Source organism: Notolepis coatsorum (assembly GCF_963971535.1).
Source record: "Notolepis coatsorum genome assembly, chromosome: 7".
NCBI classification, from domain to species: domain Eukaryota; kingdom Metazoa; phylum Chordata; class Actinopteri; order Aulopiformes; family Paralepididae; genus Notolepis; species Notolepis coatsorum.
Genome location: NC_140171.1, coordinates 150,557,739 through 150,629,827, shown reverse-complemented (window position 1 = coordinate 150,629,827; position 72,089 = coordinate 150,557,739). Strand labels below are relative to the sequence as shown.

The 72,089-nt window shown below is 46.6% G+C and overlaps 2 protein-coding genes across 2 annotated transcripts in view; one reads left to right on the top strand and one right to left on the bottom strand.

Moving 5' to 3' along the window:
* Positions 1 to 26,907: 26,907 nt before the first annotated feature.
* LOC311231809 (fibrinogen-like protein 1) lies at positions 26,908 to 60,678 on the top strand (the record flags this gene model as incomplete). Its single annotated transcript, XM_084318433.1, has 10 exons — positions 26,908 to 27,103; positions 27,818 to 27,945; positions 29,567 to 29,676; positions 31,003 to 31,193; positions 47,131 to 47,262; positions 50,048 to 50,207; positions 50,734 to 50,831; positions 56,598 to 56,686; positions 59,915 to 60,132; positions 60,444 to 60,678. The coding sequence occupies 10 exons, from the start codon at positions 26,908 to 26,910 to the stop codon at positions 60,676 to 60,678; spliced, it is 1,557 nt and encodes a 518-aa protein (XP_084174559.1).
* An 8,710-nt stretch (positions 60,679 to 69,388) lies between these two features.
* Positions 69,389 to 72,089, bottom strand: part of LOC311231808 (microtubule-associated tumor suppressor 1 homolog A-like) — a gene marked incomplete at its 5' end in the record, with an annotated part of 109,323 nt that continues 106,622 nt past the window's right edge. The window contains one exon of the mRNA XM_084318432.1: positions 69,389 to 71,346. Coding sequence (XP_084174558.1) covers positions 71,133 to 71,346 — 214 coding nt within the window. The 3' untranslated portion in view covers positions 69,389 to 71,132. The remainder of the gene's footprint in view (positions 71,347 to 72,089) is intronic.

Sequence of the window (72,089 nt, the reverse complement as noted above, 5' to 3'; positions counted from 1 at the left end):
TATTAAGCTAATAATAGTCTGTTAATATATAGTGCTTTGTGCGGTGAGAATACTACCGTAGTCAGTACCCCATCGTTTCGGGCAGAGAACTGGCTGCTTATCCAGGATGGTCGACCCCATGTGAGATTGCATCTGAGGAGCCCCAGAGCCGACGAGCGAGTGGACCTGTATACCGGATTATTCTACCGACGACAGCCCGCCTTCCCAGGCACGGATTATGCTTTGTGTACAGTGATTATTCCATGGATAAAGACCCCCGACACTGCCGTGTCTTGGAACCCCCCCCCCTGGAGAGGACGCAAGGTGAGGAGACGCTCTGCAAGACGAGGTCGCTTCACGTCTCTCCCCCGTGGACCGGAGAGAGCCGGCTCACAGAGAGTCCAACTGCTTTCATCCGCGGTCCAAGGATCGCTGGCGCACCGAGCTGCACAACTGTGGGTTCACCCAGGATACCCTTGGCCGGACGAGGCAGCCAGACTCTACCCCCCCCCCCCCCTCCTACTCCTGTTGTCTTACAAGCGACCGGATTAACCCCCCTAGTGTATCCAGTCTTATAATCATTAAAGTATCATTGCTGTTATTCCTTAACTATTCCAGGTCGTATATTTACCGCCTGCGCCACCAGAGATTGGACATTCTCTATTGATATACCAACGAATACTCTTTGCCATAAAAGTGCATACTATTTCAATTCATAAATGTAATTAAGTGATTAAGTGCTTGCTCTACACACCATTGCTGTGTAGTAATAAACGCATACTTCGACTTCGTACATTTGTGTTGGATCCGTTTCATCTACGTGAGAGTGTTCATCATAATATATTTATGCAGAGTACTGGGTGGCCGAATATTAAGTACAAAGGTAGTGGTAGTAAGTATCATATCTAGTAATACAGTCAGGGAATTGTACCCCTCAGTTATAGGCGCTATACCAAAACATTTTGCAAACATGTACAGTACCACGCAACCGACTCATGGCAAGACGTGAGCGATTCGACTCACGCTCACGGCAATGAATCGGCTCTTATGAACGAGTCGCTCAGCTGTTACTACAACAACACACAACCAGTCAAATAAAGTATAGTCTAATTCACAACTTGAAACACAATATATAAATAGAAAAGTTAGAAACAAAACTCGCTCCGTCTCCAAACACACGCAGATCTCTCCCTCTCTCCTTCTCTCTCTCACACACAGTGCGACGTGGAATCGATTCGTTACACAATCAGACCTATTATATACCAAGAATAACTTCAGTATGAGTACAGGGCTGTACACATATTTTGCATATTGTTAAACGAGCCAAGGCTAGCTATTAAACTATCGATATGAATCGAAAATCTGGGACCCTGATGTAAACAAGACAAACGTCTTTCTCTGGTCTGCATCCCCTTAACAATTGTGTGTATTGAGCCGTACTGTATTGTACCCATTCTGCAATCTGTTAATAAAGTTTTCATTCATTCATTCATTCAAACATAGACGATATTGAACAAGCCATAATCCACGTATTTTCAATCCAAAAGAAGAGAGAGAGAGAGAGAGAGAGAGAGAGAGAGAGAGAGAGAGAGAGAGAGAGAGAGAGAGAGAGAGAGAGAGAGAGAGAGAGAGAGAGAGAGAGAGAGAGAGAGAGAGAGAGAGAGAGAGAGAGAGAGAGAGAGAGAGACTCACTGTTTAGTTGACACGTCCAGGGCAGGAGGGCTTACCTTGATAAAGTGTATAATCCACTGTTGATGTATTCCAGACCACTGTCCACTGTGTCCAGACTGCATCCGCCATATAGCTTGTTAGCCAAGTGTTAGCTTGTTAGCAGTTAGCACCACACAACACAAGTACTTCATTCCTTTGTCCATTTCCGCGTCGAACAGACTGCAAACTACCTGGCGTTCTATCGCCATGCTCTAAGACAAACTCTAACCTTAACCAACTTTGAAAGAGTGCCTAAGCTTAACAGTCTAAAGAACTTGCAGTCACGGCACGCTCTAAGACAAACAGCTGCATCTCACAACAACACAACTATCTCTACCACCAACGGACCAACCTAGGAATAAGCTAGAATTGGAACATTAGAAATTGGATTCGGCCAATCAGAGATCGTCTCTGTGAAATTCTGCTACGGAAAAAAATACTGGCGTCGGCCAATCAGAGAGCGTCTCCGCGAAATGCGGCTACAGAAATTCTTGACGCTACTGGCTAGACCGCTTCAAATCGCGCCCGGATTCCAACATAATAGTCATATTTCAACGCACAACGCGTTATGCACTGATTGGCTGCGACGGATACAGCGATCAAACCGTGACGCGCACTCAGAGCGCTATCGCGTCTAGCCCGGGCCGAGAAATACAAAAAAAATAATAAAAAAAAAGAAAAGTGAGTCACTTCCTGTTCAAGAAAACGAGTATTTTTTTTTTTATATAATAACGTTATATTGTGCATTGGAAAACACAAACATACTTAAAATGAGTAAATATTATTAATTTTAAAAATGTTTATATTATTTATAGGGCTATAAAACAAAAAACTAAAAACTTATTTTTCTTCTTCTCTCATATAACCAGGTAGGGCCTGAGGGGGGCGGCGCCCGAGCGCCCCTAGTGGCGAGCCGCCACTGATGCAGTGTGCTTGTTTTGCAGTGAGTGCTGCGAGCAGTGGTAATAATAATCACTTCCTATATTTGGTTCGCGTTTGGTTCGATGAAGCCGAACCGAGACCTACGTTTTCAGGCGGACCAGAGTTCGCCTGTTTGGTCCGCGAACCGAGTTCGACACGCATTCACACAAACCAGAAAAAACGGACTATCGAATTCTGGTCCGAAAGTCCGGACCAAACAGCCCCTGTGTGAAAGCGACCTAATTATAGTGTTAAAACTGTTGAGTTATATTCATTAAAGAAAGTTGATTAAATTTTTTTTTTAAATACTAATTGAATCAGATTAATGACTTTATTCAAATTGAGGATTTAGTAAAAAAAATAATAATAAAAAATAAATGTGAAAAGAACATTTAGATTTTTTTTTTTTTTTTAAACGAAGGTTCGAACGTCCGTTCGAAAAACCCTGACGAAGTTTGAAGCCCAAAAACAGGCTTCGGGGACAGCCCTAGTCTCATGTCATCAGTATGAACGGTACTCACCCTGCTCTCTGCTCTCTGGACTGCTCTCTGGACCCCTGCTCTCTGCTCTCTGGACCCCTGCTCTCTGGACCCCTGCTCTCTGCTCTCTGGACCCCTGCTCTCTGGACCCCTGCTCTCTGGACCCCTGCTCTCTGGACCCCTGCTCTCTGGACCACCAGCTCTCTGGACCCCAGCTCTCTGGACCCCTGCTCTCTGGACCCCTGCTCTCTGGACCCCTGCTCTCTGGACCCCTGCTCTCTGGACCCCTGCTCTCTGGACCCCTGCTCTCTGGACCCCTGCTCTCTGGACCCCTGCTCTCTGCTCTCTGGACCCCTGCTCTCTGGACCCCTGCTCTCTGGACCCCTGCTCTCTGGACCCCTGCTCTCTGGACCACCAGCTCTCTGGACCCCTGCTCTCTGGACCCCTGCTCTCTGGACCCCTGCTCTCTGGACCCCTGCTCTCTGGACCCCTGCTCTCTGGACCCCTGCTCTCTGGACCCCTGCTCTCTGGACCACCAGCTCTCTGGACCCCTGCTCTCTGGACCCCTGCTCTCTGGACCCCTGCTCTCTGGACCCCTGCTCTCTGGACCCCTGCTCTCTGGACCCCTGCTCTCTGGACCCCAGCTCTCTGGACCCCTGCTCTCTGGACCCCTGCTCTCTGGACCCCTGCTCTCTGGACCCCTGCTCTCTGGACCACCAGCTCTCTGGACCCCTGCTCTCTGGACCCCTGCTCTCTGGACCCCTGCTCTCTGGACCCCTGCTCTCTGCTCTCTGGACCCCAGCTCTCTGGACCCCTGCTCTCTGGACCCCTGCTCTCTGGACCCCTGCTCTCTGGACCCCTGCTCTCTGCTCTCTGGACCCCTGCTCTCTGCTCTCTGGACCCCTGCTCTCTGGACCCCTGCTCTCTGGACCCCTGCTCTCTGGACCCCTGCTCTCTGCTCTCTGGACCCCTGCTCTCTGGACCACCAGCTCTCTGGACCCCTGCTCTCTGGACCCCTGCTCTCTGGACCCCTGCTCTCTGCTCTCTGGACCCCTGCTCTCTGGACCCCTGCTCTCTGGACCCCTGCTCTCTGGACCCCTGCTCTCTGGACCCCTGCTCTCTGGACCACCAGCTCTCTGGACCCCTGCTCTCTGGACCCCTGCTCTCTGGACCCCTGCTCTCTGGACCCCTGCTCTCTGGACCACCAGCTATCTGGACCCCTGCTCTCTGGACCCCTGCTCTCTGGACCCCTGCTCTCTGGACCCCTGCTCTCTGGACCCCTGCTCTCTGGACCCCTGCTTGTACACGTTGACCACCTTCTGGACCCCTGCTCTCTGGACCCCTGCTTGTACACGTTGACCACCTTCTCCAAGTGCAGACTCTTGAACAAGTTGCTCATGTTCTCAGAGGCCGACGATGTTGCAGTTGTAGCTGTGGCACAAAGATTGCTATATATTATTATTATTATTATTATTATTATTATTATTATTATTATTATTATTATTATTATTATTATTATTATACATTATAATAAATAGTTAACTTTTAATCAAAACCACTATATTTAAAAAAAAAATTGTATCTCTCTTTCTCCGTTTTTTCTCTGTTTTCTCCCCGTCCCAATTTAGTCGTTGTGCCAATTCCCCCCCCCCCCCCCCCTCCCCTACCTGGTTGTTGTGCGCATGTTCTCCTACTGGTCGGTACAAGGGAACCCTGAAGTATCCGCACGCTTCCTCCGACACGTGCGGCGACAGCCAGTGGCTCTCTTCTCACCTGGCAGCGAGGGCTCTCATTGGTGAAGTGGACCGCGTGGGAGGTCACGCTGCCTTCCTCAAGTCCTGCCTCCGCTGAGCAAGCGCCCAGACCTGACCTGTAGGCGTCGCTGTCCACAACGCCAGTTTCCCACCCACGGCTTCCCTCCCCCTAACCCAGCCAAAACGAGTTAGTATAGCGATCAGCCCAAGCCAAGGCAATGCTGACTCCGGGAGTCGAGACCGCAGTCTCTTGCATTGGTGACGAGCACAATCTCCGCTACGCCACCTGACCGCCCCCCCCAAAACCACTATCTTAAGTGCTACATTTCATTAAAGCCGGAAATGTAGTTACATCCGCCCACAGGTTGACTATTGGGTTGGTGGCTACTAGCACTACTTTCCATATGTCAAGGGGACACATCTGACAACAAATGAACAAAGCAACAGATAAGGTTGAAAATCAAGTAGTAAAATCACTTACACCTAAACATTTTGCATTCAATATGTTAGATGAGAACATACAACTAACACCTACTCTATTAATTATTTGTTCATTGAGAACATCCATCCAATGTTTTCAAACTGTATTATCTAAAGATGGTAAGTTAGAGTGTTGTTATGTTCACTCGGAGTTAAAGGCAGTTGAGGTTGAGTAGTTTCTTGTGATATATCACATTCACACACCTACCTAACCCCTAACTGTTCCCGATGAGCAGGTTGGCATGGTTGCCTCTGACGTTGGGTGTGTGAATGTGTGAGTGAATGGGTGAATGTGTGGCATAAGTTGTAAAGTGCTTTGGATAAAAGTGCTATATAAATGCAATCCATTTACCATTTAATTTCACACGAGTTTGCTGTTTAAAAATATATAAATATTATAAAGGAGTGATTACTGTGTGCTGCGCGCTGTAAACTCTTAAGAAATACATTGATTTGCCTGCACATTCCCAGAGTGGAGTTATTTATTCTGCAAAATCTACCCCCAGACCCTGGAGTCGTGTGAATGCACTGGCTTCATGGACCAACATATAGCTCATTAACAAGCATAAAGAAGGATGCATCGCAATTATTTTGGAGCACACTTTCACTATGTACTGTAGGCTGTTCCTATCTTTAATGGCCAGGCCACTGAACCAGCAGATAAAAGAAAAAGTTAGGAGGCTTTCAATAAAAGAACTATAAAAAGTGCTCAGGATATTCGCAATAACATTAAAAAAGTTCAGCTTTCTCAGCAGGTAGATCTTCTGCTGACCTTTTTTAACAATAGACTCTGTATTTAGGTTGAACTTCAGTTTACAGTCAAACACAGTTCCCAGGTATTTGTACGATTCAACAATCTGGACGTCCTCATCGTGAATTCGTCCTTAGTCTTAGAGACATTGAGGTCCAAGTAATTCTCATCACACCAATTCACAAAGTCGTGAAGTACAGGTCCATGATCAGTTTCGGAGCGCTGCAGTAGGGATACCAGGACAGTGTCATCTGAAAACGTAACCAGATGCCTTTGGTCATGAAGCGATCTGCAGCTGTCCATGTACATAATAAATAAAACACGCTGCTTCCTCCCCACAGACTCCAAGGTCGAACTGAGAGCTGCTGGAATCAAAGGCCCTCTTGGAGATAAGAGTGGCATGCGGCCCCCCCACCCCCAGCCCCCTCCCCCCCACCCCCCCTCCTACGTGTATGGCCCACTGGCCCAGCGCCTCACGTTGGTGATGGCAGCTAACTCGTATGCATGCTAGAGGGGGGAGCCAAGGCTGTCTCGTCAACCCCCACCCCCCCGGGTGCTCCGCGCCAAACATGGCAGCGGTAATACGCATACGTCTGTCTCAAAGAGTCCTGCATGTATAACAAATGCGCATGTTGGTGAATTTATGACTGTGTGCCATTATTACTATCAATGTAATAATTGTGGAATATTACTATAATGAGCTATATGTGTATGAACCAAGCATCCTTTGTGAAGCACTTTGGTTGACAAGTGTCATGTTTAAATGTGCTATATAAATACATTTGATTGATTGATTGATTGATTGATTGATTGATTGATTGATTGATTGATTGATTGATTGATTGATTGATTGATTGACAGTGTCGAGAAGGAACTCACAACTGGTTAAACACTAGAGGCGCCAGGCTCTCTACACTTGAGTTAAATCTGTTTCAACTGCAATGAAACGCATGAACAAAATCTAGTTTAAAAGCTATGAAACTATTAAAACCAGGGTTCCCACAGACATTGCAAAATATAAATAAAGGGCATTTAAAAGGATACAATTCACTTTTAAATGCTGTTTTTTATAGAAAGAAAATCTGATCCAATATGTATGGCTTAAAACCAATTTTCGACAATTAGTTACACTTAAATAATACAATAAATAAATTCAATTTCTTGATTAAGAAATTTTTTATCATGGATGAACAAAACTTTGATTGATTTGAATTTCAAAGACTTTTTAAGCACCTTGTTAAATAATTGGCTGTTTTCAAGGCATTCCAGGCCTTGGACTTTTTTTGTACAAAATCAAGCACTTTAAGCACTTCAAGGACCTTGTGCGAACCCTGTACAACAGTCCTCTCTTGACAGACGAGATATTTTCATTTAGATTTGTCCAGGCTTTTCATTCAAGTCAAACCTTTATTTATTCTTGGAAAGGACAATTGAGTGGGGGCGGCTGGGTGGCGTAGCGGAGATTGCGCTCGTCACCAATGCAAGAGACTCCGGTATCGAATCCCAGTCTCAGCATTGCCTTCGGCTTAGGCCGGCCGTCGTACTGGCTCATTTGGCAGAGTCAGTGGGTGGAAGTCGATGGGTGGGGATTGGACGTTGTGGACAGCGACCCCTACAGGTCGGTTGGGAGACGCCTGCACAGCAGAGACAGGAAGTGGCGAGGGTAGTGTGAGCCTCCCACACGTTACACCTCGCCAATGAGAGTCCGCGCTGGCAGGTGAAAATATGTGACAGGCTGCCTCCTCGTGTGCCGGAGGGAACACGTGATGCAAGGCTTCTATCCTCTCTACAACCGACCAGTGGGGGGCATAGTCGAGCAACATTCAAGACAGGGGAGGGGAGAATTGTATACACGAAATTGGGATGGGAGAAAAATAGAAAATAAGGAGAAAAAGTGGATCAAAAAAGGAAAGGACAATTGAGGTCAGCCTCGAGACCTATAGACATTTCAATGCATACATTTAAAAAGAAATGACAATATAATAATAATAAACAATAGTAACTCTATCTATATAGCACCTTTCACACATGGACCGCAGTCCAGAGTGCCCCACAGCAGGTGAGACAGAATAAAAACAATGCATAAAGTGCAGACATAAGAAGAGGTATACAACAAGACAGTAAAAGTAGTGCAACGTAGAAAGTACAGACAATGACATAAGAATAGGAATAAGTACAGTGTTGCTCGAAGGCATGTGAACCCCCCCGGAACAGCCAGTGCCCCAAACACCCCACACATCAATTCCCACCACATCCCCATCCAAGACACGGCCCCCTGATAAAGCGTGCCATGACCGAAGGAAAACACAAACAGCCCGCGTGCCGCTCACACCGCCATGCACGGCGACGGGTGGGGCAGGGGGGGCCCAGGCAGGGGGGGCCCAGGTAGGGGGGGCCCAGGCATGGGGGGCCCAGGCAGGGGGGGCCCAGGTACGCTGAAGTCGATCCCCAGCAGCTCTTCTGTGTAGGACCTCCTCACCCTGCTTTCTCTGACCAGCTCCAACTGGCTGCATTTTAAACTGTTGTCTGAAGCTAGTAAGGGGGGGGGGGGGGGGGGGGGGGGGGTGGTTACACGGTCAGGCTTCTGGATGTCACAGCGACTATGGTTACATGAAGACCGTAAGGGTTATCCGTTCCAAACCGGCCAAGAGCTGTCGGAGTCAACGGCGTAGATGAAATGCATGCATTGGACTTTCTCTAATACTTTCAGTTGTTCACACCTACCCCCCGGATTCACGAAAGGGTAGGGGTGGGGGGGGGGGGGGGGGGGGGGGGGGGAATCAATACAGCAATATATTACATTTTGCATGCCAATATATCGATACATTATTCTTTGGCGGTGAATAACACCATGCTAACATTGACCAGACGTGAGAAATTGCCACTGAGCTCATTCAGCACCTTTTTGAGATCAAGTGTAAGCAAATGAATAAAGGGCAGATGATTTACAGGGGGTTTTGTAGATACAGTACTGAATTTTGTCATCCGGACACATGTAATTTTAAATATGAATATAGAATATCAGGCCTATAAATTACCTTATTATGGCCACGTCATAGATCTATGGATCGGGCCAAATCTCCTCTTTCCAATGGCAGAGTCTGAATCTGGATTTAGTACCACCAGGCTCCCGTTACAAGACCGTGAATGAAATTGACTGTAAGTACAGTTACTTTTTCATAATGTCCATAGCTCCACCATTTTTTATCAGATTGAGACACTTGTTTTCCCTAGACGTTCACAGAAAGGTAAAGAAACAAACTACATTCTATTTTATGACAATAACATTCAGGTTTGTTCGAAAATAACGTTCAAAAATTATTTTCACGTCAAGCAGCTCCAGCTTCCAAAGCGGCTGGCGTGAGCTGGGTACTGTAGTTTTATGAAATGTCAAAGTCCATCGAAAGCCCTGGGTCTCCTCTCTCTTAGAACTACAAACATGAATGATGGCGTAATTACATCAGAGACAAGGTAAGAACACTATATGTCAAAGCTTGCGTTGATCTGATTTTTCTTTCTCCCGCGATCGAAGCTGTCTGTGTGGACTGTGTGTGGCTGTTTACCGTTGGTGGTGGTGGGGGGGCGGGGGGGGCGCCCCGCCCCGCTCTAAACCACATTTCATGCTTGCATGAGGAAGGATAATAACGATAATCTAGCGTTGATTTCAGGAAGATTCGATAATCAGGCGAAAATAACTAGATTCCACTAAAATGCTATTTTCGCGTCTTTTTCCTGGGATTACTAAGAATCACCCAAACTATAGTCATATTCAAAACGGTATAAAACGGAAATGTACGGATGTTTCTTACATGTTGACCAGAAGCAACTCACTGACAATCGACGCGGTGTTATTAGATCCATAGCTATAATATAAAATATAGGTTTAGCTCTACAAACAAGGTGAGCGCTTACATGGGGTTAATGGGCGGCAAGGCCAGATGCACTTTCCGGAAGGGGCGTTGGCACCCAATGTGTTAAGAAAGAGTGCAATAAATGATTTTATTGAAAAAATAAGAATCGTGTGAGAGAATCGTGATCTCAATTCTTAGAGAGAAAAATCGTGATTCACATTTGAGCAAGAATCGCCCCCAGCCCTAGTTGGTGGTAATCGTTTGCGGTACAGCATGTTAGTTAAGCACTGGGACATCAACATGGAACATCAAACGCCCCCCTCCCATCTCCCAATCCCCACAATAAATACATAAATACATACAGGACAGTCACATATAACAAGTGTCAGTCAGTGTCAGTTCAGTTCATGTTCACTTCAGTCAGGATGCTTGCCCGTCTGTGGGGGGGGGGGGGGGGGGGGGGGGGCAGGGTGTTTAGTGTTCGGACTGCTGTGGGGAAAAAGCTGTTTGTGAAGCGTGTGTGTCTGGTTGAAATGTACCTGTAGCGACCTGAGGGCATGCGCTGGAAGATGTGGTGTGCTGGGTGGAAGGGATCGTTGACTATTTTACCAGAGCGGGTGACTGTGCGTGAGGTGTAGATGGAGTCCAGAGAGGGGAGGGGGCAGCCAATTATATTGGAGGCTGTCTTGGTGATGCGTTTGTTTGGAGTTTGTGTTTGGTGTGTTTGTCAGTGGAACCGTACCAGACTGTGTTGGATGAGGTGAGGATGCTTTGAATTATGGCGGTGTAGAATTGGACCAGCAGGCGTTGTTGGACTCTGTACTTCCTCAGGAAGTGCAGGCGCTGCTGGGCCTTTTTGATGATGGCAGTGGTGTTAATGTTTCGTTTGAGTTTATTGCTGATGTGGGTGCCGAGGAACTTGAATGATTCAGTTAGGGTTAGGGGTTGGTTACTGCCAGGTGCAAAGGCAGATGTCTGTTTGCATTTTGGATTTAAAAAACATGACGACAGAGAAGAGCTGGACAAAGTAAGCTATGGCAAAGTGGAGGTGAAATATTGTGGAAATACAAATCTATGAAACCACTTACTGAGACATCACCCAGACATGACATATACAGTATGCAAAAGCCAATGTTCCAATAAAAAGTACATACATGTAACTGCTTGAGAGTCAATTCATTGAAACATTGATATTTTTAACAATGCAACATGTTTGAGGGTTCCTTGAACCATTTATAGCATTGAATCGGATCGGAAATCGAATCGATTCGAGACCTTGTGAATCGGAATCTAATCGCTTTGGGAAATCAGTGGCGATACCCAGCCCTAGAAATAATTATCAATAATCAAATCAGAAGTAATTCATATAGAAAAGTAATTGACTGGATTAGTAATATCAAGCTTTCCCCCCACACTTTACAGAAAAAAGTTTTGGTTCCGTCGTCAAGTCTTCCAGCATGGCGGCTCGTAACCACTCTCCAAACATTCCATGGTGGGCCTCTATTTCAGAGGAAAACGGTGTACAAACTACTTACACTTTTCCAGTTGCCGAGGTAGGCGAGAGAGACGTGGCCACTCGCGTCCACACTAGGACATCCTGGGTTGATCACCATGGAAACGGAAGGGCAGACGTAACACCTGGGCCGGCTGACGGGGTGAGTCTCGTGGAGCCAGATGCGTATTGGGATATTGTATGCATTTCCTTAGAAAGCAAATGTAGCATCCTGAATATTCTACTAAGTATTCAGAAGTGCTAACTAACTGTTACTTTCCCTGTGTGTGTATAAAGTGTGATAAACACTGTTCCTTTTGATATCTCGCCCGGTCTAATAACGAGGTGAGGTGCTACTCTTCTCCGGCTTCAGTATGGATCACTAACAATAACATTGAAGCACCTTTCTCCCTTTCTGGAGTGGTCCTAGAGTGGGATCAGTGGCGGTTGCTAGCAGGGGGCAGAGTGGCAGTGGTGGCAGGTGGAGCGGAGGAGAGAGGGAAGCAACGAGGAAGAGAGAATTACCTGGGGGCCAGAGCACCAGGAAGCTCTCTTCGGCAGTGAACTCGACCGTGAACAGTCGCAGCGGGCGTGTGCTCCGGAAGAGCCCCGTTGCAGAAGTTATGTTGAAGAGCCCCGTTGGAGAGCGACGGGTGATAAGAAGTACTTGCTAGTTGACGTGTTATCCTAGAAGTACCAGCGATAGTGTGTGAGTAAGCGATACAGAACGAAGGACTAACGTCTATAGTTAACGGGTTATAGTAGTAAGTGTGCGGTGTATTAGCATGCTGCTAACGGCTCCATCTGACTCCAGTAGACTACCGGGCGCGCGGCGCTGAAGACCGGTGGTACAGTCAGCCACGTTGCGTTAGTAGTACAACCGATATAGCAGGAGGGTGCATCCAGACCCGAAGTTTAGCTGTGTTTAGGGTAGCCAACAGTATTAGCTCGCGCGACAGCAGCAACCAACAGCCAGCAGTGAACGTCTCCCCGACGTCGCAGAGGACGCCTCTTCCCACCAGCAGAGGTCGCCATCACAGCACGCTCCTCCAGTTCACCACTGCCCATGCTGTTCGCCCCAGCCCGCTGGCTGTGCTTGCGGGATCGCCCGACGCCATCTTGTCACCTGGACGAGAGGTGATAAGAGTGGGTCCGCCATCTTGGCTAAGTACGAACGGTACCTCGTGTATCCACATCAACGTCCATTCAAGTGAACGCTAACAACCAGTGTCTAAGGGGTACCCCAAACAATATAAGCCGGCTTTAGTGTAGGTTTTATTTTGGTAACGTGGGCCCACATTTACTTAGTTTCTTTTGTATTTTATATTATTATTGTTGTTTGAATTCCCAATGATTTCTCTACTTTATGCCTGGGTCTCCCCTAGTACAAGCGGGGTGTTATTAATGTATTGAGCATGCAGTGCCTATGGTGGGAATAGTGTTCCCCTACATTATCAGTGAGAGCACCCGGTGCCCTTTATGAATACGTGCTATCTGAATAAATCTGAAGTACAACCTGTAACTGATAACCTGCCCAGGCTTAAATACAAAGTAGATATAATTGGGAGCACTGTGTGTGTGTCTGTTTCTTCCATTTGCTAACCTAACCCCTGGGTAAATACTGTGACTGCATAATTATTTAACCCTTCCACCCCATTCACAGAATAGCATTTGAAGGGTCTATACAGGTGGTCAAGAAAGGGTACTTGTAACTGAGGGGTACAATTCCCTGACTGTATTGATAAGTATGGTATCATTAAACCACTACCGCTTTATGTACTTTAACTACTGGCCACACAGTACATGATATAGATATGATGAACACTTTCCCACCATGAAACCAAGTCCACACAAATGTATAAATCGAATATTTAATATATAGCAAAGGGTATATACAACGTTCACTTAATGACATTTATGATTTGAATGCACTTGTAAGGCAAATGAGTATTCGTAGGCAAATCAACATTGAATGTCCAATCTCTGGTTACGCAGGAAGCAAGTATACAACCTGGTTCTTTAGGGAACTATAGCGATGGTACTTAAATGATTATAGCTGGATACACTAAAGGGGGTCCCGCTGGTTGTAAGTCAGTAGGGGGGGGGGGGTTAGGAGAGCCGCCGGCGATATCCCATCTGGCCAACGATTTCTTGGGAGAATTCAGAGTGCTGAACACGGTGCCCACAGAACCTTGGTCCACAGATGAATACCGTTGGGCCCTCTTGTAGACGGTAGCTGCCGGTCCACAACGAAGAGACGTGAGGCGACCTCACTCGGGGTAGAGCGCCGTCTCACCTGGACTCCTCTCGGGGGTAGTTCCAACACTCACCAGTGTTGGCTGTTATCCATGGCATAATCAAAGCACCCAAAGCAAGTAAATAATCCAAGCCGTGTAGGGCTCGCCGTCGTCCGGGTAAGGTAATCCAATGTGCAGGTCCACTCGTCCTAGCCCAGAACTCCTCGGATGAAAGCACCACACGTGGTCTGCCCAGCCTGGTTAAGACTCTAGATAACGCGAGGAAACGATGGGGGTACTGCTCACTTTATAACTCTAACCGAACGATGCACCATACATAATAGACTATTATTAACTTAATAGAAATACGTCCCACTCGACGGTATAGTGCCAAACTATGACAATTCAACTATTAATCCACACGATGTCTCAATGCCATTCGGAGGCCAAGTTGACCATACTGCACCACACGTGTATCGTGGGTGAGGCTTAACGTCTTGCCACTAGGTTGGAGGGTAAAGAACTAAGGGCTAAGGGACTAAAAAAAAGTTCTACTTTACTTGCGCCATATATATATGCGCTGTGAACAAATAGTACCATTCGTATTTCGGCAGACATATTCCTACGCGGAACCGGGCTAGTAACGACATGTTCGTCGGCACGATTGAACTTGAACCAAGGGGCTTGGCTGCTGGCGCCAAGTTCTTGTCCAATGAGAGAATGAAACTATTATGGGCTGTTAGTAGACTAAAGGGATATTCAGTGTATATGTACAAGGAATATACAAGGGATATCAAACGATATACAAATACTATTAAATATATATCCATAAATAAATATATATATTCGGTTTAATCTGATCCTTCACAACAGCCGCCCCCTAATTAGTCCCACCTAATTAGCTAAGCAGAGACAGATTAACCGCACTGTCTACCACTCAAGGTCCGCTGTAAGGGTCAGTCAACTCACAAAGTCATGGGGTCATGGTCGTCATCGATAGTGTCTGGGAGTCTGGGCAGTTCTATTAGCCTCGCCACGGGTCGTGTGTAAGTTCGCCCTTGGACGAGCACCTCAGCTGCTCGGACCTTGCCATCGGCACCGGTGATCACTTTGCTTACGCGGCCAGCCGGCCACATAGCTCTGGGTAGTGACTGGTCGATAATCATGACGACTGTTCCTTCTGTCAAATTGTCTCTCTCTTTTACCCACTTCTGGCGGGTCTGTAGAGACGGTAGGTAGTGGAGTAGAAAGCTGTTCCAAAACTTGTCAGCTAGTACTTGACTGTACCTCCACATTCTTCGGCCGTTCGCTTCTTCAGGCCTGTACATTGTCTGGGGTAGCGCGGGGTCCAGCCGCCCCATCAAGAGTGTGTTGGGGGTGACTGGGTCGACATCTGCTATATCACTGGAGACGTAGCCGAGGGGCTTGGAGTTCAATACTCCCTCGATCTCCGTGAGGACTGTCATTAGGACTTCTTCCGCTACAGTCTGGGCCCCAAGCACGGCGTACAGGGCTGTCTTTATAGAACGTACTTCTCGTTCCCAGGTTCCACCGAAGTGGGGTGCGTTCGGGGGATTAAACTGGAAGTCAATCTGGGATGGAGCGAGGTGGGTCTTAAGTTCTGGGCCCATAGCTTGGAAGCTCTCTCTCAGCTCTCTTTCTCCGCCTTTGAAGTTTGTCCCGTGATCAGACAACAATGTAGACGGTTTTCCTTTCCGTGATGTGAATCTTCGGAAGGCCATAAGGAATGAGTCTGTGCTCATGGTTGGAAGGAGTTCGATATGTATCGCTCTGGTGGTCATGCATTTGAATACAATACCCCACCGCTTCTCGGTTCCTCTTCCTTTCTTTATATACAACGGGGCAAAACAGTCCATGCCTGTGGAGTGGAATGGCTTGTCGCCGAGTCGGAGGCGACAGGGAGGTAGGTCAGCCATCCGGGGTATGCTGGGCTGCGCGCGCCACTTTCGGCAGTCTAGACAGGTTCGCTGGAAGCGTCGCACTGCTTCTCTTCCTTGAAGTATCCAATAGCGACGTCTGATCTCCGCGAAGACTCTCTCTGCTCCTGCGTGGTGTACATCCTCGTCGTATTTCTTTATGATCAGCTCTGTGACCTTGTGTCGGCTGTTCAAGACTATCGGGTACTTAACGTCATCCGGTAGGTCGGGGGCTCTCCGCAGACGACCACCCACTCTGATGAGATTATGGGCGTCGCTCTCGGGTGCCAGGTGGAGCAATCTGCTGTCTGATGGGACGGGCTTTCCTCCCTGTAGACAGTCTAGCTCGTCGGGGAACGAGTCTCTCTGGGCTCGTTGTAGTAGAAGAAGTTCTGCTTCTTCGTAGTCAGCTGCTGAAATGTCGGCAGTGGGCTGAATCTCTGGGTGGTGCCACAGGAATGTCTTTAGCTGCGCACTCTGTAGGGTAATGCAATCATCTATGTTGGGGTCTGTGGAGGCGACTGTGCTCAGTCCACAGAACATAGGTGTCTTGTTCTCAGCCTCCTCTTTACTCGCTTCCCGTGGGGTGGGCGTAGGCCACTCTTCTTCCGGGAGCTTGAGGAACTCTGGTCCGTCACTGTAGATGTTGCGACGGGTGAGGTCATCTAGGGACATTCCCCGGGTGATGACGTCAGCTGGGTTGTGTTTGGTGTCCACATACCGCCAGCTCGCTGTTTCTGTTAACTCTTGAATCTCGGTGACTCTGACTCCCACGAAGACTTTGTATCTGCATGAATCAGACTTGATCCATGTGAGTACTGTCGTGGAATCTGACCACAAGATTGTTCTGTGCACCGGAATGGTGAGTTCACGTTGGATTAACGTGGCTAGATGCGCTCCTGCTAGGGCTGCGCAGAGCTCTAGACGCGGGATAGATTGTTGCTTTCGTGGGGCTATTCTTGAGCGAGCCAGGATGAAAGCGGTGTGTATCTCTCCTCCCTTCTCTTGGGCACGCAAGTAGGCCACTGATCCATAGGCTACTTCGGAGGCGTCGCTGAAGACGTGTAGATCCATCTTGCATGTCTCTGGCCTCACTGTGGGTGGGAAGTAGCTGCGGCGTATATTGACGCCTGGGAGTGAGCGGAGTTCCGTCTCCCACTCTCTCCATGTGGAGGCAAGGTGTGCGGGTATTGGGTCGTCCCAGCCCTGGTCCTTGTCCCATAGTGCTCGTACAATCATCTTTGCCCTGGTGGTGTAAGGTAGAATACATCCCAACGGGTCATATTGTCTGGCGAGTGTTCTGTACACACTCCGTCTGGTGGTCGGTATCGCCGTCGACCTTCCCTGCTCCGTGGTCAGGGGTTTGTGTCTATAGTGGAGCGAGTCTGTTTTGAAGCGCCAGACTAGTCCTAGTGTCATTTCTTGGGCTTCTCCTGGGATGGTCGCCATCCAGGTCTCGCTGCTGGCAGCCTTGTCCGCGGGGGAGAGGCTGCGCAATACGTGCGGGTCGCTGCTGGCCCACTGCCTGAGATCAAAGCCGCCTTTGATCAGGGAGGCGCGTAGCTTGAGTAGGAGAACCTCGGCTTCTTCTTGAGTCGAAACGCTTTGTAAACAGTTGTCCACGTAGAAACTGTTCTTCACACTGTGTCGGACCTCTTCATCTGCTGCTGGGTCCTCTGCGACGTGTTTCTGTAGTGCAAATGTAGCACAGCACGGGCTGCATGTGGTTCCGAAGGGGAGGACTTCCCACTGGTAGATGGCTGGGTGCTCATCTCCGATCCTCTCTCTCCATAGGAACCGCAGCAGGGGCTTGTCCTCCTCCACTAGTCTCACCTGCAGGAACATCCCTTTGATATCCCCGCTGATAGCCACCTTGTCCTGGCGGAAGCGTAGTAGCACGCCTAGTAGAGAGGGGCCGAGTGTGGGGCCGGGCAAGAGCTCTTTATTCAGATTTTGGGATCCGATCTGGTAGCTGCAGTTAAACACAATGCGATCCTTGCCGTTGTGGTGGACCTTGTGGTGCGGCACGTACCATGATTCGGTCGTCTGATCGGCCTCTTTAATGTCAATCTTTGTCACGTGTCCCGCTGTGATTAACTTCTCAATCTCAGCGCGGTACACACTCTCTTGAGCGGGGTCTTTGGCTAGGCGCCGCTCTGTGTTCAATAGATACCGCTCCGTAGCGTCTTTCTTTGCGTGAAAGGTGGGCATTCCCTCCCGCCTCAGGAGTGGAGTTGCGTATCTCATCACTCCGCCGACTGTGACTCTCTTTGTCCCTTGCTCGAGGAGGTTTATGGCGTAAATGTCTTCTTTAGAACGAATGTCTTTCTTTTCGTTCTTAAAGGGCATTGTCTCTAGTGTCCATAGCCTCTCGACATGCTGCAGGAGAGTGGTGTCTTCTTCTGTCACTCTGGAGTGGAGGCAGCTAGTGGCTGCTGTTCGGTTGAGAGATTTAGCGAGGGGGCCTTGTAGTGTCCATCCTAGGCGGGTCTCGACTGCTGCAGGACAGCCTCGGGGTCCTGTATGGACCCGGTCTATCGGGACTATGAGGTCTGCATGGTCGGAGCCTATCAGCAGGGTCGGGGTGGCGCCGTCTATGAGCGGGATAGGTAGTTGACGCAGGTGCACATATTTATCCATCAGCTTGGCGATGGGGTAGGTGTACTGTGATAGTCCTATTTCTTGGCTGGTGAAAGCATTTGTAATCCTATACCGTCGCTCTGGCTGCCCGCTTGCTGCGATAGTGAAGGAGACATTCTCGCCTTTTATCGTCTTTAAATCTATTCTTATTGTCCGAATCGTCATTTGGTTCTCGCTCCCCCGCAGTCCCAGCTGGGCCGCAGCGGACGCGAGCAGAAGGGTCTTCTCTGACCCGTCATCAAGGACGGCGTAAGTGTCCATGACTTTATCTTGGTAGCTCAATGTTACACGGACTACCTTTAAGAGCACTTGGGCGCCGCTGCTGCTGGCGGGGTCAATGTACATGACACTTGCCTTGGTGCTGCTCGATGGTGCAGGTGCAGGCTTTCTTCTGTTACTGTCGTGTAGGACATCTAGGTGGGCTCCGTCACACCGACTGCACCTCTTCTTTAGGCGGCACTCGGCTGCCATGTGACTGCGCGCACATCGGTAACAGCGCCTGTTGGACTTTATCCATTGACTCACTTCTTCTGCATTCATCTTGGTGAACAGGTCACATTGTGACAGCCAGTGTTCCTTCTCGCAGTACGGGCACACCATCTTCCACTTCTCTTTTCTCGAGGGGGTACTGTGGTTCTTACTGCTCGGTACTGATTCTGATTGGTGCATGACAGTCACCGATCTTCTTCCATCGTTTATTCTCCTGGGTCCCTCTCTGGAGCTTGGTGTGCTCCGCACGAACGTATCCAGTCGTAAGCTGCTGACTTCTCTCGCCAGGAAGTCGGCTAGATCGAGGAGGGATGGTTCGGGACCGTTAGGATCACGGTGGTCTCTCTGCCGCCTAAAGCGCTCTTGTCTGGCGGGTGGCAGCTTCTCTAAAATCCTCTCGACGTTAGAGTTGGCGTATAGCTCGTGCATACCTTTTTCTCGTTGCGCTCCTAGCATCCCTACCAGGGACTGCACTTTTATAGACAGGTCGTCTAATGAGCGATTGTCTGTTGCTGGGGGTAGGCGGTCAATATGCCTTATCTCTTGGATTACGTAATCCCATATACGTCCATATCTCTGGTCCAGCGCTGCTAGAGCCGCGGTGTATGGGGTCGTAGAGGTGGCATAGGCTAGCGCTATATTGTGCGCTCGGGGTACTTTCAGGTGCTTCAGTAATATTGCATACTTGTGGCGTTCATCAGCGACATCCACCATCATTGTCTCTAGGCACATCCGGAGCTCCGTGTACTGTGCTCGATTCTCATAGGTGAAGTCTGGAAACGTCGGTGTACCAATGTATGACGCCGTGGATGGCTGATACATCGGCGAGCGTTGGGGGAGAGGCCTCCTAGGCGAGTCTCCTCTTGCGCCTCTCTGTGGGCTGGTACCGGCAGGGTACCATGGCCCGCTGGTCCAGGTGCTATCCTCGGGGCTGGTCGTGCGTCATGCTCACCCGTGAATAGAGTCGGGGGTCTGTAGCGCAGCGCCGCGGGGGTATAGCCTGGGCTGTACTGGACCTCCTGGTCCGGTGGAGTACTGTGCTGTCGTCGGGCTTGGTTCTCCTCCTCTCCCTCTTCTTCTTCTATCAGGTCCTCTAGATCCTGTAGTCGTTTATTTAGCTTCTCCGCAGTGTATGCTGCTCCTTCCTTGTAGCTGGGTCTCGCTTGGACCGGTCGGGGAAGGGGGTCTGCGGGGGGTATAGGCTTGGTCTGTTGGTCAAGTTCAGGGTCGCTTGCTCGGTTAGGAGACGCTGCCCTTGACTGTTGTCTCGACGAGTTCCTTGAACCCCTGGCGGAGGGAGAGGGTGTTGCCTTGAGGATCAGCTGCTCCATTAGTTGCGCTTGTAGCTTGTCGCGCTCGGCTTGTAGTCTGTCGCGCTCGGTTTCGCGCTGGATGAGAGCGAGGTCGCGCTCTGCTTCTCTTTGGGCACCGGCAGCGGCACGCTGGGTGTCTGCTCGGTCTCTTGCCATATTCTCTTCCGTCTGAAGGCGTCTCATCTCCAGGCGTATGCGCTCTTCTTCGCTCCGTTGTTGCGCTTGGAGTTGTTCGCGCTCGCTAAGCGTCTGTGCTTGGAGTCGATCGCGTTCACCCTGAAGTCGATCGCGTTCACCCTGAAGTCGATCGCGTTCGGTAGAGGCTGTCAGGCTGACGAGGAACGCCTGTGATAGCATCCTCTCCGCTTCGCTGGGGGAAGACGGTTGTAGAGGTGAGCCGCTCCTGGCGGTACTCGTTGGGGAGTCCTGGAGCTCTATTTCCTCGGCGCTCTCCTCCTCTTCTTCCGTGCAGAGTTCTCTCTCTGTAGGGTTGTCTTCCTCCCGGGGGTGGTCGGGGACTACTTCTTCGGTATTGGCGGGGGGTAAAGGCATGTCAGCTCCCTCCTGGTCCCCACCGTGAGCTTGGTCAGTTACATTAGAACCCACTAGGGCCTCTGTGGTCGGGGTAACCTGGTCGTTAAGGTCAGACATAATTTTACTTTCTACTTTTACCGCGTTTACCGTTTGTAGAAGGCTAGGTAGTTGACTGACAGCGTAATCCTCTAAGTACTGAGGTGTCTGTCGTCTGCGCCGCGGGCGTTCTACGTTAGGAGGACCGTTTCGTGGAGTGTTCATCATAGGCCATTTCAATATTAATAACACTATATTAATATTACACTAGTTACCATCCGGCTCGAAGGACCAATTGTAACTGAGGGGTACAATTCCCTGACTGTATTGATAAGTATGGTATCATTAAACCACTACCGCTTTATGTACTTTAACTACTGGCCACACAGTACATGATATAGATATGATGAACACTTTCCCACCATGAAACCAAGTCCACACAAATGTATAAATCGAATATTTAATATATAGCAAAGGGTATATACAACGTTCACTTAATGACATTTATGATTTGAATGCACTTGTAAGGCAAATGAGTATTCGTAGGCAAATCAACATTGAATGTCCAATCTCTGGTTACGCAGGAAGCAAGTATACAACCTGGTTCTTTAGGGAACTATAGCGATGGTACTTAAATGATTATAGCTGGATACACTAAAGGGGGTCCCGCTGGTTGTAAGTCAGTAGGGGGGGGGGGGTTAGGAGAGCCGCCGGCGATATCCCATCTGGCCAACGATTTCTTGGGAGAATTCAGAGTGCTGAACACGGTGCCCACAGAACCTTGGTCCACAGATGAATACCGTTGGGCCCTCTTGTAGACGGTAGCTGCCGGTCCACAACGAAGAGACGTGAGGCGACCTCACTCGGGGTAGAGCGCCGTCTCACCTGGACTCCTCTCGGGGGTAGTTCCAACACTCACCAGTGTTGGCTGTTATCCATGGCATAATCAAAGCACCCAAAGCAAGTAGATAATCCAAGCCGTGTAGGGCTCGCCGTCGTCCGGGTAAGGTAATCCAATGTGCAGGTCCACTCGTCCTAGCCCAGAACTCCTCGGATGAAAGCACCACACGTGGTCTGCCCAGCCTGGTTAAGACTCTAGATAACGCGAGGAAACGATGGGGGTACTGCTCACTTTATAACTCTAACCGAACGATGCACCATACATAATAGACTATTATTAACTTAATAGAAATACGTCCCACTCGACGGTATAGTGCCAAACTATGACAATTCAACTATTAATCCACACGATGTCTCAATGCCATTCGGAGGCCAAGTTGACCATACTGCACCACACGTGTATCGTGGGTGAGGCTTAACGTCTTGCCACTAGGTTGGAGGGTAAAGAACTAAGGGCTAAGGGACTAAAAAAAAGTTCTACTTTACTTGCGCCATATATATATGCGCTGTGAACAAATAGTACCATTCGTATTTCGGCAGACGTATTCCTACGCGGAACCGGGCTAGTAACGGCATGTTCGTCGGCACGATTGAACTTGAACCAAGGGGCTTGGCTGCTGGCGCCAAGTTCTTGTCCAATGAGAGAATGAAACTATTATGGGCTGTTAGTAGACTAAAGGGATATTCAGTGTATATGTACAAGGAATATACAAGGGATATCAAACGATATACAAATACTATTAAATATATATCCATAAATAAATATATATATTCGGTTTAATCTGATCCTTCACAACAGTACTGCTTAAAGGGAAGCCCAAAAATACTATTGAACTGACAGTCACCGGGTGTGGGAGGGCTGTCGGAGGTACTGGGGGAAGTGAGAGTGTGTGGGGAGCTACTGCTGACCGCCTTGGAAGGCGAGGGAGACCAGAGTACCATTCCCCAGGTTAGTAAATCCTGGGCCCCATCCACTCCAGCTGCAAGCTCTCCAGAACGACGTTCCGGGCCAAAGACGGGGATACATATAGATCCAATTCTATAGTATCCTGCCAGGTGGCTGTGTACTACTACTCCCATAAGCAGGGATAATCCACCCTTCTACACAAAGATAGACATGGTGTCATAAAATGCAAAGCGAACTCATCTTACACAAAGTGCAATGCCTCTGAGTGGCTAACCGTGATTGTGTTAATGACATTGCCAGTCAGAGAGGTGCATCACATTTAAACAGTGATTGTAATATTATTATAATTTTTTTTAACTCTAGTTATATGGCCATATCACCTGACCATTATGTTTACTTTTCAGCCAGCGAGAGAGATAGACTTTATTAATCCCCTTGGGGAAATGCAGGTATCCAGTAGCAGCTCAGTCAGTTGACCGACAATAGAGAGCGATAAAAAGGACAACCATACAACAAACAAACAACGTTGGAGCTTGAGGAGGTGGAGGGGGGCGTGGCCAGGCCGAGGTGGAGGGCGTGGCCAGGCCGAGGTGGAGGGCGTGGCCAGGCCGAGGTGGAGGGCGTGGCCAGGCTGAGGTGGAGGGCGTGGCCAGGCCGAGGCAAGCCGTGCAACGGTTGTGGCCGTTGGGTCGGATCCAGTAAGCCATCCTGGCATCTCCACTCTGTGTAGCGTAGACAGCATTCTCAGGTTTGTTGAACGAAACCGATTAAAAGACGATTTGAAGTGGGCCATGGTTTGCCATGGTTTCATGTTAACTTCCCTATACTATCCTGGGTATACGATTGGCTGGCAGGAAAGTAGACACGTTCAGGTGACCAATAGCACTTTGGGATTTTCACATACAGTAGTGCTAGCTTTGAAGTGAAGTGCTAACAAAAAAAAGTCCTACATGAGAGAAACACACAAATGCAGTCTGCATCCAGAGTACTCACTGTCAAGAGTAACAGGAATAGTACCAGCCAAATAGACTAGCTTCTTCTTCTCCTTGTTTGGGTAACCTGTAATGTACAGTACACACAAAAAATTCTGATATAATAGCCACTTACACAGTGTTACAGCAGTGCTCTCCGAATTAGTAGTATGCTCTACATATAAAGATAAACTATTTACAGCACACGCCATATATACCAGTGTTTCCCATGCATAGGTTTATTTGTGTACACAGTCCTCACCACTGCTACCACAGAACCTGTGAGAGATACTGCATACTGTTAAGTGTTCTATTCAGGAAACCACCGTACCTCAGGTATCAGCCAATACCGTCCTGATCCAACTGTGACCTGCCGCTGAGTTAGGAAGTAGGTAACATGGTGAAGTTCCGTAAGTGTTTTGTCAGTTCTGTTTATTATTGTGAGTTTATTGTGAAACTCATTTTATATTGTAGGTATAGTGTATTTTTGTTTTGTTATTTCGCTTGTGTCACTTTTTTGTAAATAAATGTCATCTCTGCACCTTGGGAGGGCGGCGAATAAATAACACCAACAATACTGTTTCCGACTTCGCCATTGTTTGTGGGAGTTTCCAAGGAGTTATAGACGCCACAGTAATCCATGTTTTTCTGAACATGGCTTAGGTTGGAGTCAATGAACAGCAATAATTGAGCGACGTGAGCATAATCAACTTTTCTACTTTTTACCAAACACCTGTTACATGTGAAAAAGGGAGCAAGTCAATTAGGCTATCAAAGTTTTGATTTCTGATACACATGGCTCTTTGTATCAGATTGTGGTTTTGGGGAACATTTTTAAGACACTGACCTAGCCTGGTATCCCATAATAGTAGGACCGATCATATGTCACCAATGTAACAGTACTATATACCTGTATGTCATGTATGTCCCTATGCCATAAATGTCATGATGTCATTGTGTATGTCATAAATGTCAATGAATTGAAAATGGGGGACCCTGATGTAAACGGGATCAACCCTATGTTCCCCGGGTCCCATGTTCCCCGCTTGATTGATTAATTGATTGAACATTTTATTAATTTTTATTATTTTATTAATTATTAATGTCCGCCTTGTTTCGAACTGGTTAAGCTTAGGCCCTCTTTCGAAGTTGGTTAAGGTTAGAGTTTGGAATCAGGGCTGGTGGTGTAACATTTTCAATCAATCAATCAATCAATCAATCAATCAAGCAGGGAACATAGGACCTGGGGAACATAGACATGCTCCCATGTAAACAAGACAAAGTTTTTCTCTGGTCTGCATCCCCTTAACAATTGTGTGTATTGAGCCGTACTGTATTGTACCCATTCTGCAATCTGTTAAATAAAGTTTTCATTCCTATACTTATTTTATACCTATCTATTTTTATCTAGCACACTCTCAGGACTCTCAGGAGCAAAACAGATAGAAGCATTTCATATAAAAGTATTCTGTATTTTTGTATGACAACTAATAACGAAACTTAACCTGAACTTGAAAGTGAAAGTATCCATTGTACGTTTATCCCAATAGTATCCAGCTGCAGGACTACAGCACCGACCCTCTCAGCACCGCGACACTTTGCGGACCGGACCCACACTATTTTTTTTTTTTTTATATATATATTTACTGTATGTCACAAATGTAACAGTACTGCATTGAGGTCTTTCTCTGGTCTGCATCCCCTTAACAATTGTGTGTATTGTGCTGTACTGTACCCATTCTGCAATCTGCTAATCAAGTTTTCAATCAAGTTTTCAATCAAGTTTTCAATCAAGTTTTCAATCAAGTTTTCAATCAATCAATCAATCAATCAATCAATCAATCAATCAATCAATCAATCAATCCCGCAGTGCAATACTCCAATTCAGCCATTGGGTGGGACGGTCACGTGACCCAAATCAGCCAATGGGAGCGAGGGTCCGGACAGTGTCGGTGCTGTAGTCCTGACTCCTGCAGCTGGATGCATCTCCTCGTCACACTCACTTTCACTTGAAACGGGGATCATATAAAGGCTGTTCGCCATTAAACTCTCCAGACTGAGAAGACCTCTGGTGAGAAGACCTCTGGTGAGTCCCTTATTGTGTTTCTTTTTTTTAACGCTTTAAATCAGTGTATGAGTAACAATATAACAACAATGTAACAATATTGGCATAATTAAACCAGCATTGAAACTCTCAAACTAAGTAGCCGAACCCATTTCCTCATTTATGTGACTGTATGACCAAGATAATTTATGATGAATTGAAAATGGGGGACCCTGATGTAAACAAGACGAAAGTCTTTCTCTGGTCTGCATAAATTGTATGTATTGAGCTGTACTGTACTGTACCCATTCTGCAATCTGTTAATAACGTTTTCAATCAATCAATCAAAAATGGTAGCCTACGGGGAATTCCATAAATAACACCTTGTGGAAAGAACCTAAAATTCAGTAGCACATTCCTATCCATTTATCCATCTATACCAGAGGTCTATTATATTTATTCAGTAACACATTCCCATCCATGTATCCATCTATACCAGAGGTCCATTATATTTATTCAGTAACACATTCCCATCCATTTATCCATCTATACCAGAGGTCTATTACATTTATTCAGTAACACATTCCCATCCATTTATCCATCTATACCAGAGGTCTATTATATTTATTCAGTAACACATTCCCATCCATTTATCCATCTATACCAGAGGTCTATTATATTTATTCAGTAACACATTCCTATCCATGTATCCATCTATACCAGAGGTCTATTATATTTATTCAGTAACACATTCCCATCCATTTATCCATCTATACCAGAGGTCTATTATATTTATTCAGTAACACATTCCCATCCATGTATCCATCTATACCAGAGGTCCATTATATTTATTCAGTAACACATTCCTATCCATGTATCCATCTATACCAGAGGTCTATTATATTTATTCAGTAACACATTCCCATCCATGTATCCATCTATACCAGAGGTCTATTATATTTATTCAGTAACACATTCATATCCCCTGATGACTCAGACTTGGACTTGGACTCGAGCATTGACTGCATTCGGACTCGGAAGGTGCAGATGAGGACTCAGACTTGTTCATTGATAAACATATTTTTGTATGCCCTAATCAGTTGGCATAAGATATTGATGGCTAGTGTATTTGTTTGGCTATTGTGTCACAAAAGTAAATAAACTCCCTTTGAAATGGTGACCGCTGTGTCATTTATGTTTAATGTAGACCTTTTTTATTTGTATGTCAGCTCTTTGACTGCCAGAGTGAAGTGGACTCAACCTTGATGACTTGGACTCGGACTAGGGTAATGGGGACTCGGCTCGGGCTCTTCTTTGGTGACTCAGACTTGGACTCGGACTCGAACACTGGGGACTCGAGACTCAACCTTGAGATTTAATGACTCGACTACAACACTGGCTGCCACACACCCCTATATATCGTGCTTCTCTCTTTTTCATGTCTTTCCTCTTAGTCACGTGACTGGAGTAGCATCAACCATAATGGCCGCCAGCAAAGTGCCTATGAAGGAGCCAGTGTGTCTGATCGAGAGTGACAGTGAGGGGAGGCTGTCCGTGGTGCCCAGCGCCCAGGCCATTCTGGAGCAGATCGAGCAGCAGGTGGTCGTGGTCGGAGTGGTGGGCCTGTACCGTACTGGCAAATCCTACCTCATGAACAAGCTGGCCGGAGTGCAAAAAGGTGAGGACTTGTGTTCGTCCTTAAAGGAACACGCCAACATTTGGGGAAATTAGCTTACCGTCTTCTCCAGGGAGAGACAAGAAGATAGATACCAGTGTCCTCTCTGTGCGTTCAGTAGAAAGCTATCTGGCTGCATGTTAGCCTAGCTTAGCACAATGAATGGAAGCGGACATGACCGGTTAGCCTAGGCATTGTCCAACTAACACCTCTTCCGAAGGCTAACCGGTCATGTCCGCTTCCATTCATTGTGCTAAGCTAGGCTAACATGCAGCCAGATACTGTAGCTTTCTACTGAACGCACAGAGAGGAAACTGGTATCTATCTTCTTGTCTCTCTCTGGAGAAGACGATAAGCTAATTTCCCAAAATGTTGCAGTGTTCCTTTAAAGCACCCATACTCCAACATTTGGCAAACATTTCTTCCAGTTTTATATCCAACGTATTGTTACTGAACTTTGTTGTGAGTCAACTGCTTCTGCTCAGCTATATATTAGAGGGACCAAAAGTCCTTACAGTAGCTAGCTATTATTCTGTTTACTTAAGTTACAGGCCTTTTAGACCATAGAATATGTGGGTTTCATAAACACACATACATGTTGTATGCATGCACAAATACTGTAGACACACACATGTTCACAATCACAGCCTCTGTACTCTTGTAGTGGTCACCAGATGTTCCCATCCTTCTGTTGAAGTATTGTTTTCTGACCCCCAGGCTTCGCTCTTGGTTCCACCATCCAGTCCAAAACCAAAGGCATCTGGATGTGGTGTGTGCCCCACCCTAAACTGAAGGACCACACCCTGGTACTGCTGGACACAGAGGGACTCGGGGATGTAGAGAAGGTGAGAAGTCGTTATATTCGATTCCTCGAAGATTCGATCTTTTTAGAGATGGGACCGATCTGATCCAAGATCGGCATCTGGTCTCTCTCTCTACTATATTACTATACTATTACTATTTTCCTCTCAATATATGAAATCCATTTAGAGAAATGCACTCTAAATGAGTCTTCACAGTTCCACAATTTCAAAAGGAAACACCCTTCAAGTTCAAGTTCAAGTTTGCTTTTATTTGTCACGTATAAAATACATATACATTACAGTGAAATGCTTGGTTCTGTATGAGCCCCTGAGAATGTGTTTCATACAGTAAAAAAAGTAAGTAAAAGAGGAATAAGTCCCAACGATATACAAATATACAATATACAACTAAAGTACAACCTAAGTAAAAATGCAGGCAATGAGGTAAAAAAAAATCAGACAATGAGGTACAAAAATGCAAACTTAAAAAAAAGGAGCTAAATGCTAAAAATGTGGTATGGATGTAGTGCAAATCTCTTTAATAGATAAAATATGGTGTAGTGTTAAAGTGTTTAAAGTGTCTAGTGAGTGTTGAGGTGAGTGTTTTTTAAAGTGAGTGTGTGCATGTGGATGTGTGTGCAATGAGTGTAGATGGATGGGTTATTGTTACATATCTACAAGCATGTAAGAGTCTTTCGGGTAACATCAGAGGTCCAACTCTGTGTCTTGTAGCCATGCCCTTATCTCTGGTCCCACGTCAAAGAGGCTGGCTTCCGAGGGTAGTCTGTATAATTAGGGGGCAGATGGTGAGGCTATGCTCGACAGTCTGGTCAGGGTCTCCACACTCGCATGCAGCGCTGTCTACCAGGCCCCACTTCTTCAATGATGCTTTGAAGCGACCGACCCCAGTTCGTATACGGTTCAGCAGAGTCCATTGCCGGCATGGAAGATCATCTCCTGTGGCGCCATCTCCTGGATTCCAGATGTAGTGGTGGATGCGGGTTGACCCAGCCAATCTCTTGTGCCGCCTTGTTGTAGGGGTGGCGGGACTTGAGTCTGCTCAGAGGTGCTGCTGTCGTTGTGGTGTAGTGTAGGATGTGCCAGACGCGTGAATACTTCCCCTAAGCCAGTTGTACTTTTGCACGATCTGATTGGCCACTGACGTTTCTGGTCGCGTGACATGTGCGCCAATCGTGGGACGGCAAGTTCTGCCACCGGTTAAGCTTAGGCACTCGTTCGAAGTTGGTTAAGGTTAGAGTTTGTCTAAGAATTAGAGCAGGGCGATAGAACACCAGCCCTGATTCCAAACTCTAACCTTAACCAACTTCGAAAGAGTCGCCTAAGCTTAACCAGTGATAAACTAGGCGTTAGGTAGTTTGCAGGCTGTTAGACCCGGAAATAGGAGCAGAACTTGCCGTCCCACGATTGGCGCACATGTCACATGACCAGAAACGTCAGTGGCCAATCAGATCGCGCAAAAGTACAACTGTCTTAGGGAAAGTATTCACGCGTGCCAGACACATGTACGAGTACCAGAGGCTTATGTGTCGCTGCAAGATGGACAGTTAATCTAACTCTGTCTCATCAAATTGTGTCTTTGGTACACTGTTAAGTGGTTGGTTAAAAGCAAATGTAAAACATTAAAGTACTACTGTACCCTCAGGGCGATGAGAAGAACGACGTCTGGATCTTTGCCATGGCAGTCCTGCTCAGTAGCACCCTGGTCTACAACAGCATGGGCACCATCGACCACAACGCCATGGACAAGCTTCAGTATCCTTCACTTGATTGAGAGAAGAGGATAATTTGTCATAATTTTCTTTCTGTATAGCCTGTAGTTTCAAAGAGTGCACTCTTTCTCTCTAAACAGGTCTGCTAGTGACCGGGGTCAAGTTAGTTTGATATTGGATATTCACATTATTCACATTATTCACATATTCACATTATTCACATATTCACATATTCAATATTATATCTTCAATACCTCTGTCCCTTTGCATGTGTGCGGAAGTCAACAAAATGGAATTTTTTGTGTGTGTCTATTTGATCACCTTTTTTTAATTACCATTGCAATTCAATAGTGTTCAAATGAGTTAGTGTTCCGACACCAATGCTGGTTTAATTCTAGATATCCTCCCTCCAATAAGCAGCGATTAACCTTCAAAATCTTTAAGGAAAATCTTTAACTTTCATAAATTACCATTGAAATTCAAGAGTGTTATATTGATATGAGTTTGAGTTCCAAGGCAATAACACTGCCAGGGTTAGGGGTTCCATTCCCTGTGTAGCTCAATTGGTAGAGCAAGGCACTAAAACTGCCAGGGTTAGGGGTTCTATTCCCTGTGTAGCTCAATGGGTAGAGCAAGGCACTAAAACTGCCAGGGTTAGGGGTTCCATTCCCTGTGTAGCTCAATGGGTAGAGCAAGGCACTAAAACTGCCAGGGTTAGGGGTTCCATTCCCTGTGTAGCTCAATGGGTAGAGCAAGGCACTAACAGTGCCAGGTTTAGGGGTTCGGGTTTTTGTGATCGGGCTTACTCACGAGCTGCATCCTGACTTTGGAACTCCCTCCCTCAGACCATCAGAGACTCTCCCTCACTCTCCACCTTCAAATCCCGTCTCAAAACCTACCTGTTCTCCCAAGCATTCAACCTTCCCTACCCATAACCATCCTCCTTCAACCTACCACCTCCTTTTCCCCTTCCCTACCTTTTCTCCTCTCCTGCCCCCCCCCCCCCCCCCTCGGTGTCCCTTCCTTACTTCCCGACTGTCTCCCCTACTGGCTTCTGTATTTGTTGTCTGTTACTCTTGGTTTTATGTTCTTGTGTACTCATATTGTTCCCTGTTTCCCTGTGGTTCTATGTTTCTTTGTTTTTGCCTTTTGTCAGCGACTTTGGGTCCTTGAAAAGCGCTATACACTACACGCTATACGCTAACAATAAGCTGACCATAGATATTATTAGCCAAAACGTTGGTGTATTCCTTTAAAGGGAACTCATGGAAGGGCACAACTTTTGAAGTAAATCACTGCCCAGTCTAGGGTTTTACTGTATGTAGATTGGCATGTGATATTTTTACTCCTTTAACACCAACCCCTACAGCTATGTGACGGAACTCACAGAGCATATCAAAGTGAAGTCTGGCCTGTCACGTGCAGCTGACGACTCAGAATACATGGGTTTCTTCCCTTCCTTTGTGTGGGCTGTCCGGGATTTTTGCCTGGAACTGGAGCTCGATGGGAAATCCATAACATCGAACGAGTACCTGGAGAATGCTCTCAAAATTAAAACAGGTTTGATTTGATCTGCAGGCACATTATTCAAATAGATGACTTATGATATCTGCCATTTTTTGTTTACTAGCTGTTATGAAATAATTCATGTACAAACATTACACATTACACACAGCATTTAGCATTTTCACATCTGTATTTTGTTGCACCGCTCACAGGTCTCTTGGCACAAACCTTAAAGACTAGACAAGCCATGTCTTGTTTGAGTGTCTTTGTCTAATATCATGTCAATTTACATCCTGTGATTCTTGTATGTAGCTAAAGCATCTGCTGCAAATCCATTGTCTCCATGGATTCTACTACAGTGGCTCCCAAACGTTTTCAATCAGGCCCCACTTGGGTAGTTGGAAATATTGTCAAGCCCCACCTAACCTGGTCCCCACCTAGATGTAGGCTAGAATTTATTTGAGGCTACAAACATGCCATTTCCTCTACTACTAACAAGACAAGATTAACATAACAAGACACAAAGACACAATTATAGTTGACAATTTTATTTGAAAAAGAACAAAAGCTTGGCAAATTATCCTGTGCCACTGTGAAATAATTAGACCTAATTAAACATGTAGTTGTAGGCCTACAGTAGGATAGGAGATTTATTTTCATTCAAATAATAATAATTTGCCTAATAATTTGCCACAAAGGTATTTAGGCTTCTGAATGTGCCTTGTATAAAGAATAACACATGACAGTCAGTAAATATTTGTTGACATTGGCGTTTATCAATTTTGGTAGGCTCAAGTTTCAAGTTTCTTTAATAGTTGTCATACAGAAGTACAGAATACTTTTATACAAAATGCTTCTTACTGTTTCGCAAAGTGTGTGTCACTGTAGGGCCGCCTGGGCCCAGTCATTGGAATAACAAAGGAACAACAGACTAGAAACTGGGCCTTTGTTCCAGGTGTGAATTGGTCTAGTGACATTGATCACATTGCATTCTGGGAGGGAGTGTAGTTCTCTTATCAAATTGCTGAATTCACTGAATCCTTTCAAACCGCTGTGCTGCGACTTGGTAAGGATTTTACCAGAATGTTTCATAGGACATTGATTAAAAACTATCAGCTCGAATTTTACAATTGATGGCTTATTTTGAAGGTATGAACATGTAGTTTCATATTACCGGTATGTAAAAAAGAAATTGTGAAAATTCTTAGGGAGGAGGAGCTCATGAGCTCAGACTAGAGGGTTAGGAACACTAACTTTTTGGGAAATTAGCTTATTTGCCATCTACCCTGGAGTTAGACAAGCCTTTTCTTCTCTGTGCATGCATTAGGCCAGTGGTGCCCAACCAGTCGATCGCGATCGACAGGTAGATCGCGGGCTGATTTCAAGTAGATCTTGATTAATAAAATTTGATTATAAAAAAAACAATTTTTTTTTTTTTTTGCTAAATCAACTCTTCTTCTCCTTGTTAACTACAACAATCAATGCTGTTTGTTATTTAAGATGAGGTCGGACTCGGCACTGACAGATTTGTGTTCATTATGCTGCTTTTATAAAGCCTCAAATGACGGCTTACAATATACAATTTTGGCTGGTAGCTCTCGGGTAAATAAAAAAGTAGATCTTGGTTCAAAAAAGGTTGGCCACCCCTGCATTAGGCTTAGGGAACAGCCTCATCGTTAGCCTAGCTTAGCGTCATTCACTGTAAGTAGGTGTGCCAGTGTAGCCTAGTTCCCAACAGTCCAAATACAACTCCAAAACTTTCCTGTCAACATGTTGTGACCTGTGTATTTACCACGTGGAGAAATATATATGTTTAAAAAAAAAAAAAAATTAGACATTTTCGTTTTCTAAGCAGATATATACTCTGAACTATTTTGTGCCGAACCACTGCTGCCTGGGCGCAGTGATTTCATCACCTACATTGCAATACTTTTATTGTCTTTTTATACATATTCTTATGTCTCCACGTTATGCATTGCTTTTATTCTGTCGACTGTATGCAAATGTTATGCCTATGTTCATTTTATGCTATTTGCTGTGAAGCACTTTGAGCTGCAATCCATGTATGAAAGGTGCTATATAAATACAGTTATTATTATTATTATTATTATGATGTAAACTTTGTAATTTGGTGACTTTTTTCACGTGCCCTTTACATTTTGTTTCAGGAGATGGCGAGATTGAGAGAGATACTGTTGCAAAAGGAGATTGACACATTGAAGGTGCAGATGCAGAACAGATGGCCCCCAAATGAGTAGAATTAGCTATTAACCTCTTCCGCCCGTGCGGAAGACATGGTTAACTTTCAAACAATGTTAAATATGTTTAGGGCAAGAAATAATACACTGCCAGAAAAGTCTTTTTCATTTAGAAAGTGAGTTTAGTAGGAGAACATTTTATTTTAATTTGAAAGATAAGTGTTGTGGTCCACCTTTTGGAGACGTTTTGAAAATTTTGGAAGTTTTGAACATTTATCATCTGGCACCATCTGGTGGCCTGTTGGCGCTACTGCTCATGTCTAATTTTATTTACTCTCATGTTAACCTCTGCTTTGTTCTCAAGTCATGCTGCCTATTGTTATGTTCTGTAATGTTCCTTGCCCTATTAGTCTAGTGTCCTTGTCTGTGTTGTATTCATTTCTGTCTTTGTAATATTGTTCTAGTCTTGTTTCCTAGTGTGTGTATTGGGTCATTCTGTATCCCAGTCTCCCCAGCTGTTTCTGTTTGGTAATCAGTGTTAGTATATATGATTCCGCCCCGTCGTTGTTCGGCGCTCGTTAATTGTTTCCTGTTACGGTCTCGTACCTTGTATCAGTATTCGCAACCCAGCTCGTGTGAGCATTATTCTCGTATCAGTGCTTCGGCAACTCTCAGCTTGTGGAGCCTCTGTATGTATTCAGCCCTGCTCGTCTTAAGTTATTGTTTTGTTCCTGTGAGCCTACGGTCTGCCCTCGTGTTCGTTACCTGTTTTGTATTTTTGCTCGTCTCAGTAAGTGTATGTTTAGTGTTCATGTTTTGGTCCTCTTTTATTTTGCTGTCTAAGTTCGTTGTTCTGGTTAGGTCTAGTCTAGTCTTTTGTTTTCCTCCTGTCCCGCGCCGGCTGGGCCGAGCCTTGTTGTTGTTCCGTGTAACAGTTGTGCTTCACGTTTTTGTCTTGGACTTCAGTAAAGACCTATTCATTTTTTGAACGTTCGTCTCCTGCCTCCTTCCTCGCACTCTGTCTGCACTATTTGGGTCCCGAAAACACCACACCCCATAACAATAAGATTTGGCCCAATCCATAAATGTGTGAATTGGCTATAATAAAGTAATTTATAGGCCTGCTATTCTATATTCTATAATAATATTTCAAATTGCATTGGTCCGGATGGGAGAATTCAGTACTGTATCTACAAAACCTTCCGTTTAATCATCTTCCCTTTATTCATTTGCTTAGATTTTTGTACACGTGATCTCAAGAAGGTACTGAATGAGCTCAGTGGCAGTCTTTCATGTCTGGTCATCTTTATCATGGTGTTATTCACTGTCAAAGATGCAAAAAAAAAAAATCATAATTCATATTCTCCTTGGTTTCATCACAATTTAAGCAAGTCTAGTAATAGACACACTATTTCTGACACTGGGAATACATTCACTGAGGTCCATAGATGTCCCTAGATACCAAGAACATGCAAATGGCCTCGTAGAAGTGGAGCAATATTCCATTTACTTAGGTATGTATTTTAGGCAGATTTTCAGAAAATAGGGCTCCGGGCTTAAGAGGTTAAAGCTATCTAACATGTGTTTAAATGAGGAGAGGGAGGTAGGGAGGGGTTTTAGTTTGTGTGGTGTAGACTTTAGTTTAGTTTTACAACAGAAATACAAATGTTGTTACAATGAAAGTACCCGAAAAAGGGTCGGCCGGGTACCAGTATCGATTCCCAGGTACTGGTACCGGTATCCGTTCAAATGGAACGGTACTCAACCCTAGCCAGGAGGGTCTATTTTATTTTGAACATTATTATTTGCTAATAAAAATTTACTAATAATAACATAAACATTTAAATTGAAGTGTGTCCTACTTTCACATTGCCATAGCCTATTTGGTAACCATTTGATAAAAGCAATAGCTCACTTCAGTCCCTGGCATATGGTTATTATATCAGAGCTAAGGGGCTGTGGCGAACTACGCCCCTTATAGCTGTGATATAATAACCATATACCAAGGCCTGTCGTGAGCTATTGCCTAAAGGAACACGCCAACATTTTGGGAAATTAGCTTACCGTCTTCTTCAGAGAGAGACAAGAGAGGGTTATCCATGCCTTCAACTCATCTAGGCTGGATTACTGCAATGACCTGTATGTGGGTCTGGACCAGCTCTCCCTGCGATGCCTACAGCTAGTGCAGAACGCTGCTGCACGCCTCTTGACCAGCACAAAGAAACGTGAACGCATTAGGCCAGTGCTGGTTTCCCTGCACTGGCTCCGTTTGCTTCAGGATTGATTTAAAAATTGGGATGTTTGTGTTCAAGGCAATGAATGGCATGGCCCCTCAGTACTTAGCTGAACTTCCATGTTTGCACCCCTGCTAGATTACTTTTAAATGTCCCAAGGTTAAAAACAAAAGGCAACCGAGCTTTTGCGGTGGCTGCCCCTAAGTTGTGGAACAGTCTTCCACTGCAGATGAGGTCTGCCCAGACCCTAGAGATTTTTAAAGCACAGCTGAAGACTCACTTGTTTTCATTGGCTCTTTGAGGCTTGATAAGCCATACATCCCCGGTCGTGTCGTGATTGTTTAATGTATTGTATCTTTTGATTTTGTGTATACTGTATTTTGTATTTTTTTATATTTCTCTGTTTTTATATTGTAAAGCACTTTAGTGCAACTTTGGTTGGTTTTAAATGTGCTACTGTATATAAATAAAGTTGACCTTGACAAGAAGATAGATACCAGTTTCCTCTCAGACAGTGCCGGTTAGCCTTCGGGAGAGGTGTTAGTTGGACAATGCCTAGGCTAACCGGCACTGTCCGCTTCCATTCATTGTGCTAAGCTAGGCTAACGTGCAGCCAGATAGCTTTCTACTGAACGCACAGAGAGGAAACGGGTATTGATTGATTGATTGATTGAAAACTTTAATTAACAGATTGCAGAAGTACAGTACAGCTCAATACACACAATTGTTAAGGGGATGCAGACCAGAGAAAGACTTTCGTCTTGTTTACATCAGGGTCCCCCATTTTCAATTCATAATGAATATCTACCTTCTTGTCTCTCTGGAGAAGACGGTAAGGTAATTTCCCCAAATGTCGGCGTGTTCCTTTAAGGTGGTAGTGTGGTGTGCTCAGAAGGGCTGAATTGGATGAAAGAAAGCAAAAGAAAGAAAGGAAATCCCAGGAAAATACGCGAAAATAGCCCTTTAGTGAAATCCAGTTATCACATTGTAATTTTTCGCCTGATTATCGAATCTTCCTGAAATCATCGCTAGATGATCGTTATTATGTCTCCTCATGCAAGAATGAAGGGGGCTTGGAGTGGGGCGCCCCTGCGTGTTGTGATGTGACCAACGGGAAACAGCACACACACATTCCACACAGACAGCTTCGATCGCGGGAGATCAACGCAAGATTGGATAGTTTCAAGTTTCTCAAGTTTCTTTAATAGTTGTCATACAGAAGTACAGAATACTTTCATACAAAATGCTTCTTACTGTTACGCTCCAGAGACTGTGCTAGACAAGATAGTATCAAATAACATAGTATAGCATGTAATTTAGAAGAAGAAATGAGGTCACAGTGTTCGGTATAGACATATGTACAATGTTCTGAGTTACCATATAATATACAATACTATGCAGTGTACTAATGTACAGTACTATATAGTGCAAAGCAGAAATGGGATGAGGTACAATTTAGGTACAATTTACAGTAAGGTGTACGAGTTGTAGTGCAATCCTTCATCAATAAATAAATATAAAGTGTGGGGAGTGGGTGCTACAGTGTGTTTGTTTAAAGTGGGTGTGTGCTATAAAGTGTGTGGAGTGGGTGCTACAGTGTGTTTGTTTAAAGTGAGTGTGTGCGTGTGGATGTGTGTGCTATGTGCGTTTGGTGGTTGTTGTTGTGTAGTGTTCATTGTTCGTTTAGCAGCCTGATGGCCTGGGGATAGAAGCTTCTTCTGAGTCTTTCTGTGCTCGCCTTGAGACTCCGGTATCGCTTGCCTGACCGCAGCAGTTCAAAGAGGCAGTTGTTCGGGTGACTGGAGTCTTTAATGGTTCTCTTAGCCTTGCCCTTGCAACGCTTGTTGTAAATGTTCTGGAGGGTGGGGAGCCCCCCTCCAATTGTGCGTTTGGCTGAACGTGTCACTCTTTGTAGTCTGCTTCGGTCTTGTGCAGTGCGATATATACTGTCCTTACCTTGTCTCTGATGTAATGCAAAAAAAAGAATCCAATTATCTGATCTCCATTCCAAGTACTGGTCGCGGTAGTCCGTCCAACGTTATCCGGCATTGCATATTGAAGGGGGGGGGCAGCCTAGGTGATGCATCGTTGTAAGCGCTTGTCTTGTCTTGCCGGAGTATTTAAACCCCGCCCACACGGCTCAGCTCGGCCCAGAAAACAAACTGCTATCATTTCAAATGTAGTGCAATAGCAGCCGCAAGGCGTTAGGTGGCGGTATTGACCATCTGCGATCACAGACACACTCAGAACAGCCTGCACAGGCTGCCCCGATGTGTTATGAACGGAAATAGCGAATAAAAGAAAAACTGATCCAATAACGAGTTGTCTGGCACTCGACGATTGGACGGCAATAACGAGTTAACTCGTTTTTGGCGCAGAATGGGTTAAGGGCAGGTCCTGTGGAACAGTGTTGTCATCTGCTTACTGTTGGGTTGCGTTTCCACGTAAATGCTCGTAATATTCCATCTACTCATATAATAATAATAATAATAATAATAATAATAATAATAATAATAATAATAATAATAATAATAATAATAATAATAATAATAATAATAATAATAATAATAATAATAATAATAATAATAATAATAATAATAATAATAATAATAATAATAATAATAATAATAATAATAATAATAATAATAATAATAATAATAATAATAATAATAATAATAATAATAATAATAATAATAATAATAATAATCCATTCAATTTCATATAGCGCTTTTCTCAGACTCAAAGAGCTTTACAATGTAGGGTGGACATTTTCTCCTTCACCACCACTGGTAGCACCCAACCTTGGGCTACGCAGGCTCAATGGCTGCCATACACTGGCACCAGGCACACATCACACTACACAATGGCTGCCATACACTGGCACCAGGCACACATCACACTACACAATGGCTGCCATACACTGGCACCAGGCACACATCACACTACACAATGGCTGCCATACACTGGCACCAGGCACACATCACACTACACAATGGCTGCCATACACTGGCACCAGGCACACATCACACTACACAATGGCTGAACGGCTCAGGAGACAGGGATTGTATACTGCCTTATTGGTAATCAGGATATGAAGATGCATATTAACTAGGATATTAGATAGTATCCACAATATGGATGTGTGCGTGCATGTAATCATTCTCAGGGCACTCAAACAAGATAAAACAATAATTGTGCCACATGCTATGTTGCTCTAATTTTGTCTTGTGTTGTAAACCCAGTGGACCCTTCCTTCACATCGGTGTGCTCCAATGAATAGCGATAGAAAATATGATAATAATTGTGACTATGCGTGCACGCACTTCCAAGACTCTGTAACAATGTGAGTGAAAAGCATGTTAGCTGCTAAACTAAACAAGACAATACCTGTTGCTCTTTGCTCTGCCTTTGTGAGGGACTTATCGGCTGCCAGGATGGACTGAGCAGTGCTTTCCTTGTCGTCCAGGTACACCTTCAGAACCTCAGCCTAGTGTCTCACACACACACACACACACAGACACACACACACACACACACAAACACGCTAGTGTAGCCACCAGTGTAACCACTAGTGTAGCTGCTAGTGTAGCTGCTAGCGTAGCCACGAGTGGAGTGCGCCCTGACGCCCCCAGGGGGGACCTGCCCAGCCAACGTGTAGCAAAGGGCAATGCCCTCGCACAACCAATGTGACAGGCGCTGCTTGGACAGCGCTTCAACCGCACGAGGGCCACCGTAACAAACAAACAGTTGATCGGAAGCGAATGAAATGCCTGAACCACAATATCCCTGGAGCGAAAAGAGCTCCGGCTATTCTTTGGCACGAAGACTGGATTAGGCCTCAGAGTTGCACCGCTATTGGCCCGAATAGACAGGCACTCACCCACGCGCTTAGCGGAGGTGATGGCCAGCAGGAACGCAGTCTTGAAGGACAGCTGTCCCAAAGATGCCAGCTCAAGAGGCTCAAACGGGGCCTCAGACAACCGGCCGAGGACCAGTTGGAGGTCCCAACTCGGAGACAGAGAACGTTCCACCGGCTTGAGACGCCGAGCGCCAAGCAGGAAACGCTTCACAAGAGGGTGGCTGAACAACGTACCGCCCTCAAACCCCACATGACAAGAGGATATAGCCGTGGCATATACCCTCACCGTCGAGGCTGACAGTTTACCCAAAATAGACTGAAGGAAGGAAAGGACAGCGTCCAGGGGGCAGGACACCGGGTCCAAGCCCCCCACCTTACACCACTCTTGGAAAGTACGCCACCTACCCGCGTAAACCACGATAGTGGAGGGAGCATGTGCGTTCCGGATGGTGTCGACCACAGAAGGGTCAAGACCCATCCCCTCCAGACTCACCCTCTCAACAGCCAAACCATCAGCGGCTGTCCCAGAACAGGGAACAGCCACAGAGACCTGTGCACCTGAGAGAGGGCCCGCGATGACCAAAGAACAGGCCACGGCGGGGCTACCAAGAGCTGGATCAGGACCGGGAACCACACAGCTGTGCCCCGGTCCGGCACGATCAGGATCAAGGTCCTGCGCTCCTGACGTATCCGCTCCAACAACTGAGCTATCAGATGTATGGGGGGAAACGCGTACAGAATCCCGGGCGGCCATGGATACATCGAGAAGGCATCCACCCCCAAGGGAGGATTGTCCCCCCGACTGACCGAGAACCATAAGGGGCACTGGTGAGACTGTCTGCTCGCAAACAGATCCACTGTGGCTTCCCCGAACTGGTCCCAGACCTATCTGACTATGTCTGGACCTAGTCCCCATTCGTCGGAATGTGCATCCGCGCCCACATTCTCCTTGTCAGGGATGTGGAGCGCCCTCAGGCTGCGCAGATTGAGAGACGCCCATAGCCAGAGCTCGACCGCCGCCCGGTGCAGACGGATGGAGCGTACTCCACCCTGTCTGTTGACATACGACGCTGCCGTCGAGTTGTCCGTCCTGACCAACACGTGCTCGCCCACCACCAGGTGGCCGAGCCACTTGAGGACCAGAAGGACCGCCTTCAATTCCAACACATTGATGTGCAGTGCAGACCGGGCAGCATGGACCGTCCAGCTGCCCCCTACTGCGTTGGTCCGACACGTCCCCCCCCATCCCGTGAGGGAGGTGTCGGTGAAGACCGTGACGTGTGACAGCCTGCTGCCCGTGGAGATCCCGCTGGTGAGGGTACCAGTCCTCCCCCAGTGGTCGAGATCCCCCAGTATTGACATGGGAACCTTCAAACGTTTCCACTTGCCTCTCACCAGGTCTATTCCCATACTGGAAAACCACCTCTGTATCCTCCTCATGAAGAGGAGGCCAAGAGGGACCACAGAGTGAGCAGATGCCATCATACCGGGTAGGCGCATCACGGACAGCGCCGTAACCGTCCTGCCAGGACGGAGCCCCCTGAGCACGTCGAGGATAGCCACTCGCCGCCGCTCCGAGAGGGTTGCCCTCATGGGCCTTGAGCTTAGAACCAAGCCCAAGTACTCCACCTGTTGACTGGGAAGAGGAGTACTCTTCTCCCAGTTCACAGCAAAACCCAGCTTGGTGAGGAATTCCACCACCAGCCTGGTATGAGACCTGGCGACCTCCTCCGACCGGCTGAGGAGCAGAATGTCATCAAGATAGAAAATAACTCGTATCCCCTGACGACGTAGAGGCTCCAGCGCGGTCTCTACGCACTTGGTGAATGTGCGGGAGGCCAAAGAGTAGCCGAACGGCAGCCTCTGGTATTCGTACGCCACACCCTGAAAAAGGAAGCGAAGGAATTTCCTGTGAGGAGGGAAGATCGGGATGTGAAAATACGCATCCTTCAGGTCTATGGAGGTGAACCAGTCTCCCACCCTGACAGAGCTCATAGGTGTTTGACGGTCAACATCCTGAACCGCCTCGTCACAATCAGCCGATTGAACGCAGACAGATCCAGTATAGGTCTGACACCTCCCGATTTCTTGGGCACCAGAAAATACCGGGAGTAAACGCCACACATCGCGTCCTCCCTTGGGACCACGACTATGGCTTGCTTCGCTAACAGAGATTGGATCTCGCCGGCCAGAGCTGTCACTGCTGCTGACCCTGACAACAGGGTCTGCACCAAACCTGAAAACGGAGGGTGGGGTTGTGCAAACTGCAACACAAGCCCTTATCCCGCTGATGTTGCGGGGGGGGGTAACCGGAGAGCGAGCTGGACACAGCTAGACGGCGAAGTTTTTTAGGGCGTGCTCATCTAATGTAGCCGATCCCTCGGCCCTGCAGCCCCACTACCCGACAGCAATGTGGACAGAAAAACAGTCAACTGAGCAATGACACTGGCCGCTGCTAAATTCCATCCTGTGGCGGTATAAACATCATCAGCCCATACCGCCACCTGCCAGGCCGACTCGCCCTCAGGCGTCTGCTTCCGGGTGGGACACCGTTCAACCCTGCCAGGGCAAAGGATCGATGCTAACTGGCTCTCAAGCCAGGGCACAATTGTGCCCTGTTGTCAGCCCATTCACCCATAAAAAGGGTAAATAAGCCTCAGCAAAACCCCCCACATTAGCTACCGACTGACCTTCATCAATGAACTGGTTAAGAGGAGGGAAAAGTGGTGACAGCCCACGGCGGGGAACAAAGGAACAGTGACCCAGCATCGTAGCATTAGCATTAGCCGCATGCTACAGGATAGCTGGGAAAACATTCAACTCAGAGTCATGACGACAACCTTTACCCGGATATCCTGCCCCTTGCGCCAATACACAACTCGGTTGTCTCATGGGACAACGAGCAGTATCACAAATGCTAGCATTGATGCCTGGTAGCGCAGGCCCTACCTGTGCGCGACCTAGCCCGACAGCTAGCCGCCGCGCGACGTCCCTCGATCCGCTGTCAGAAGATGAGGAAACCCCAGGACAGGCCCGATGTGCTGTTAGAATGTGCAGAGAAGATTCCAGGGGCTGGCAAACCTCCGGCGAAAACCCAACATTGTTCAATTTCGGGCGGCTAGGTAGTGTAGTGGGAAAGGCGCTCGCCATCAACGCTGGAGACGCTGGGTTCGAATCCAGCTCTCGCCGTTGCTATCAGCTTGGCTGGTCAGCTTGGCTGGTCGTTCATACTAACACAATTGGCAGTGTTAGGGGTGGGAAAGCTGAAGGGTGGGTCCTGGGCGTTGTGGACAGCGACCCCTACAGTTCGGTCGGGGCGCCTGCACAGCGACGGTAGGATCTGGAGGGAGGTAGTGTGACCTTCCACACGTTACACTCTCCCGGTGAGAATCTGCGCTGCCAGGCTGGCTGCCGGCTGGCTGCACATGCGTCGGAGGAAAGCATGTGACAGTCTCCGGCCTCTCGGACCAACAGTAGGGGGGAGTGCGCAACAACCAGGAAGGGGGTTGGGAATTGGCATAACGACTAACAGTGGGATGGGAGAAAAATCGGAAAAAAGAGGGGGGGAAAAGATAATAAATAAAAGAAAATAAAAAACATTGTTCAATTTCCCTCTGCATTTCATAACTACTAGTTCATGGTGTGCACTGCAGCGTCCATGATGGAAACAAAAAAGAGGAAGGGGGAGTGTGACCATGTCCGGTGTCTTATAGGAGGACACTGGGGCGGGGCCTGGTCAAGTGCATGGGTGCATTGTTTTGTTAATGAGCACAGTAGGTGCTGGAGATAAAGATATATCTCATTATGGCGAAGAGCGAGACGCGAGGCCAGTAATGCTATATAACATATTTACATTCCACATGTACATTTCCTCTGTACCAATGTCACAGGTTATCCAGTTATTCATTGAAACCATTTACTTTCACCTTTGTTTCACTATCTTTGGTTATCAAACCATTCACGTAAATCATACTCTTTCATTTACATTTCCCCTTTGGGTTCAATATCAATAGTTGTCCAAATATTCACTTAAATCCTAAGCGACATATTTCTCTTTACGGTAATACCAAATATTCACTCTACACGTGCATGTGTGAGCTTTTAGGATAACTCACAATGTAAGATTACACCTTTAAACGAGGGGGCTGAGGGGATAGGAAAGATAGAGGGATAGGGGGAGAGAGAGAGAGAGAGAGCGGGAGGGAGAGAGCGAGAGAGCGTGAGAGAGAGATCGGGAGGGAGAGAGAGAGATGGCTTAACTATTCCTCTTTTAGCCAAAGGCTTGAACAGTAATTTAAATACTTATTACAATGTGCTATTGAAACAACAGGTCGCCACATGTCATCAATGTCCATAAGTCAGAGAGCACCAAAGTCAAACCTACTTTTACCGTAACCTACTTTGGGTAGTTTAAGACTGCTCTTAAAGTTCATGGGAAATATTGCTTTCCTAGGATAATTTGCTCCTATTAATGGCGTCTCCTAACATTCAGTTCTGACTGGAGGTGTACAATGACATGTGCGTTCTGGTGACGTATACATACTGCGGCCTTCAGACACGTTTTCAGGGAAAGTGATTACCCTTATTCCATATTTTCGTTAGGTCACCTTATTTCACATTATAGTCAAACGACCTTACTTCACATTATAATCAAGCGCTCAGGTTTCAGCATTGGATAAACAAGTCACAATGTACCTTAATAATATAACGTCTTTTATGCGCTGCTAGTATCTGATAACGTGGAAAATGCCATTTTCCCTCGCGGCAAATGCATATCACAATGTCCGTGCACATAACATATTTTATATTCTTACTGACGCGGTTAAACATTCAACTCATTTCACAATTCTTGTCACTCATTTCACCTAACGTTATAACTTCTAAACGATAGTGTTTTCGGTACTTTTCACCATGTACTGACCTGAAAGCATAGGATATGATCAAGAGGAATGAAGACACGTGTTGCTCAGTTAACTCCAAGACTCCTCTGGCGTGAGAGGGCCTAGGGGACCTGGCGCATCACCTGAACTACATGGTTCCGCTCTTAACTTCCTGTCTAATCAATTCTACATCTCACAGTCAATGTGAAGTTGGTTAATTATGTTAACGTGTTGCTGGTAATATAAAGTTTACCATAATTCTTCTAATCATGTAAATTAGATAGGTACAATTGCAAAAATTACACAAGATTATGCACATATTCTTGAGGATACTACACACGCACACACGCACACACACGCACACAGACACACACACACACACACTTGAATGAAAAGGGTGAAGATTTGACATGGAGAAAACAAGTCATTAGTGTGAATGTTGTCCCAATTATTATAATAAGTAAATAAAAATGTTATAAAAAATGTATCTGATCATTTTTGACCATGTTTCTAAAATATCTATCTTGAATTGGTACAGATACTAAGAAAATAAACTGACAGGGCAAGTACAAACATTCAGAGTAAATTCTCTACCACCATCAAGAACAGAAAGACTTGGGAAATTATGGAGAAATGCGCAGTTAAAATACAGGACAAAGAAGAGAGATCTACAAAAGATTTTGAACTTAACCCGTCATCTACAGAAGCCTCATTTAACCATTAGATGGAAGTCCAGCCTGACCCAGTGCTATACAATATCTTTTGTGACACTGTTTTAAACTGTTTTTCAAAGTGATTATACTCTTATTGATTATACTCTTTGAACCCATGATATCAATCATATGTCTTGAACTATTTTTGGTTGTTTGTTAAATGGATTAAATACACGTTCTTGCATTACGGATTGTTGCGTGGTGTAATTCATTATATGGTGTGACGCATATCATTTGGTGTGACTTTCACAATTATGACATTATGAAGGCTTTTTGGTAAGAAATGTTAAAATCATCAATGGAATAGAAATTATTCCAAATGTTTCTAGCATTTTGGTGTTTTTATGAGAAGGTTTGCCAAAATGAATTAGAAGTACATAGTCAAATTGTGTGCAATCATCTTACCATGAGTTTTGATTACGAAAAATAATAATGCCACACATATTTTTGGAAAGATAAGAGTCCGTAAAACAACTGAAGGATTTCCATTACTCATATGTGATGTGAAAAAAAAACTCCTTTAAAGCCAAAAACGTCAACTGCCCATATTGTTTTTTCCCACGCCCCCCCCACACTCTGGGAACCACTGGGCTGCACAGTGAGACCCGTTGTGTTGTGAATTCCCCTTCAGTCGTCTGCTCAGTGAAACAGCAGATAAGCTCACATAGACTGAGACAGGGAGGGAGAGACAGGCTGAGAGCAACGACAGAGAGTGGGCAGACAGGTAGACAGACAGGCGGACAGAGAGACAGGCAGACAGTGGAGGAGGTCTTGTCACTCTATCTCACCTCACCATGGGAGCAGCGGCGTGGAGGATATCAGCCCTCGCTCTTCTCTACCTGTCTGGTCTCCTGGCGGTAAGAAGCTTCTTTAGGACCAGCTCTGATTGTACATTCAGTCTATCTACAGTATATATATATATATATATATATATATATATATATATATATATATATATATATATATATATATATATGTGTGTGTGTGTGTGTATATACTTTTTGTAAATAATTTCTGAATTTACCACACCTTTATCAATATGCACCATATAGCCTACTATATACCGTACATATAGATAGATAAATAGATAGATGGATAGATGGATAATTCAAAGGGGCTTTATTGACATGGGAAACACATTGCCAGTGTTGATATCAGTACAGTGCGTATAGTGCAGGAATATATGTGTGATTGACGGTCTCTCTATCTCTTGTTCACTCTCTCTCCCCCCTCTCTCTCTCTCTCTCTCTCTCTCTATCTCTCTCTCTCTCTCTCTCCTTCTCTGTCTCTCTCTCTCCCTCTCTGTCTCTCTCTCTCTCCCCCCTCTCTTTATCTCTCTCTCCTCTCTGTCTCTCTCTCACTCTCTCTCTCCCCCCTCCCTCTCTATCTCCCCCCCTCTCTCTCTGTCTCTCTCTCCCTCTCTCTCCCCTCTCTCTCACACTCTCTCTCTCTCCCCCCTCCCTCTCTCTCCCTCTGTCTCTCTCTCCTCTCTCTGTCTCTCTCCCCTCTCTCTCTCTGTCTCTCTCTCCCCCCTCTCTCTATCTCACTCTCTCTCCCCCTCTGTCTCTCCCCCTCCCTCTTTATCTCCCTCTCTCCCTCTCTGTCTCTCTCTCCCCCCTCTCTCTATCTCACTCTCTCTCCCCCTCTGTCTCTCCCCCTCCCTCTTTATCTCCCTCTCTCCCTCTCTGTCTCTTTCTCCCCACTCTCTCTATCTCCCCCTTCCCTCTCTATCCCCCCCTCCCTATCTCCCCCCTCCCTCTCTCCCCTCCCCCTCTCTCTCTCACTCTCTCTCCCCCTCTGTCTCTCCCCCTCCCTCTCTCTCTCACTCTCTCCCTCTCTGTCTCTCTCTCCCCCCTCTCTCTATCTCCCCCTTCCCTCTCTATCCCCCCATCCCACTCTCTCCCCCTTCCCTCTCTCCCCTCCCACTCTCTCCCCCTTCCCCCTCCCTCTCTCCCCTCCCCCTCTCCCTCTCTGTCTCTCTCTCTCCCCCCTCTCTCTATCCCCCCCTCCCACTCTCTCCCCCTTCCCTCTCTCTCTCCCCCCCTCCCTCTTCCCCCCCCCCCACCAGGCCCCAGTCCCCTGTGAGGAGATGTTAGGAGGTCTGCAGGTGAGGTGCGCAGGTTGCTGGAGGTGATCAGTGACCAGGACCAGTACATCCAGGAGCTGCACGGCAGTCAGGCCCAGCAGCTAGAGAGCCTCCCTAACGCTCACCTGGGCCCTGGGGAGGACCGCTACAGAGGTAGGGGGCTGGGTGGTGGTGGTGGTGGTGGGGAGGACAGCTACAGAGGTAGGGGGCTGGGTGGTGGTGGTGGTGGTGGGGAGGACAGCTACAGAGGTAGTAGGGGGGCTTATTGCTTAATAACAGCGGAGCAGTGCTGCCGTTGCTTCCGCGTTTTCCCTGATTGGCTGGCGACGCAGCGGTCCTGCGGTCCTGCGGTCCGTTGTTGACAAGTTCGAATCCCATCAATTTTTTTTTTTTTTAACGTGATTTTTATTTTTTTACGTGTATTCTTTCGCCGGTTAAGGTTAGGCATGGTTAAGGTGAAGGTTAAGGTTAAGGTTAGGCATGGTTAAGGTTATGGTTAAGGTTAGGCATTGTTTCGGAGTTGGTTAAGGTTAGAACGGTTAAGTTTAGGCGCTGTTAAGGAGCTGGTTAAGGTTAGAACGGTTAAGTTTAGGCGCTGTTAAGGAGCTGGTTAAGGTTAGAACGGTTAAGTTTAGGCGCTGTTAAGGAGCTGGTTAAGGTTAGAGTTTGTCTTAGAGAATGGCAATATTCTTTCTATGGTTAAGGTTAAGGTTAGGCATGGTTAAGGTTAAGGTTAAGGTTAGGCATTGTTTCGGAGTTGGTTAAGGTTAGAACGGTTAAGTTTAGGCGCTGTTAAGGAGCTGGTTAAGGTTAGAGTTTGTCTTAGAGACAGCCTATTTCCGCACTGCCGCTCTCCCGCGTTGCCGCGGTCACATGGTCAAATTGTCACATTCTTGCACTGCTCCGCTGTTAAAAAGCAACACGCAGTAGGGGGCTGGGTGGTGGTGGTGGGGAGGTCCTTAAGATCCTTAAGAACTTCTACTCATGCACAATAGAGAGCATCCTGACTGGCAATATCACCTCCTGGTTTGGGAATAGCACCGCACAAGACCGTAGCAGACTACAGAGAGTGGCCCGTTCAGCCGAACGCACAATTGGAGGGGGGCTTCCCACTCTCCAGAACATTTACAACAAGTGGTGCATGGGTAAGGCTAAGATAATTATCAAAGACTCCAGCCACCCAAACAACTATATATATTTTTTTTTATTTTTTTTTTATTTTTTTTTATTATCATGTAATCTTTCGCGGGCCGGTCAGAATCATCCCGCGGGCCGGATCCGGCCCGCGGGCCGTACAATGCCCAGGTCTGGTATAGAGTGTTAGTGTGTGTGTATATAGTGTGTGTGTATATAGAGTGTTAGTGTGTGTATATAGTGTGTGTGTATATATAGTGTTAGTGTGTGTATAGAGCAGACCTGGGCATTGTACGGCCCGCGGGCCGGATCCGGCCCGCGGGATGATTCTGACCGGCCCGCGAAAGATTACATGATAATAAAAAAAATAAAAAAAAATATTTTTTTTAAAAAAATTTTTTTCTTTTCTTTTTTACTTTTTTTTTTTTATGTCAACGTTCACACGCACAGTATACGCTTAGGAGACATGCTCAGAAGATGTTGGTTCTCTTTGGATCCACCTACATATGTGAACAGACATTCTCAGTCATGACGTTTACCAAGTCCAGGTACAGACCCTCTCTCACTGATGAACATCTGGCAGCTGTGCTTCGCATCTCCACCTCAGACATGCAACCTGACTTTGATGGACTTGTTAAAGCTCAACAGAGACTGGATTTCTCACACTGAATGAAAAAAAAAGAACTGAAGAACACTAAAACGTGGAAATATAACAAGTGAAATGGGACACTTGATATTTTTTTTTCTTTTTTTTGCACAGTTCTGAAAACATTAAATGTTTAATATAGGCATGTAAAGTAAAAAAGGCTACAAAACTGGGACACTTTTCTTTACACAGTTCAGTGACATGTCTTGTTTATTTTTGCTATAAGATGATGTGATGTCTTTAGAAAGCTAAGAAAATCCTTGTTTCAATAGTATATGAAACTCAAAATGCCCTTTGTTATTAATGTTTCACATTTTGTTTATCATTTTGGAAATAAATTCTATTTGAATAAATGATATTTTTGAAAGCTAACCTCACCTTTTAATTGCCAAATAATAACATACACTCTTACCAGGGGTCAAAACAATGCCATTTACTGCTTTTTATATAGAAATAAAATGTATATTATGCATAATTGAGTTTGGAATTTTGGCCCGGCCCCCCAACATATTTTCAGTTGCTCATTCGGCCCCCCGGGAAAAATAATTGCCCACCCCTGGTATAGAGTGTTAGTGTGTGTATATAGTGTGTGATATAGAGTGTTAGTGTGTGTATAGAGTGTTAGTGTGTGTATATAGTGTGTGTGTATATAGAGTGTTAGTGTGTGTATAGAGTGTTAGTGTGAATAGTGCGTAATGCTAGCGGTTATGGTCATAAGGTTAAAGGTTAGGGCAAGGAGTTAAGGTTAACAAAGATTAAGTTCAGGTTAGGGTAAGGTATTAGGGTCATAAGGTTTTAAGGGTTAGGTTCATTATGTTAGGAGTTAGGGGTTAGGTTAACCCTTTCACTGCCGCACTACCAAAAAACGGTTAACCCTTTCACTGCGACAATACACAGAAGGTTAACCCTTTCACTGCCACACGACAGCCGGTTAACCCTTTCGCTGCCACACGACAGAAGGTTAACCCTTTACTATCACACAACCGACGGCGAGGTTATTTTGTGTGTGTGTGTGTGTGTGTGTGTGTGTGTGTGTGTGTGTGTGTGTGTGTGTGTGTGTGTGTGTGTGTGTGTGTGTGTGTGTGTGTGTGTGTGTGTGTGTGTGTGTGTGTGTGTGTGTGTGTGTGTGTGTGTGTGTGTGTGTGTGTGTGTGGACAGACTGCTCCGAGGTGTTCACAGACGGTAACGTGGCCAGCGGTCTCTACACGGTGCGTCCAGACGACTCCCCCACCTCCCTCACCGTCTTCTGTGACATGAGCAACGGAGGAGGCTGGACCGTCTTCCAGAGGAGGAGGGACGGGCGAGAGAGCTTCGACAGGTGAGAGAGAGAGAGAGAGAGAGAGAGAGAAGAGAGAGAGAGAGAGAGAGAGAGAGAGAGAGAGAGAGAGAGAGAGAGAGAGAGAGAGAGAGAGAGAGAGAGAGAGAGAGAGAGAGAGAGAGGAGAGAGTGAGTGTGTGCATGTGCGTATGTTTGTGTGTGTAGAGATAGAGAGTTGGGTTAAGAGTTGTACAAGTATCTCTGGCATAAGTTTTATGTGGGCTGAGAAAATGTATCATGTGTGTGTTTGTGTGTGTGTTTCTGTTTGTGTGTGTGTGTGTGTGTGTGTGTGTGTGTGTGTGTGTGTGTGTGTGTACGTGTTTCTGTTTGTGTCTGTGTGTGTGTGTGTGTGTGTGTGTGTGTGTGTTTCTGTCTGTGTGTGTGTGTGTGTGTGTGTGTGTGTGTGTGTGTGTGTGTGTGTGTGTGTGTGTGTGTGTGTGTGTGTGTGTGTGTGTGTGTGTGTGTGTGTGTGTGTGTGTGTGTGTGTGTGTTTCTGTGTGTGTGTGTGTGTGTGTGTGTGTGTGCAGGGCCTGGGTGGAGTATAAGCATGGGTTCGGAGACCTCCACTCCCCTGACGGAGAGTTCTGGCTCGGCAACGACCGCCTCCACCTGCTCACGGCCCAAGGTGTGTTCTGTGTGGAGAATAAAAGCACACGTTGTTGAACTTGATCGTGCATATTTATTAGAAAATGAAATTACAGCACTATGTTATCAATTAAATGAAAGAATATTATCAACAAAAGCAACGGAATTGTTTCTGTATACACATTTATAAAACGAGGCATTTAGCCGAAATATGTTGCCAAAAAAAAATATATATATATATATATATATGCGGGAAAAAAAAGAAAAAAAAAACAAGACTTAATGGGAAGGGTGTGCTTGTACATTTGAACAGTTCCATGATACGCGGCTGCGTTGTGCTGAGAAAGAGGCGATGATCCGCTTCTATTCTGAGGCGAGATCTGTATTAATGTCAGAGCCGAAAATCCGGCCTCACAGAGGTATGTTGATGCGAAGGGGACAAGCTTTATCAGCGCAGCATTACACAGCACTGGGTACTCGTTCCGGACTGATATCCAGAACTTTGCGAGCGCCTGTCCAGTGAACTTGACTTTCAGTAGCTCGTCACTCGAAAGATCAATGGGCACCTCCTGCTCAGACAGTGTCTGTGTCTGACGGATCTTGGTTCCAATAAAATAGTGAAATTGAAAATAATTCCGAAATTGATCAATGAGCCCTTCTATGTGGCTACAGATGATGGGCTTCAACCAATTTTCTGCAACATTCTGTTCCTCCAAAAAGCCATCAAGCTGAGTAAACACCCCAAAATCTCCGCTGATTATCCTGGAGTGCCACAAACAGAGTTTTTTAATCCAGCACACAGCACTTGAGCTGTGAGTCCAAACAGGTCTGTGTCCCGACCTTGTAGTCCCAGATTCAACGCATTGAGTCTGTCAAAGATGTCGGCTAGATAATAATAATAATAATAATAATAAAAATAAACAAAGGATGTAGTCCTTTTTCATTGACTGTTGCCGTTTTCAGCACAGTTTTCTCTGCTCCAAAATAGTTTCTTCTTTCTGAAAGACGGCTAGTGGTTCCGTTTTAAATCCAGCATGTTTGGTTTCCAAGTGCCGCTGTAATTTACTTGTCTTTTACTCCGTTTAGTTTTAGTACTGCTGGTGGCGCTACTACTATCCCTTTCACTGCCACACGACAGAAGGTGAACCCTTTACTATCACACAACCGACGGTTAACCGGCTGTTGTGTGGCAGTGAAAGGGTTAACCTTCTGTGAATTTTCACAGTGAAAGGCTTAACCGTTTGGTAGTGTGGCAGTGAAAGGGCTATAGATTCCGCCTTTCTTTTGCCAGCATTTGGAACACACGGCCAACCGGCACCGCTTCTGACAACAAACCTATCCATTGCGAGTGGATCCGATCACAAATATCTGAGTACACATTGACTCACAAAAGACCAGACGTGGCCTCTGTGTTTATACACGCGCAGGATGTAGTGAGAGTGTGTTGGGAAAATACTGTGTGTCGGCCTCCGTTGATGGAGGGGCTCGTCGGTTTTTCTCTTGATTTAAATTTGTTTTCTTAGTTGCCAATGCGCTGTCACCACTGTCACCTACCATAATAATAATACATTTTATTTGGTGGCGCCTTTCACGACACCCAAGGTCACATCAGTATGTAGCCAATAGGAAGGTGGGGTTATCAGTATGTAGCCAATAGGGAGGTAGGGAGGTGGGGTTATCAGTATGTAGCCAATAGGGAGGTAGGGAGGCGGGGTTATCAGTATGTACCCAATAGGAAGGTGGGGAGGCGGGGTTATCAATATGTAGCCAATAGGGAGGTAGGGAGGCAGGGTTATCAGTATGTACCCAATAGGAAGGTGGGGAGGCGGGGTTATCAATATGTAGCCAATAGGGAGGTAGGGAGGTGGGGTTATCAGTATGTAGCCAATAGGAAGGTGGGGAGGCGGGGTTATCAGTATGTACCCAATAGAAAGGTGGGGTTATCAGTATGTAGCCAATAGGAAGGTGGGGAGGCGGGGTTATCAGTATGTAGCCAATAGGAAGGTGGGGAGGTGGGGTTATCAGTATGTAGCCAATAGAAAGGTGGGGTTATCAGGATGTACCCAGTAGGGAGATTGTTTTTAGTGCTCCCTGCCTTAGGCTGGTAAAGCTATGCCTCCTAAAGTGTGAAAACGGAAGTACAGGAAGTACCGGCTACAGGCTTTCCGGTTTCGACAAAACAATTATAGAAACGTGTGAAGGGCACAATATTTCCTTGTTTAAGCCACTGCAACGGCTTTGCCTGAAGAATTTACTACAAGAATTCTCCATCGTACCTCTTTCAAGGTTAAGGCTGTCCCCACCCCTCCTGCTACATCATTTGAATGCCTTGCCTTCAAACTGCTTGGCCCCCAGCCTGTGCTTGTCATCCTGATTTACCGTCCCCCTCCTCCCTCCCCCGTGTTTATTTCAGAATTATCTGATCTACTCACCTCCGTCAGCTCATCCACCTCCTCAATTCTCCTCCTTGGCGACTTCAACATTCATGTTGACAACATCACCGCCTCCGACGACCTCCTGTCCCTCCTTGACTGCCACAATCTCACCCAGCATGTAGATTTCCCCACCCACACCAGAGGCCACATACTGGACCTGGTGTGTTCCACCGAGACCATCACTCCCTCCAATCTCAGTGGCGCGGACCTCCACGTTGCTGATCATCTTGCAGTTAAGTTCTCAGTTCATCTCCCCTCCTCCTCTGGCCGCCCACAGCGCCCCATGACGTACAGGAACACAAAAAACATCACCCCCACTGACCTCACCAACGCCCTGAGCTCCCACCTCGCTCATGATTCCCAGCTGCTCTCAACCATTGAGTTGGTGAACACCTACAACACAGCCCTAGCTGCCACCCTGGACTCCCTCGCACCCCTTAAAACCTGCACTGTTACATTTACACACTCCGCCCCCTGGTACACCCCTGAGCTCCGCTCCATGAAAGCCAAGGGCCCCCAGTTGGAGAGGCGCTGCAGGAAAACAGGCCTCGCTGTTCACGCCCAGGCCTACTCTGACCACATCATCTCCTACAGACTCGCCCTCACCCAAACCAAGTCCTCCTTCTACTCTGATGTCATCTCCAAAGGCCAAGGGAATTCCAAAGCCCTCTTCTCCACCATCACCAAACTCCTCCAGCCCCCTGACAACCCCCTCCAGACCACCTCCTCTGATCTCTGCAACAGATTCACGGAATTCTTCCAAACCAAGATCGATGCCATCTACCAGCAGCTCCAGTCTACTCCTGTGTCCCCCACACCTCCGGTTGTTAAACATGACCCTCTGCCCCATCCCACCTACTCCTTTTCATCCTTCTCCCTGGTGGACACCGACTCCATTATGAAGCTGGTGTCGGACTCTAAATCCTCCACCTGCTCTCTGGACCCCATGCCCACCACCCTGGTGAAGGCTGGCCTGCCTACCCTCTGTCCTCTCATGGTAGACATCATCAACTCATCCCCGTCCACTGGCTCCGTCCCTGCTGACTTGAAGGTGGCAGCAGTCACCCCAATTCTCAAAAAACCCGGTCTGGACCCCGATAACCTCAACAACTTCCGCCCCATTTCCAACCTCCCCTTCCTCAGCAAGGTCCTCGAATGCACAGTAGCCGCCCAGCTACAGAGTCACATGGCCCACCATGACCTGTTCGAACCACTCCAGTCTGGGTTCAGGGCTAAACACAGCTACGAAACCGCCCTGATCAAGGTAACAAATGACCTCCTCATGGCTGCTGATGCTGGCTACATCAACATCCTCATCCTCCTGGACCTCTCAGCTGCTTTCGACACCATCTCACACTCAATCCTCCTAGACCGCCTGGAAAGTGTCCTTGGCATCACTGGTACCCACTTGTCCTGGTTCACATCCTACCTTACCAACAGGTGGCATTATGTTTCCCTCGGGGGGTCCAGGTCAGCTCCAGCACATGTTAAACAGGGTGTTCCCCAGGGTTCGGTGCTAGGTCCGCTCCTTTTTATGATCTACCTCCTCCCACTCGGTGATATCATAAGGAAACATGGCCTCCACTTCCACTCTTACGCAGACGACACGCAGCTTTACTGTACCTCCACACCAAACCCTTGGCTCCCCTTCCTCCCCCCTCCCTCACTGCCTGCCTCCAGGACATAAAAACATGGATGACCACCAACTTCCTTCAACTCAACAGCAAGAAGACCGAATTAATAGTTGTAGCCTCCCCAGCCCTCCTCCAAAAGATCGACCACCTTGTTCTCTCCGTGGATGGCTACTCCATCTGCCCCTCCACGGAGGTAAGGAACCTGGGCGTAATACTGGACTCAACCCTCTCATTTCACCCTCACGTCAAGTCTGTCACCAGATCCGCCTTCTTCCACCTCAGAACCATTTCCCGCCTCCGCCCCTCACTCTCCGACACCTCAGCGGAAACACTCATTCATGCCTTCATCACTTCCCGCCTCGACTACTGTAACGGAATCCTTCTTGGTGCTTCCAAGAAGGTTCTGGATCGCTTACAGTACGTCCAAAACTCTGCTGCGAGTGTCCTCATGTGCACCAAACCCTGGCAGCACATCACCCCCACCCTGCAAAAACTCCACTGGCTCCCCATCAACTACCGAATCCCCTACAAGATCCTCCTCCTCACCTACAAATCCCTGCACGGTTTGGCCCCTTCCTACCTGACCAACCTACTCCACCCCTACACTCCAGCACGAGGCCTCCGCTCCTCCAACTCCGACCTCCTCACCATCCCCCGCACCAGGCGTTCCACACTGGGAGACCGAGCTTTCGCTGTAGCTGCCCACAGGCTGTGGAACTCCCTCTCCCCCTCCATCCGAGGCTCTGACACCATCAACCTCTTCAAAACCAAGCTAAAACCCCACCTATTCACACTTGCCTTCACGCAACACGGCCCCGCTCCCAAGTAGCCCACCCCTGACTCTTTTGTTTTAAGCCACAGATCCCGTTGTTTTGTTTTGTTGTTTGTTTGTTTGTTTGTTTTTGTTTTGTTTTCTGTATTCTTTTTTTTTTGTTAATTTCAACCACTTCATCAAATTGGACAGCACCTTGCTTCCTTTTTTTATCTTATTTGTTTTTTCCTGTACTATACACATATACTGTATTCATAATTTGTATCTTTTATTTTTTCAAATTTTTTATTTCCCCACCCTTTCCTTGTACAGTGTCCTTGAGTCTGAGAAAGGCGCTTCTCTCTTAAAATCCAATTTATTATTATTATTATTATTATTATTATTATTATTATTATTATTATTATTATTATTATTATTATTATTATTATTATTATCATTATTATGACCGGAACGTTCTAGCTTGTTTGCCGACAGGATTCGGGAAAAGTTTGGTCCGTTTGGAGGCAGCTTCCAGGGGAAGTACATACACCGGAAATTCACACTTTCGGCTGTAGTGCTTTACCAGTCTTTATCTCACAGAGGAGATAAAACTGGGAACGAGGTTATCCCTGCCTGCTTTAAAGACTCAATCAGTGATTTAATTGGACCATATCAATGTGGTTGTATTCACATGCATTCTTGAAAGGTTTCCGTCTGTAGATGGAAAATATGCGATTTGGAACTTTCTCAATCCGTTGTAAATCTAAATATACTGTACAAACATTAACAACGTACACAAACCTTTTACAGCCACAAAATACAGCGAATATGATAAAATAAATGATACAGTGGTGGTGGTGTGTGCATAGGAAGCCATCTTGGCTCCTGGTATGTGCATGGGAAGCCATCTTGGCTCCTGGTATGTGGTGTGTGCATGGGAAGCCATCTTGGCTCCTGGTATGCCTATTCACCGTAGTGTTTCGCAGGAGACTACGACATGAGGATCGACATGGAGGACTTTGAGGGGAATCAGCGCTTTGCTGAGTACAAGAACTTCAAAGTGGATGGAGAGAAGGTAGGTCATTCTACACATGACTTCACACCTGGCCACCTTAATTTCAGAACATTATGTATCCACTTTGGAAAGGACATGTGTTCTCTGAAGTTCCTTAACTCTTTCACTACCAGAAGGTTAACCAGTAGTGCGGTAGTGACCAGTAGTGCTGCCACGCATTAAACCAATGGAGTCGGTCACCTTGTTTGCAGGGCTATAACTATATTCTATATTATAGCTATGGATGCAATGCTGATCAGGGTGATGGCTATGAAAACGAGGCACAATCAAGCTGAAATTGACATTAAATTGCTCTTACCTGTGGCCGGTGGGATTCCAAAAAGAATATTCCAATTATTTGATTGCCATCTGGTAGATCGTATGTCCATTTGGCCCACGACATAACCCACCACAGCATAATGAATCGGGGGTCCCGAAAATGATAAAAAAATTATTCAATGCGATTGGTTCAGGTTACTAGAAAAGTCTGCCCGGACCAATATAATCGACGCACAGCCCCATACACAGAGTCTCAAAGGAAGTGCAATACCGGCCGCTAGGGGTGGACGGTATAAACGGTATACGGTATAAACGGTATGAATTTGCTCTACGGTATGGATTTTGAGTATACCGTGTAACCGGTAGTGCAGCTCTAAAATAGCAATGACGTCATGTAACCACAGCGCGACTATTTCACTGGCATTTGCCCCTAAAAATAGATAGAATTAGTCATAGATAATAGATATGTGCGAACTGGAAAAAGTTATTTAGGAGGCTTCGCGCAGTGGGCGTGCCAGCCCCTACCGCACGCATGTAAACACGGGTCTAGTAGTCTAGTGGGACGGGACACGGGAGCTGTCGGCGTCTCCCTGAGCTAACGTTAGCTTAGCTACCGTTACAAAATGACCCAGTCAACTATTCACTTTTAGTTTAATACATGATGGGGCATTGTCTAACCGAACGGTATCTAGTCGGCCAGCTACCGATAGCTCCTGACATCAACAAACGCTCCACAAAGTCTAGTACTAGAGACGTGTATGCTACCTGTTAGCTGTTAGCTCACGTTAACACAAGTTAGTTCACCGTTCAAAACGAAATGTCCCATTGAACTAAATAATTCACTGAGGCGTTGTATTAACGTTATATATGCAGTAGCTACAGATAGCTCATGATATCAATGTCTTATAACACTGATTCGATGCGTATTCGAGCTGAGGGCTTGCTAACGTTATAATACCAATACAATAGGGTCCAGGTGCAGCGCCGGAGAATCCTGGCCGTAGCTCTGCTCGAGGCTACTCGAGTATAGGTCCAGGTGCAGCTCCGGAGAATTCTGGCCGTAGCTGGAGGCTACTAGAGTACACACAGACAGTGGAGCTTGTTGCGTGGTGGCGATGTCTCGCAGATAATACCAGTACAAGTCTAATTATATAATATATATATTTTATAAAAAAATATATATATATATAAAATAAAAAAAAATTGTTATCAAAAACGATGATACCGTGATATATACCGTTACCATCTATGCTTCAAATTATACCGTGATATAAATTTTAGACCATACCGTCCACCCCTACCGGCCGCATACCACCAGGTGGCGGTATTGGAATTTTGTGATCTCAGACTCATACCCTATGGTAACACCAGGCTCCCTGGATGGATAATGAATGGAAATAGCGAATAAAATAAAAAACAATCAAATAACGTATATACGTGGTTGGCGTTCAACGATTGGCGGCCAATAACGTATAAAATCGTTGTTGGCAGAGAAAGAGTTAACGTTACTGTGTGTTGTAGCTATGTTAATAAATTCTGAATGGCATTAACGTTAGTTGGGTATGATAGCATTGAATAGCATCAACGCTAGCTGGCTGGCTACAACAAATTCTCACCAGCTGGCAACGTAAAATCTGAACACCAGCCATGGGTATACTGTTTACTAAATAGTGGAGGCTTTTAATCGTCAAGGTAAGAGGATTTTAAGGCGTATGCTATGGAAGTCTTCCCCTGCAGCTCCACTTTGTTGAAATGTACATAATTATAACTAGGGCTATAGGATAACCACCGGTTAATTTGCGATTTGTTTATTGGTTTGTCATGACAAACCAATTACATAATCCAACATATGTGTAAAAAACTAACATATTCCAGTTGACTGTATATTTTTTGAATGATTCGTTACAAAGAAATCAATACTTCCATTTGTATAAATTACGTTAACTATCGAGGATAGTATTCCTGCCTGCGGAACCAATATTATATGACAGCCCCGCCCCCATTCGCTAACCAACCAATCAATGCTATGCGACATCCACGCAACATCTAATCTAGTTAGATTTGTGTGATATTACGCAACATCCTCGCCTGAAGCCTGTGTTTAGTCTACTTAGTTCTGTGGGAACTTTCATACTGGTCTTCAATCTGTCTTCCTGCTTCCACCCCTTCTCCACCTGTATCTTCTCCCTCCCCCTCTCTCCCTCCTCCACTTCACTCTCTTTCACTCCTCCCCCTCTCTCCCTCACCCCCCTCTCTCTCCCTCCTCCACTTCACTCTCTTTCACTCCTCCCCCTCTCTCCCTCACCCCCCTCTCTCTCCCTCCACCACTTCACTCTCTTTCACTCCCCCCCCTCTCTCTCCCTCACCCCCCTCTCTCTCCCTCCTCCACCTCACTCTCTCTTCCTCACCCCCCCTCTCTCTCACTCCTCCACCCACCTCACTCTCCCTCACCCTCTCTCTCCCTCACTCCCCCTCTCCCTCACCCTCCCTCTCTCCCTCACCCCTCCCCCTCTCTCCCTCACTCCTCCCTCTCTCCCTCACCCCTCCCCCTCTCTCCCTCCACCCACCTCACTCTCCCTCACCCTCTCTCTCCCTCTCCCTCACCCCTCCCCCTCTCTCCCTCACCCTCCCTCTCTCCCTCACCCTCCCTCTCTCCCTCTCTCTCCCTCACCCCTCCCCCTCTCTCCCTCCACCCACCTCACTCTCCCTCACCCTCTCTCCCTCACTCCCCCTCTCCCTCCCTCTCTCCCTCACCCCTCCCCCTCTCTCCCTCACCCTCCCTCTCCCTAACTCCCCCTCTCCCCTCCCCCTCTCTCCCTCACCCTCCCTCTCTCCCTCACCCCTCCCCCTCTCTCCCTCACTCCTCCCTCTCCCTCACCCCTCCCCCTCTCTCCCTCCCCCTCTCTCTCTCCCTCCCCCTCTCTCTCACTCCTCCCCCTCTCTCTCCCTCACCCCCCCCTGTCCTCTCAGGATCAGTACCTGCTCCATTTGGGAGAGTCCACGGGCAGCGCCGGGGATGACACCCCTCCCTCTGGCATGAAATGGACCGGCCCGGGGGCGGAGTCAGGAGGAGGAGGAGGAGTCCAGTTCAGCACCTACGACCACTCCAACGACGACCCCAACAGCAGCCATGATGACCAGGAGCCCAAGTGTATCAGACACGACAAGTCTGGTTGGTGGTTTAGCAGGTATTAAAGGGACATTCCACTCATTTTAAGAACCATTATGGGGGTCGTTTCAGAAGTACAACAAAGCACAAACACTATTTATTTATTTCGGTTTTTGAGATATTGGTGGTAAAAAATAATATCAATGGATTATTAACTATATCCATGAACAGGAGCTGGTTCCCTGTTAGAGCTGGACCTGTGTGTTGTGTGGCTTCGAGTAGTGAAGGTAACAGACAGACAGAATCAATCTCCCTCTCTCTCTCTCTCTCTCTCCCTCTCTCTCCCTCCCTCCCTCCCTCCCTCCCTCCCTCCCTCCCTCCCTCGCCCAGGTGTGAGTCGGGGAACCTGAGCGGTCATTACTACAAGGGACCGTACCAAGCCATGAGGGAGGACGGGGTGGTGTGGTACACCTGGCATGGCTGGTGGTACTCCATCAAGTCTGTAGTGATGATGGTACGAGCCGCCGACCTACAGCATCCGCCGCCGGTCATCGCCCTGTTACCGGAGCAACACCTTCCCGGTAAAACCACGGACCACGCGGTGAACCATCCCCACGGTGGATAGACTTCTGGTGGCCAATCACAGTCCAGCTGCCGTCATAACAGTCAATGGTCTGTAACTACACACCCTCAAGACCCCTACGCTCTGCCTCTTCTAACTACACACCCTCAAGACCCCCACGCTCTGCATCTTCTAACTACACACCCTCAAGACCCCTACGCTCTGCATCTTCTAACTACACACCCTCAAGACCCCTACGCTCTGCATCTTCTAACTACACGCCCTCAAGACCCCCACGCTCTGCATCGTCTAACTACACACCCTCAAGACCCCTACGCTCTGCCTCTTCTAACTACACACCCTCAAGACCCCTACGCTCTGCATCTTCTAACTATACACCCTCAAGACCCCTACGCTCTGCATCTTCTAACTACACACCCTCAAGACCCCTACGCTCTGCATCTTCTAACTACACACCCTCAAGACCCCTACGCTCTGCATCTTCTAACTACACACCCTCAAGACCCCCACGCTCTGCATCTTCTGACTACACACCCTCAAGACCCCTACACTCTGCATCTTCTGACTACACACCCTCAAGACCCCTACGCTCTGCATCTTCTAACTACACACCCTCAAGACCCCTACGCTCTGCATCTTCTAACTACACACCCTCAAGACCCCTACGCTCTGCATCTTCTAACTACACACCCTCAAGACCCCTACGCTCTGCATCTTCTAACTACACGCCCTCAAGACCCCTACACTCTGCATCTTCTAACTACACACCCTCAAGACCCCTACGCTCTGCATCTTCTAACTAAACACCCTCAAGACCCCTACGCTCTGCATCTTCTAACTACACACCCTCAAGACCCCTACGCTCTGCATCTTCTAACTACACCCCCTCAAGACCCCTACGCTCTGCATCTTCTAACTACACGCCCTCAAGACCCCTACGCTCTGCATCTTCTAACTACACACCCTCAAGACCCCTACGCTCTGCATCTTCTAACTACACACCCTCAAGACCCCTCCGCTCTGCATCTTCTAACTACACACCCTCAAGACCCCTACGCTCTGCATCTTCTAACTACACACCCTCAAGACCCCTACGCTCTGTATCTTCTAACTACACACCCTCAAGACCCCTACGCTCTGCATCTTCTAACTATACACCCTCAAGACCCCTACGCTCTGCATCTTCTAACTACACGCCCTCAAGACCCCTACGCTCTGCATCTTCTAACTACACGCCCTCAAGACCCCTACGCTCTGTATCTTCTAACTACACACCCTCAAGACCCCTACGCTCTGCATCTTCTAACTACATACCCTCAAGACCCCTACGCTCTGTATCTTCTAACTACACGCCCTCAAGACCCCTACGCTCTGTATCTTCTAACTACACACCCTCAAGACCCCTACGCTCTGCATCTTCTAACTACACCCTCAAGGCCCCCACGCTCTGCATCTTCTAACTACACCCTCAAGACCCCTACGCTCTGCATCTTCTAACTACACCCTCAAGACCCCAACGCTCTGCATCTTCTAACTGCACACCCTCAAGACCCCTACGCTCTGCATCTTCTAACTACACACCCTCAAGACCCCTACGCTCTGCATCTTCTAACTACACACCCTCAAGACCCTACGCTCTGCATCTTCTAACTACACACCCTCAAGACCCCTACGCTCTGCATCTTCTAACTACACACCCTCAAGACCCCTACGCTCTGCATCTTCTAACTACACACCCTCAAGACCCCTACGCTCTGCATCTTCTAACTACACACCCTCAAGACCTCTACACTCTGCATCTTCTAACTACACACCCTCAAGACCTCTACACTCTGCATCTTCTAACTACACACCCTCAAGACCTCTACACTCTGCATCTTCTAACTACACACCCTCAAGACCCCTCCGCTCTGCATCTTCTAACTACACACCCTCAAGACCTCTACACTCTGCATCTTCTAACTACACACCCTCAAGACCCCCACGCTCTGCATCTTCTAACTACACACCCTCAAGACCCCTCCGCTCTGCATCTTCTAACTACACACCCTCAAGACCCCTACGCTCTGCATCTTCTAACTACACACCCTCAAGACCCCTACGCTCTGCATCTTCTAACTACACACCCTCAAGACCCCTACGCTCTGCATCTTCTAACTACACACCCTCAAGACCCCTACGCTCTGCATCTTCTAACTACACACCCTCAAGACCCCTCTGCTCTGCATCTTCTAACTACACCCCCTCAAGACCCCTACGCTCTGCATCTTCTAACTACACACCCTCAAGACCCCTCTGCTCTGCATCTTCTAACTACACACCCTCAAGACCCCTACACTCTGCATCTTCTAACTACCCCCTCAAGACCCCTCTGCTCTGCATCTTCTAACTACACCCTCAAGACCTCCACGCTCTGCATCTTCTAACTACACCCTCAAGACCTCCACGCTCTGCATCTTCTAACTACACGCCCTCAAGACCCCTACGCTCTGCATCTTCGAACTACACACCCTCAAGACCCCTACACTCTGCATCTTCTAACTACCCCCTCAAGACCCCTACGCTCTGCATCTTCTAACTACACCCTCAAGACCCCTACGCTCTGCATCTTCTAACTACACACCCTCAAGACCCCTACACTCTGCATCTTCTAACTACCCCCTCAAGACCCCTACGCTCTGCATCTTCTAACTACACACCCTCAAGACCCCTACACTCTGCATCTTCTAACTACACACCCTCAAGACCCCTACACTCTGCATCTTCTAACTACACACCCTCAAGACCCCTACGCTCTGCATCTTCTAACTACACACCCTCAAGACCTCCACGCTCTGCATCTTCTAACTACACACCCTCAAGACCCCTACGCTCTGCATCTTCGAACTACACACCCTCAAGACCCCTACGCTCTGCATCGTCTAACTACACACCCTCAAGACCCCTACGCTCTGCATCTTCTAACTACACCCTCAAGACCCCTACGCTCTGCCTCTTCTAACTACACGCCCTCAAGACCCCTACGCTCTGCATCTTCTAACTACACACCATCAAGACCCCTACACTCTGCATCTTCTAACTACACACCCTCAAGACCCCTACACTCTGCATCTTCTAACTACACACCCTCAAGACCCCTATGCTCTGCATCGTCTAACTACACACCCTCAAGACCCCTACGCTCTGCATCTTCTAACTACACGCCCTCAAGACCCCTACGCTCTGCATCTTCTAACTACACCCTCAAGACCCCTACGCTCTGCATCTTCTAACTACACACCCTCAAGACCCCTATGCTCTGCATCTTCTAACTACACCCTCAAGACCCCTACGCTCTGCATCTTCTAACTGCACACCCTCAAGACCCCGACGCTCTGCATCTTCTAACTACACACCCTCAAGACCCTTACACTCTGCATCTTCTAACTACACACCCTCAAGACCCCTACGCTCTGCATCTTCTAACTACACACCCTCAAGACCCCTACGCTCTGTATCTTCTAACTACACACCCTCAAGACCCCTACGCTCTGCATCTTCTAACTACACACCCTCAAGACCCCTACGCTCTGCATCTTCTAACTACACACCCTCAAGACCCCTACACTCTGCATCTTCTAACTACACACCCTCAAGACCCCTACGCTCTGCATCTTCTAACTACACACCCTCAAGACCCCTACGCTCTGCATCTTCTAACTACATACCCTCAAGACCCCTACGCTCTGCATCTTCTAACTACACACCCTCAAGACCCCTACGCTCTGCATCTTCTAACTACACGCCCTCAAGACCCCTACGCTCTGCCTCTTCTAACTACACACCCTCAAGACCCCTCCGCTCTGCATCTTCTAACTACACACCCTCAAGACCCCTCCACTCTGCATCTTCTAACTACACCCTCATGACCCCTACGCTCTGCATCTTCTAACTACACCCTCATGACCCCTACGCTCTGCATCTTCTAACTACACACCCTCAAGACCCCTCCACTCTGCATCTTCTAACTACACCCTCAAGACCCCTCCACTCTGCATCTTCTAACTACACCCTCAAGACCCCTACGCTCTGCATCTTCTAACTACACCCTCATGACCCCTACGCTCTGCATCTTCTAACTACACGCCCTCAAGACCCCTACGCTCTGCATCTTCTAACTACACGCCCTCAAGACCCCTACGCTCTGCATCTTCTAACTACACGCCCTCAAGACCCCTCCACTCTGTATCTTCTAACTACACGCCCTCAAGACCCCTCCACTCTGCCTCTTCTAACTACACACCCTCAAGACCCCAACGCTCTGCATCTTCCGGCCGCCTCAGACCCACTCCTATCCGCGCTCCTGGGGGGAGGGGTCATTAAAGTGATGCTATTCTCTGTCGAACGAACTTCCCACCAGTCAGAAGAGCCGAAACCCGTCCAATTGTCAGTTGTCGACTAAAAACACACTTCTGCAATCAATATCTGAAATAAGAAAATAAAACTTCTTACCGTATTTTACTATTATCTACTGTGACTACTGTATATTACTATCTACTATGCTAATATGTCTATACTACTATGCACTCAAGACTGTAGCACTCAAGTTCAACACTGTTTGACAAACAATGTTACTTACCCTTCCTGCCAGAGTTGTACCTTCCTGCTGACTTGTTGTACAGAACTTGTAAGTTGCTTTGGATAAAAGCGTTCAGCTAAATTACTAAATGTAAAAGTTATGTGTCGTAGAAATGTCATTTTTTTTTTTTATCCATTTCTTTTCCTTTTCTTTTTTTTCACAGTAGAAATGTCACTTTTATTATTATTTTCCTTTACTGGAGAATAAAGTTTGTAGTTAAAGGCTTTTAAGGAGTTTTCTTTCCTCAATTCCCGACAGTAGCTTTCTGCATAAAATACAACAGACACAGTTTAATGTCATGAGATATACCAGTCTGTTTATATATGACGGCGCAAACAGACCAGTCGCACACTCAGGCACTTGCAGGGTTCCGTGCGAGATCGCGCGCGTGGCCTGGCACACCGAGTCCGACTTCAGAGCGGGCGAAAGTGCACGGAGGAAGGCACATTTACATTGGAACAGCTGTAATGCCTAGTCTATATGCGAAGTCAGTCCCTGTTTGAAGGTTTTTTAAAGATGTCCATTTTGCATGTATAACCAGTTATTATATAATTAATTAGAATGTTAGAATTCATTTTAGAATGATTGATGATCAGTGCGACTGTACTCCTGAAAAAGTATAGTAATATGGTTTATTTGTATTGGGAAAGATATACAGACACATTAGCCGGTTGAACAACATCTATACGTGTGGTAATAATGCAGATATCGAGTGTATTTCTGTGAAAATGCGCGTGGCGCCCGCCTCTGAATCCAACCAAAGCGAAAACGATTCCACCCCGCGAGTCGCCCGCCCGCCCGGTGGGCACAGCTACGTCCGTTAACATGGGAGCGAAAGTGAAGCGCTGGTCGCCCGCGCGACTGGTGTGTCAGGGCTGTTATGTGATGAGGTATACCAGTCTGTTTATATATCATGGTTATGTGATGAGATATACCAGTCTGTTTATATATCATGGTTATGTGATGAGATATACCAGTCTGTTTATATATCATGGTTATGTTATGAGATATACCAGTCTGTTTATATATCATGGTTATGTGATGAGATATACCAGTCTGTTTATTATCATGGTTATGTGATGAGATATACCAGTCTGTTTATTATCATGGTTATGTGATGAGATATACCAGTCTAAATGAACATGAACATTTCTTGTGAAATCGAAATCGAAATGTATAAATGTAGTTATCTCCATGCACCTCTTTCTTTCCTTGTAATTGAACAGGGTTCTGGTGGAGTTAGCAACACATACCCTGCCTGGCTGGAGGCTTCTCCACAGTAACTCTTACAGACTGACTGACTGCTCCACACAGTAACTCTTACAGACTGACTGACTGCTCCACACAGTAACTCTTACAGACTGACTGACTGCTCCACACAGTAACTCTTACAGACTGACTGACTGCTCCACACAGTAACTCTTACAGACTGACTGACTGCTCCACACAGTAACTCTTACAGACTGACTGACTGCTCCACACAGTAACTCTTACAGACTGACTGCTCCACACAGTAACTCTTACAGACTGACTGACTGCTCCACACAGTAACTCTTACAGACTGACTGGCTGCTCTACACAGTAACTCTTACAGACTGACTGCTCCACACAGTAACTCTTACAGACTGACTGCTCCACACAGTAACTCTTACAGACTGACTGCTCCACACAGTAACTCTTACAGACTGGCTGCTCCACACAGTAACTCTTACAGACTGACTGCTCCACACAGTAACTCTTACAGACTGGCTGCTCCACACAGTAACTCTTACAGACTGACTGACTGCTCCACACAGTAACTCTTACTGACTGACTGCTCCACACAGTAACTCTTACAGACTGACTGCTCCACACAGTAACTCTTACAGACTGACTGACTGCTCCACACAGTAACTCTTACAGACTGACTGACTGCTCCACACAGTAACTCTTACAGACTGACTGCTCCACACAGTAACTCTTACAGACTGACTGACTGCTCCACACAGTAACTCTTACAGACTGACTGACTGCTCCACACAGTAACTCTTACAGACTGACTGACTGCTCCACACAGTAACTCTTACAGACTGACTGACTGCTCCACACAGTAACTCTTACTGACTGACTGCTCCACACAGTAACTCTTACAGACTGACTGACTGCTCCACACAGTAACTCTTACAGACTGACTGCTCCACACAGTAACTCTTACAGACTGACTGACTGCTCCACACAGTAACTCTTACAGACTGACTGACTGCTCCACACAGTAACTCTTACAGACTGACTGACTGACTGCTCCACACAGTAACTCTTACTGACTGACTGCTCCACACAGTAACTCTTACAGACTGACTGACTGCTCCACACAGTAACTCTTACAGACTGACTGACTGCTCCACACAGTAACTCTTACAGACTGACTGACTGCTCCACACAGTAACTCTTACAGACTGACTGACTGCTCCTCACAGTAACTCTTACAGACTGACTGGCTGCTCCACACAGTAACTCTTACAGACTGACTGCTCCACACAGTAACTCTTACAGACTGACTGACTGCTCCACACAGTAACTCTTACAGACTGACTAACTGCTCCACACAGTAACTCTTACAGACTGACTGCTCCACACAGTAACTCTTACAGACTGACTGACTGCTCCACACAGTAACTCTTACAGACTGACTGACTGCTCCACACAGTAACTCTTACAGACTGACTGCTCCACACAGTAACTCTTACAGACTGACTGACTGCTCCACACAGTAACTCTTACAGACTGACTGACTGCTCCACACAGTAACTCTTACAGACTGACTGACTGCTCCACAGTAACTCTTACAGACTGACTGGCTGCTCCTCAGTAACTCTTACATTGCATTAGGTCAGCAGTGTTCCTGGTGTAACGGAGGTCCGTGAGTAATATCCACAGTCACGATTATTACGTTTATAAAGCGATCCATATGTACTATAGTGTCTGTCGGGAGCCTTGCAACAATGTCTGACAGCCGGATGAATTTTATCGACGCACAGCCCCCACTTCCTGTTGTTCGAGTGTAACTCGCCCGACCATCCACCAGGCGGCGGTATTGAGCCGTCGTTGTATTGAGCCGTAGGGTCCAGCTGCAGCGTCGGAGGTGTATATATGAATTATGAATGCCATGGCGAAAAAATTTAATATTGATCTCAATAACGCTGTACAGCGAGATCTGGCGGTCAAAGCATGGCGGGCAATAACGCTTTACAGCGTGGATGGCGGTGGATGTGTTAAAAAGACACAGACACGTTACCAAGCAGTGAATTCGCCTCTTGGTATAGCGGTCTATGCTGTCGCCCCGCAGTGCGGCCGACCCGGGTTTGAATCTCCCTCGGGACATCGACGTTTAACACAACGCAGAGGAGTCACATACGATCGGTCACACTAGCTCCAAAAAGTACTGCCCATTGATTCATTAAAGCTAAATGACTGCTTGTGGCGTCACAAACGGCAACTGCTGTTTTAGGTTTAGCCCGAGCGGTCCGTCGGCCGACCGCAAATGACATCACGCCCTAATTCCATCTCTACAGACTGTATGAATTAATGCTGCTTTTTTTTTCTTCTTCAAATGTTAAAAGGTTAATCTGAAGACTTCAAACCCTGAACAAACGGCAAGGAGTACATTTTTGCCCCAGCGCCAAATCCATACAAAGTCAAAAGCAAAACCCATTGTCCATAATATGACCCGATTAGAGACGTCCCCCACAGAACAGGACCGGGTGACAACAGAATACTGTGAATCTGTCTGATTTCATATCATGTTTATTCTGCGTTGAAGATAAAAACAGAACATGGTAAGCTGAGGCATTCTGGGTACATCTGAGGACGAACAACTGACCAAACAATAAAGTTATACTTTTTGGGGGAGGGTTGAGGAAAACTCGAAGCAGGTTCCCGTCAGGCACAGATCAATCTTGACGTCTTGGAGGGAGAAAATATGGAACTGAACTGGTCTTCAGTGTCAAATAATCGAGTGCAAGGATGTAATGTCTAGTGCTGTTCGACTTGTTTACATTATGGCAGAGGTTTGTTAGCCGTGGACCCCATTGTTAAGCATTACTATGAGTACAATGTGAAAGAAACCCAATCATTTACTAAACATCCCTATGTGAATTTAAAACGGATTGACCGCTGCCTATAGGGGCTATAATATTCCTCTCATCACAAGAGAAGCACTACTTGTAGACCCAAGCTGGTAGGCATCCGACACCTCAAACTAGTTAATGCTGATCTTGAGACAATAATGAGATAAGAGATCCCAGATCAGAGAGTGAATTCAGTGTTTGATAAAGGTGAAAAAAAATAAAACACGGACTAAGATTTCATATGTGTCTGTCTTCCTGCTCAGAGATCCAACATCCAAGGGTTGATCATTACATTCCACATTCTTTGATTAAGGTAGAGGTTGTCAGGGACTTAGGAATAGAGAAAACAGCAGAGAATATACAGTTCATGAATATTCATACATTGAGAATAACGGCCTTGAATATTAATTTGTGGTTTGCCCATATAAGGACATGACTTCCTCCCGAGGTCCTCAGTGGATAGATGATTGAGCTTTGCTATTAAAAAAAAAAAAAAAAACTAAAAAACTAAAAACATTCTCTTATCAAAAAAACAAACGAAGGGATGAGAGAACGAATCCACATTAATCCAACGGGAACAAATCCAAATTAATCCAACAGCAAGTACCCGCCATTGTTTTTTTTTTAATGATTTGTCAAAACAAAAGCTTCTCTCCCAAGAGTTCCTTTCTCCACAGCGGAGGAAGAGGATCCAGTTTGTTTCTGAACGAGACGAGATTGCAAAGAACACGACAAACCCAAATAAAACTAAATGAAACAAGAAGGTCACGACCAGACTATGTACAGACCCTGAGCTGCGCCCGGATTCTCCCTTTTCTCACGCAGAGGAGAAGGGAATCAATCATTGTTTGTAGAAAACCAGGCGTTTGGTAGCGACAGACGGGAGAGGAGATAAGGAGAGCAGACGTCTCCATGCTCGCTGACACTTAAGTGCATCGGTGCCTCACTGCCAAACCTCTCGACGTCTTCTAGTGTTCATTCAAAATGTACAGGTTCACCATCGTAGAGACATCGTAGCAGCAGTGGAGGGGGGGGGGGGGGGGGGGGGCTGGGGTCGGAGGTCGTGGGGGACACTGCTGCCACAGAAGTCAGTCTGTAGAATTCCTTGTATCCCATATTTGGAATAGCTTTGATCTTTGAGAGACTGGGGGGGGGGGGGGGTACAGGGGTGAGGATGGGTATGAGGGGTGTCTGGGTGGGGAGGGGCTTTGGCAATCACACATAGACTCACACAATCACACAGACTCACACAATCACACAATCACACATAGACTCACACAATCACACATAGACTCACACAATCACACAGACTCACACAATCACACAGACTCACACAATCACACAATCACACATAGACTCACACAATCACACAGACTCACACAATCACACAGACTCACACAATCACACAATCACACATAGACTCACACAATCACACAGATTCACACAATCACACATAGACTCACACAATCACACAGATTCACACAATCACACAGATTCACACATAGACTCACACAATCACACAGATTCACACATAGACTCACACAATCACACAGATTCACACAATCACACAGATTCACACAGACTCACACAATCACACAGACTCATATAATCACACATAGACTCATACAATCACACAATCACACCAAGATTCACACAATCACACCTAGATTCACACAATCACACACAGATGCACACAATCACATACAGATTCACACAATCACACACAGATGCACACACAGATGCACACAATCACACACACAGGGCAGGGCAGGTTATCTCGGGGAGAGGGGCGTGGCTGTGGGGAAGGAGGCGGAGTTCCGTGGTGAAGGGAAGGGGGAGGTGGGCGAGAGGCGCCGGGGGCTCGCCAGAAGGTCGCCGTTGTGCAGTTTCCATAGCAACTCCTCGTTCTCCATGGAGAGGCGCTTGTTGACCTTGGACTCCTTCTGCAGGGTCTGGTGCAGCATCACCTGCTCGGTGGAGAGCTGCCTGCAGGGGGCGACAGAGACCACGTAGGCAGGTTAAAACACCCCCACATACACCCAGCAGGGGGCGACAGAGACCACGCAGGCAGGTTAAAACACCCCCACACATACACCCAACAGGGGGCGACAGAGACCATGCAGGCAGGTTAAAACACCCCCACATACACCCAACACAATAGAACACACTAGATTGGAATAGAATAGAGATGAATAGAGTAGAACAGAATAGATGAATAGAGTAGAATAGATGAATAGAGTAGAACAGAATAGATGAATAGAGTAGAACAGAATAGATTCATAGAGTAGAACAGATGAATAGAGTAGAACAGAATAGATGAATAGAGTAGAATAGATGAATAGAGTAGAACAGAATAGATGAATAGAGTCGAACAGAATAGATGAATAGAGTAGAACAGAATAGATGAATAGAGTCTAACAGAATAGATGAATAGAGTAGAACAGAATAGATGAATAGAGTAGAACAGAATAGATGAATAGAGTAGAACAGAATAGATAATAGAGTCGAACAGAATAGATGAATAGAGTCGAACAAAATAGATGAATAGAGTAGAACAGAATAGATGAATAGAGTAGAACAGAATAGATTAATAGAGTAGAACAGAATAGATGAATAGAGTAGAACAGAATAGATGAATAGAGTAAGTAAGTAAGTAAGTAAGTAAGTAAGTAAGTAAGTAAGTAAGTGATGTACATAAATATAACAACAAGAAAGATTAGAAAATACAT